Source organism: Hyaena hyaena, unplaced genomic scaffold (assembly GCF_003009895.1).
Source record: "Hyaena hyaena isolate Hyena2069 unplaced genomic scaffold, ASM300989v1 scaffold_162, whole genome shotgun sequence".
NCBI classification, from domain to species: domain Eukaryota; kingdom Metazoa; phylum Chordata; class Mammalia; order Carnivora; family Hyaenidae; genus Hyaena; species Hyaena hyaena.
Window position 1 is genome coordinate 497,108 of NW_024080795.1, and position 72,089 is coordinate 569,196.

The 72,089-nt window shown below is 39.2% G+C and overlaps 2 protein-coding genes across 6 annotated transcripts; one reads left to right on the forward strand and one right to left on the reverse strand.

The window, feature by feature from the left end:
- Positions 1-4,507: 4,507 nt before the first annotated feature.
- On the reverse strand, positions 4,508-52,083 carry PHF6 (PHD finger protein 6). Of its 5 annotated transcripts, none has more exons than XM_039239896.1 (11): positions 51,936-52,083; positions 47,773-47,956; positions 47,438-47,539; positions 33,459-33,592; positions 33,141-33,184; positions 19,903-20,072; positions 19,580-19,723; positions 18,130-18,234; positions 15,469-15,602; positions 7,982-8,111; positions 4,508-7,140 (listed from the first exon to the last, which is right to left on the reverse strand). In XM_039239896.1, exons 2-10 carry the CDS (start codon positions 47,908-47,910, stop codon positions 7,982-7,984), a joined length of 1,101 nt encoding a protein of 366 aa, XP_039095827.1. In that variant the 5' UTR covers positions 47,911-47,956; positions 51,936-52,083; the 3' UTR covers positions 4,508-7,140. The 5 variants fall into 5 exon arrangements, with proteins under 5 accessions (XP_039095827.1, XP_039095826.1, XP_039095828.1 ...); XM_039239895.1 differs by having other exon boundaries at positions 4,508-7,656; XM_039239897.1 differs by having other exon boundaries at positions 4,508-8,111; positions 19,903-20,069.
- A 17,349-nt stretch (positions 52,084-69,432) lies between these two features.
- LOC120236827 (E3 ubiquitin-protein ligase RBX1-like) lies at positions 69,433-69,811 on the forward strand. The gene has a single exon (XM_039239851.1). It carries the CDS (start codon positions 69,440-69,442, stop codon positions 69,809-69,811), a length of 372 nt encoding a protein of 123 aa, XP_039095782.1. The 5' UTR covers positions 69,433-69,439.
- The last annotated feature ends 2,278 nt before the right edge of the window (positions 69,812-72,089 follow it).

The following is a 72,089-nucleotide window of genomic DNA, read 5'->3' on the forward strand; positions in this document are numbered from 1 at the left end:
CCACCCCCTGCTGGGTGGCTGGATGGCTGCCCTAAGCGGTTTGGGCACATGGGATACGCCGAAATGCTTAAGAACAACTCTTCTAAGGGAGGTCCGGAAAGACTGTCATATTTGAGGATAATGCCAAAATTCCAGCTCTCTGATGTACAAACTTTCCAGAAACTGCTTATCTTTTGTGCTTGCTCTCTAACCGAGAACATATGAAATCAGGGTCCCGAGAATGATTGCTTCCTGGTAATACTAAATCAATACTAAATATAGAACATAAGCCTATTTGGGTTTAAGGATCAGGAATGTTGAAAATAAGCCTTTGTGTTAAATTGTCTGGCTAACCTCCGAAATGAAACTTAGAGCAGTCTCCATGACCACTGAAGTTCAAAGTCACAAAAAGAACCTTCTAATATGGCCATCGTGATTTGTTACCCCTCTTTAAAGACTTCACTATTTCATAAATGTATGCAAAATGGGTGGAAGGAAAGATGATCAAAGGTTAGGTTATTGGTAAAATATTAAAAAGTTATTTTTGTAAGGTTATACGCCGGACTTAAATCTTTTGAAATAAAATGGGTGTTTGGCTAATGTCATAAATATGCAATTAACCCAAAATGTGACTTTGAGAATTAGGAAGAAATAGTTTCCATGTGTTATCAATCATCCTTGACTACATTCGCTTTATTCTTTAGTTAGAAACTGGTATGTTGACTGACCAGCATAACTGAATACTTGTGTTATTTTTACCAAAAGTTTATTTTCAGACATGCAGGTAACTGTTGCTTGAAATTCTTAAATGAGAACAATCTTTTTTTTTTTTTTTTGCAAATAAGCTGAAAGCATTATGTGCGTGTGATCTATATCTATATCTATATATCAAGTCAATTTTTCTGGTTTGTCTTAGATTTTAGTCATACAAAGACAAAACAACTAGTTGAAAAGTGGTTTCATTTTGTTTTTACATAACTGACTAGTCATTAGACACATTCATGATTGGTAAGAACCATCACGACAGATAAAGGTCATAGGAATTCTTCAGCAAAACAGTGCATGACCCCTTCAAGCACACTGAACCCAAGTCACACGTGATGCCGAAGACATGTAGAAGCAGATCCATCTGGCAACAATGAATAGCCATGTGACTCTCCAGGAAGCAGGAGGAAGGGAAAAGATTCACCAATTACTACTGTTACTAATACATATGAAACAACACCTTTGACTTAATTGTTTCCCCCAAATAATCCATATTCTACTTTTCTACTCTGAGATACAGTCTCTGGGCTTTACCACAAAATCAAGACCCTAGTTTTCTATAGAGCATGTATCATGTTTCTTAAAAGAAGGTACCAGAACTCTTTCCATTAAAAGGCATTCCTCAGGATGCCTGAGTGGCTCAGTCGGTTGAGTGTCTGTCCGACTTCGGCTCAGGTCATGATCTTATGGTTCGTGAGTTCGAGCCCTGTGTCGGGCTCTGTGCTGACAGCTCAGAGCCTGGAACCTGCTTCAGAGTGTGTCTCTGTCTCTTTCTGCCACTACCCTGCTCATGCTCGCTCTGTGTCTCAAAAACAAATAAACGTTAAAAAAATAAAAAAATAAAAGGCAGTCCTTTTGGAGTGGAAAAGCAGGGAAGCTTAATCCCTATAAATGAACTTTTCAATTGATGCAAATTTTTTGGATGGCAATTTTTATTAAAACTCTAAATGTGGGGAGCCTGGGTGGCTCAGTCGGTTGAGCATTCAACTTCAGCTCAGGTCATGATCTCAACAGTTCGTGGGTTTGGGCCCCGAGTCGGGCTCTGTGCTGACAGCCAGCTCAGAGCCTGGAGCCTGCTTTGGATTCTATATCTCCTTGTCTCTGCCGCCTCCCCCGTTCATGCTCTGTCTCTCTCTGTCTCTCAATAACAAATGGAAAAATTAAATAAATAAATAAATAAATAAAAACACCTTTAAATGTATATACCTTTTATTTAGCCTAAGAAATGCCCCTCACGAGGACACGAAGATGTATGTGAGACCTGATGGAACAATTCTGGTCCAGCCACACACTGCAATGGAGCAGAGCTGCTGAACAAAACATGAGAAATCTAATTGTTCAAGGGAAAAGGACAGGTGCAGAAGTGTGTGTATAGCATGATCCTATGTACACAAGCATTTAGAGGGATACATGTCAAATACGGGGAAGTAGGCTTGTGGAGACCAGGGGGATTTTCCCATTTCGCCCTACAGATCTTCGGTTTTTTGTTTTCTGATCTTCGTAGGTTTTAAGATTGTACAATGACCACGTATTATTTTAAAATGGAAGTAAAATTCATAACATAGAAAACTCACCCTTTCAAAGTGTAGAACTCATGGTTTTTAATATATTCACAAAGTTGTGTAACTATCACTGCTATTTAATCCAGCCATTTGCATCACCCCAAAAAGAAACCCTGTAGCACCTGCTAACAGTCACTCCCCAGGGCCCCCTCTCTGCAGCTCCCCCGTAACCACTAATCTGGATGGTCTCTATGGATATGCCTCTTCTGGACATTTCATGTAAATGTCATCATACAATATGTGATCCTTTGTGCCTGGCTTCTTAGCACTGTGTTTTCAAGGTTCATCTACATTGTAGCAAGGATCGGTAGGTACTTGGTTTCTTTTTACAGTGACGTGACTTTAATAAATTAAAAAAGTTGTAAATAGCTCTGATTTTAAAAAAATACTCAGAAAAAGAAAAGCCTCATCCTTTTGTACAAATCACTTTATAGAAAAACTCAGTAGCTCTAAAGCCAATGTCCATATTAAAGTACAGTTTATTTCTATCTTCCCGCCCCAACACGCCCTTGAATATGCACTCTCTCGGGTCCCATTTCAAAGGTTTGTCCCTTCAAGCAGTATTTTTCTTTCCATGTTAAGCCTGTTTATTAGATCCCATAGCAGACCTAGTTATTAGCTCTCTGCCCAGCTGTACCTTCCTTATCTCCCTGGCACTGCCTCCATCCACAACATAAAAATACATTTATAGTCAAAGAGAGGTAGAGACGAAGGCATCATCCGGATGTATATGGACCTCCTATCTTTGGACAAAAATCCAGGCGTGAATGACATCAGTATGCTAACCATGTGCAGAACATGTCTGCTACAGGGTCACACTTTAAATACTATCATTAACTTTCATGAGTAACTGGCATTTTAGGTTTTTCATCTTCTGAATAAAAATCAAGAGGTTTTTGCCTTATGTCCCTAACGCCCAGATATTTCATTATCTAAACATTGCAAAATTATAGAACATTGGCTGATATATAAAGCAGCATTGTCTGCAACTGAGGACTCTAATATATAAACATGGAGGGTTTTCCCTTAAAAATATGGACTGGCCATTTTCCTAGAAAATTCTATCAGGTTTATACTTCTGAATGACCTCAGCAATTGCTGACAACTGCAGCTGGGAAAAGAAAACAATACTCCTTCCACCAGCACCCCAGCTATCAATAGTGTCAATTAGCTAAAGAAAACCACATAACTCCCTTCCCCATATTTTTATGGTGGTAAAAAAGAAATAAAATCATTAAAAAAAATTGAAAAACAAAATGAACGTAAATAATGGATTTTAAAGACACACGCGCTGGCACGTACATGCGTGTGTGACAAGCATTATTAGGTAACATTTGCAGTAAGACACACTATCCCATAGTTCTAGCATTAACCAGACCTGCTACACAATTTTTTAAAATAGATTTATTTTTGAGAGAGAAAAAGAGAGAGTGGGGAAGGGGCAGAGAGAGAGAAGAGAGAGAGAGAGAGAGCGAGCGAGAGAGGTAGGGAGGGAAGGGAGACAGAGGATCCAAAGCAGGCTCCACGCTGACAGCAGACAGCCCGACGTGGGACTCGAACTCAGTAAACGTGTGATCATGACCTGAGCTGAAGTCAGACAGCTTAACCAACTGAGCCACCCAGGCGCCCCTAATTTATTTTTCCTCTAGAGTAGGAATGCAGGTTAGGAGTTGTGTCTGTGGAATGAGCCCATTCCACTAATTAAAACTTTGATTTCTGCCCTGGATACGCCTATGTCAATATATGAGCACTGTACTAGAAGTAAGCTGTCCATGATAAAGGGAGTAAATTGAAATCTGTAAGGTGGAATCCCTTCATAAGAATATTAATCATCCTCCGCATTACCAGATAAACTGCACTAGGAGTTTGGTTTATTTTCAAAATCACCTTTTAACTAGCTTCCAGAGAACCTAACTTAAGCCGAAGGAACCCGAATCACGGAATGATAAAAGAACCAAGGTGTCATGCTGTTCTGCTGTGCTTGAAAGATGGACGTTTCACTCCAGGATGAGACTTGTATGTTATGAAATCTTGAACTGGACTCAAATGCACTTTTTTGTTCTCTCTCATACTTGTGTATCAACAAATCACTAAACAAACTAGGCATTTCATCTGGAAGGCAGATGAAAGGGAACACCAACTTACTGCTGCTACAAATAAGCCTCATTACCCTTTCACAAAGAAAGACATACATAGAAACGTGAAAGTCATAACTCATTTATTGAATGAATAGTATATGCAAGAATACCAATAAAAGGAAACTAATACTACAAACTACAATTTTGAAAATAAAGCCAATATAACAGGAACAAAATATACATAACATGAGAGGAATGTTTGATTTTGACCCATAATGCATTCCTTATCTTTACAATTAACCTAAATGTCTGTTAGAACAAAACGGTATACCTTGGTCTAACCTTTAGTGCTTTTCAAAAAAGCAACAACATTCTAGAACACTTTTCTTTTTCTTTGAGATATTTAAGATTCACACATTTGTTCAAGTACATAGATTCTGATTCAACAGTAGATCTACATATCTTGTTATTCTCTTAATATCTTGAGTAGCATGTACTCCTGAGCAAGTACTATCTGAAATTGTAAAATTGCTGATCTTTGAAATAAAATGTATTTCAGCTGTGGGTTTTTAATAAATTGAGATGAAAGTAAAATTCCCACCCCCCCTCCCCCTCCCCCCAGGAACGAAGAGCTCTTATTAAAGTATAGAAACTCAAGTCTATCTTTCTACTCTAAAGAACATTTCTTACTAACAGTTCTGGTAAGGCAATAAATGCTCCAGAATAATCTTCAATATACGCTTGCAAAGATTACACTGTTGAATATCAATAACGAAAACAAAACAAAACAAAAGGGTGGAATAAAAGGAAAGAAAAGACGCTTCAAAATTTCAAGCTAAAATATGCATAAAAGACAGTCATGGCAGTATTTTTTGAAATGATGTACATGTTATATACTTATCAAATAATGTCATGCTCATCAAAACTACAGTTAAGGACTTAAGAGATGAACAGTAAATACACTGCTGAGGTCCATTTTTCTAAATATTCATACCACAATGTAATTACTACCCAGAAGATGATGATGCTACTTGGGAACATAAGTACTGTACAATTTTTACATTGTAAGGCACTTTTTACTCAGCATGTGACGAAGACATGGATGGAGAATCAAAGTATTGGAGGTTTACAACCAAAGGTGATTTCATGTGACTTCAATTTACATTTCAACTTTTAATGAAAGACTGTTTAGCCAATCACACCACAGTGAGAAAGATAGGTAGCCAGCCACTTATTCTAGCCAACCAAAAGGTAAAGTGCTATTCTGGTTGCTAGTGGCAGAGAAAGGGTTGAAGACACCCATACAAAGTTATACAATTGATTACATAGCAAATCCATCGACTGACAGCTAGAGTATTTGAAGTCCATGATATGATCATTGACTGGCCATTATTACCCCAGCACCTTCCATTTTTCCTAAGAACATCGTTACAGTAGTTGTCCAAAAATGAAGGTGCTCTATTGTTCCACGGGTAAGTTTATGGCACACCATGTAAAAATGATCAAGACACAGTGATTCAAAGATTTAAAATAACAGGTTTCAAGCTGTTGTAAGGAAATAAAGTACAGATCCTTTGGGAAAAGTCACATAGCTTGGTAAACAAACATCTAGATCTGTCGTTGCACTTCAAGTCATGGTGAATTTTGAAAATTCATCACATACACACACATTAAAAAAAGCCCAATGGCATATTTAGAGCAAAAGGAGAAAAACATACAGGGTAACCCCACTAAAGCTAGTTTTCCTTCTAAAAATAATAAAAGATGGTTAAAATAAAGCAATCATCGAGTCCCTTGACGTAAGTGAATACACACTCGACAAATGTGACCTTAAGGGACTAGCAGTTAAAAAAAACAAAATCAGTCATTAAGCACAGTGTAATTTTCCACCTGTTACATTTTAAAAATGCTTTTCCATAAGCTGCAGAATATCTTGATGCACAGTCAAGTTAATATGGTATTTCTCATTAGCTAATTTGCTTTAATGTGGTAGGTTAATCAATAATTCAAAAATCATAAGCCCTACCTTGGAATATTGAGGTGCTATGGTAGTATTAGGCAGACCACAACTAAAGGTTTTTGGTTTTGCCATAAAGAAAGATATAAATGTGCTTCAGCAGGTTAAGTGGAAGAAAATATCACTAGCTGGAAATGCCAGTGTGAAAATCCTTTCTAAACAGCTGGGTTCTTAGGCTCTGAAAAACAACTCCGATGATGGAGACCATGCCAAGCCCTACCACGACAGTAGGGCACAAATTTAATAGATACGCAAAGCAATGAATGAAAACATTAAAAATATTAAATAATTTTTTTAAAAATAGTGGTCACAAAATTCAAAATAAATACTGTTTTATGCAGGCTGTTGTTTTCTCCCACAGCATATGAGACCTCCTTACACACTTTGGGCCAATATTATGAAGTGTTCCACACCCCACGGCACTTGAGAGGGACCGGTTTCCGACATGGTGGCTGAAGTCCTTAGTGAGTGGTAACCCTTTAAATCTTAAAGAGGTTCAATTTGCTGTTGCCAAATGTTAAGTTTCAACGTGAAAGGATCCAATAATTTTGCTAGAAGTTCTTTGTATGACATGATAAGAGAAGAGGTTTACTGTCAAGAGAATTTTGGCAGGAGCGCACTGGAGCTCATAATTCATTATCACCAGTTGCCCGAGTGCATGCTGGTCAGTGAGAACAACGTTAACAGGAACGTAATGAAAAGCTTTAGCACACTTCTTGGAAGAGATTTTTAGCATGTGCTGTCAAAGCCAAGAGAAAAAGAAGGTTCTCTTCATTTTTAGTCTCCATTACTTGAGTGTGGAAAAAAAAACCAAAAAACAAAAAAACACAACTTCCCATGTGTCGCCACCAGAGGCGTGTTTGCACTGCAAAGTGAAATTCGCTTATGCTCTCGAGTATGAATCCACTAAACAAACTTAGACACGCTAGACAGTAGAACTTTGTTCAGTCCAGAAATATAGCTTACTTCATTTCAATGTCTGCTTTAACTGTCGACACTATACACAGGGTTAATAGTGTTTCAATTGCTTCCCAGAAACTGCAAACTACAGCTACGTAATAGCAACATGTCAAATTCTGCCATCTAGTGAAGGCTCATAAAACAAACAAGACGTTTTTAGGCGGTTCAATGAAGGATCTAAGAGTTGGGCAGTAAAAAGTTACAAACCCTTTTTGATTTTAGAAAACAGTGAAAAAAGCATAGTAGTTATGGATGTCTTATTCAATTCCCAGTTTTCTAACTCTGTCCCATGAACCTGTTCAAAAGATGATAAAAAATTGTAAAACATGATGCTTGGGGGGAACACAATAAATATAATGTTACTGAGGAGCAAGAGCATCTTATCGGTTTGACATTATAGCTATACTTATGGATAAAGTGGAGAGCTTGGTTTTACTGGTACAAAATCAGCTAGTTAAAAAAAACTATGCAAGCCTACACAATCCTTTAGCATTCTAGGAACATGCTTAACTAAACATAATAGCATTGAAAAATCATACTGCATATACCATTACTCCAACATGTATTCATCCGTGAGTACTGTATCCTGACAACAGATCCGAGAGAAGTAACGTTCATACCTAGTTTCCATTAAGTTGCTGCTGAGTTAGTTGCTGCTGGTCAATTTCTACTTTTCCCCGGCTTTTACTCTCTCGTTCCTCATCTTCTTCATCTCTCTCATCATTTCCACTATGATTTTTACAATATAGTCTACAATGATGAAAGATAAAAATCTCAAAATGTTTTGTCACTATTGATGAGAATATATTTACATCATTAGTAGATGAGGTTGGTGCCCATTTAAAGTAAGGGTTTCCTCATCCGTGCTTTTTAAAAACTCTACCATTAGTTATAAGTCTATTTCTATCTCAAAGACAGGAAAGGACTCAATTGGTGCAATAATGGAAGTTCATCTGAAATAAAACCTCCGGCTTAGGGTAAATGTTGTCACACATGCCCAAGGATGAGGCAAGTCTTTATCCTGCCCACTGAGATGAAAAATAAAGCTTCCAGCCAACTTGAAAAATATAAACTTGCAGGTATACAGATGAAATAATCAAATTCAAGGTTTCAGATACATAAAAAAGCACATTTTAGGAATCAATATAAACTCTATATATACTGTTGCTTTTTGCTCATATGTCATGAAACATTTTTATTCAAATTCCTCAAAATGTCTGTCTTTTCAGCATTAGTGTCCTGGCCTTTATTAGAGTGCCTTTATGAGCCACCACCCCCCCCATCCCGCCAACAGTTTTCCAGGCCCTGCATTTGGCTAGGTCTCTCCTGATCTAGACTGGCGCTTCCAAAAACTTCTCTTTTCCCCATGACACTGACTTTTTAGAAAAAGTTATACCAGCTACCTTTTCAACTATACCATTCTGGATTTGTCTAACTGTGGTACTGTTTCATTTGGTTCTCTCTCATTTGGTTAACTCGAGGTTCAGCTTTTCTGTTAGTCCAGGATATTTGATAGGTGACCCTGTGTACTTCAAGAGGCATGTTACTTTCAGAATGCCCCGCTATTAGTGAGTGATGCTCTCTATCACTTGGCTTAAGTGGTGGTGATGGCCAAATTTCTCCATGGTGACAGTAGGTTTTTCCCTTTAAAATTAGAGGATTTGTACCTCTGGAGTGATACTTTGACATTAGGCTGTTCTGACAATCTTTTAAGTGGGTAATATACACCGTATACTTGACATTCATTGTTTTTAATAAATAGCAATGTGAGTTATTTAGGACAAGGGTTTAGGAAGGCCAACTAACATATAAGTACCAATCTGTGTTTTATAGGTAATCACCCCACCGTAATCAGTGGGTAAGCTGATCTGAGCTGAGCTTCAGGTCAATTATGCACAAGTTGACAAGATGGAACAATGCTTTACGAATGTTCAGTGAGTGCCCTCTTGTGGTCAGCAATACATAAAAGACATTCATATAGGAATCCTTCTGACACAAAGGATCTAAAACTCAGTTTAACATGAGGAGTTTCTAATATGTGAGTAGAATAAAAGGCGGGGGGGGGGGGGAGAAGCAACAATAGCAACTGACCTAGTTTTGCTTATTTTTTTATTCTTAAAATATTTTCAGTTACCCCCAAAGAACTATGGAGAAAGAATTTGTACTCTTCAAATGCTGCATATTGTCAATCACTTAAAAACAAAACAAAACAAAAACCATGAGTTCAAATATCAAGAGTGAATTCCTACCTGGTACACCTATAAAGTATCTTCCCCCCAAATATAACCTGAATCTAATTAAGCCTTTGAACCAACTTATAAATTATGGGAAATATGGAGGGGTAGAGAAACAAAGTAAATGGCACCATGAAAAAGTAAATAGCTAAATTTAGAATGTGGGACTTTTACAAGACTTATCAGGGTTCTTTAACAAGTAGGGGGGAAGGGCAGGGTGGAGTGGGGATTGCTCTATATCAAGAGAGACTTATGAGACATATCCATTAAATGCAACGTAGGGACCTTGTATGTATTGAGATTTGAACAAAGCAAGTCTAAAAAGACATTTCCAAGACAACTGGGGAAATGTGGATGTGGACTTGGTAGGAGAGTATACCAAGAACCTACCGCTGGTTTTACGAAGTGTGATAATGACACAGCGATACCGAGTATGTAGGGTAAAATGACAAAAGAAGCGTGGGATTCTGCTTTAATATACATCAGAAAGAAAAACAACAGATGAAAACAAGTGTGGCAATAACTTAGTAGCTGCTGAGATGGGGGCTGTTACCCTAGTTTTGTAAACTTCTGAAAATTTTCGTAAGTTTTTTTCATAAGAGTTTTTTTCTAACAGGATGAGCCCTTTCTTGTTAAAACAGATTTTAATCTTTTTGTGGGATTATTTTCCACTCCCATAGGCACATTATATGTCCTTCACCAATCTAGACACCAAGACCACAGGTGTCAACCAGTCAAACAAGATCTCTACTGTCACACAATTCACTTTCTTATGGTGGGTGACTGACTTTTTAGAAACGTACACATTTTAAAGTTTGGTAATACAATAAAGACAATAGAACAAGATAAGCAGGATCACTATGTAATCTTCTCTCGCCTTAATGAAGACATTTAACGAATAGATTACTATAATAATCTATTGAGTACATTCAGGATCCAGAAAGAGCCAGTAAAGGAAAGCACATACAGGAGAGGGAAACCCCTTCATTCAGAAGTATTCCTCCTTGCATTTCTTCTTATTTGTGCATTCTTCTATCCCCCAAATACTTGCATATGGACTCTCATTAGAACTCAATAGTGTCTATGAAAAAATCTGGAATCCACACCATAAGCAGAATTTAGAAACAAATTTCAATGTGAAAAAAATAGAGAGTAATTCAAGTCATTGTGGATCCCAATATAAATATTTTCGTTTAGAGATGGTCACTGGCAACATGGTTTTGTAACAGCTAAAGAGTAAAAACCATCTGAATGTCTAGAAAAGGAACTGATTATGCAACCATTAAAATGGTGATGTAGAACTGTTTGTCACAGAAAAATACCTCAGGTATAGTAAGCGGAAAACATTATAGTATAGATAAAAAAATCTTTTCATAAATACATGCATACACACAATCACATAAATGTCTAGAAAATATCCAAAAAGATTTAAAATTCTCTTTGCTGGTAGAATTAAAGTTCACATCAAGCTTTTTTCCCTTATATTTATTTTCCACGTTTTCCCCAAAGTGAAAATGGATAACTATTACAGTATGTAAACAGAGCTAAAACTTAAATACAATAATTCTTCACATATCTGATTTTAGATGTTTAACATGGGCCTTTTATTTTTAAATATTAATGCTACTGTAAATATATTGCTCACAAATATAATCAACCAGTGAAGTGTATAAATATAAAATTGCATCTCTTCAATTCCCATGCAATGGATGAGGTAACAACTGTTCAGCTGCTGAATATGCCCCTCAAAACTTTATGTATACAGACACATATCTGCACACGCATGTGCATACGTGTACTTTTTATGTGCTAAAATAGATCCTGCAACTTGGTTTTTCACCTTACTCGGTCATAAAATAGCTCTGTGACGCTCCACATGGAGCTATTTCGTTCTTTAATTGCTGCATAGTATTCCGCTAAACGCATGGACTAAAACGAAAGTCTCTTGATAGATGTGCTGGCTTTTGGGGGGTTGATTTTTGCTAGTATGGGTGAAAGGCTAAAAATCGTTTCCCATCTCACCTTCAGTTAACTCTAGCTATTCCCCTGGCAACTTAAAACACTTGGCATGGTGTGTCCGCTTCTTTACTGAGCTGCTACTCAGTGTAGCTGAGTAGGGAGACTGTAGCTGGACAGGGAAAATTATACTCTGGCAAGCGGCATCTCTGTTCTTGTGTGATGTAAACCTGAACATGACCTATGCCTACAGAACTACAGTGGACCAGGTGCTGGCTCCAATGGGGTATGAGGCTTTTACGCTCAGGCGGATCCCCCGTGGACCTCACCAAGGCGAATCCAATCTTACTGGAGCTGAGCGGTACTGTTAGGCTGACTGCTGCAGGGACTGTCGCTATCCCTGAGCACACCGATGCCACCTGTGGTAACCTCATCAATCCGAAGCACAGATGAGTAAGATGCCTTAGTGGCTACCGCAGCCATCATTAACAACAGTGCAATGAAACTTCTTGCATATACGTGTTTGCACTGTTTTTTGCTCACTTCCCTGGCAGACATCCCTACAAAGCAGACTAGTGGAAAATATACACACTATTTTGTTAAAGGTTTTGGTCTCCAACGCTGTATTGCTCTCCCAAATTGTACGGATTTATATTCTAACTCAGTATCAAACATGAATGCCCAGGTCTCCAGAACCTAGCTGTCATGTGAATCCTACTAATCTGTGCCCATCAAATATGCAAAAGCTGGTAAGATCTTTTTTAATGTATATTTCTTTCATTACAAATAAAGGGGAATAGCTTTTCATAGGCTTATAATCAACAGCCAGTCCTCCTATAAATTGCCTTTTCATGTCCTTTGCCTATTTTTTTTAAAAAACCTGGGCTGTTTTTTTTTTTTTTAAGGATTTAACGTTCTCTTTAGTCTAATTTTAATACAGTCAAAAATTCTGAGTTTCCTATCATGCTTAGAAAGGTCATCTGTACTCAACAGATTCTAGAAAATTCCTCCTACATTTTCTACTCAGTTCTACATACGATTAGGTTTTTAACCCATCAAGGATATATTCTGGGGTGCAGTCTGAGGGAAGAATCCAACCTGTTTTCTAAATGGAGAGCCATCTGTATAAACTGTACAGATATCAGGCCCTGAATAATCCATTCTGTCTCCACAGACCCAGTACTACTGAAATGACCCAACAGAGACACAGATTTCCTGGGACCATTGTCACTGTGCCAGTACCAGGTTTAATTACTATGTCACTGGTTTTGAGACCTAATAGGGGATTTCTCCTCTTGATCTCATTTACATTTTTTCTTGGCTGCTGTGGTAAAGTCTTGTTGACTGCCCCAGTACCTGTTTTCTTCCCTTCCCTTCATAGCACGGAACCAGATTTGGGTAGCTAGCAATGTGCCCACCAGGGGTGCATTCCCCCGCCTCCCTGCGATAGGTGACTTAATTCTGGCTAATGAGGTGCTGAGCAGAAGTACATGTGGAACTTCCAGGAAGGTGGACTAAAGACCCACTCAGCTGGAGGAATAGCCACTTTGCCCATCCACTTTCCTTTGCTCCCACTTCCTCCTACTGCTCATGGAAGGGACGCCCGAAGTATGAGAGAGCAGAAAGATGGTAATCTGGGTCTCCAATGACACAGAGAACAGCCTACCACATGTGGACTGCTCTCCATGGGACATCTTCGAGGGGAAAACCAAATTTGTGTCTCATTTAAGCTTTCAGTTTTTCTCTATAAGGTAAGTTAATCATTACCAACTGAAAATAATACCCCACTTACTCTTATAGATAAAAGTCAAAATTTTGTATTTCATTACAATTGTATTTATCATATAGATTAGAGGAGGATGGGTATCTTTCAAGGTTGAGTCTTTTCATCAAGGAACATATTTTATTATTCATTTGGGTCCTGTGTAAAAACACTTTAAAAAAAAAAAAAAGTTCACCTTTGGTGTGGGTAGGTGTGTGGGGAAAGGGATGGAGGGTGACATTTTCCTTTATGATTTCTAACTAATTATTACTGGGATTGTTTTTAAAAACTGATCTACTATTCAGCAACCTTACTGAGCTTTTATTCGTTTTAATAAATTGAGCTGATTCCTTGGGATTTTCTTGGTAGACAATGACATCGATAACAAATATTGACAATTTTATTTTGCTCCTTCACAATATTTATTACACATTCTTCTTCTTTCTCCCGTTGCACTGGCTTAACCCTCCTGAAAAGCGCTGAAAAGCAGCATTGGTGATAGTGCCCGTGTCTTGTGCCTGCATCTGAACGAAAGGGTACTGGCACAGCGGTTCTCAATTATGGACGAACGTGAGAATGAGCTGGGGGCGGGGGGAGGGGTCACCAGAAACATGGCTTGGGCTTCTACCTAGTGAATTTAAAATCTCTGATGGTGGAGCCAGGCATGAACATTTTTAAAGAGGGCCTTCTCCATCCTCGGGTGGGTCTGAGGCTCAGCCCTGATTAAGAACCACGGTTTCTTTACTTTAATAAAGCTATTTGCTGCTGTTTTCTCATAAATGCTCCGTTAGGACTCCTCGTTGCCCAAGGGCACTCTTGGTTCCTTACTTTAAAATTCAGAAGTGGATGTTGAATGTCATTTAATGCCTTTTCACCATCCACCAGAAAGGCGATAGGATCTTTCTTTATTAGTTATAATGGTTCACGCTAATATATTTCCTAATTTTGAACAGTCTTTACATTGTTAGAATACAGCTCTGGACTTGACTTTCTAACATTTTATTTAGGAATTTGGTATATTATTTATAAAAGCAAGATTTGGTCTATAGCTTTCTTGTTTTTGTTTTACATGCTCTCTTTGTCAGGTTTGGTGTCACAAGTAATGTAAGTTTCATAGAATGAATGAAGTTTTCCTTCTTTTGCCATGTGCTGGACATCTTTAAATATTAGAATTCCTGTTCCTTAAAGGCTTGACAGAACTCACTTGAAAAACATCTCCTGCCCTCCTTCTTAAACCAAGTTTGGCAAGTTTTATAATAGAGCATCAGCACCTCATCCAATCGCCCAAATATGTGGTGACTGCTTATATAAATTGCTTTGTACACAAAATAGTAGAGTGTTCAGTCACCGGCTTATTGCATCCTGGGAATGGTAGGAAGTGTTTACAACTCGCAAAGGCAGGTCCAAAATCCACGGACCCCCACCAACTTATTCTCCATTCAGTTAAACGAAGGGAACCATTATAGATGTACATGGACACAGAAGACCCACAAAACAGAGGACAGAAATCCCAAATCTCCAAACCTTTGTGTTATCATCATTCCCTGAGCAGCCTCCTGACTCACCTTCCCGTCTGCACCCTTGCTTCAGTTCCATCTCAGGGTCTTGCACACGCTGTTCCTTCTGGCTAGAACACTGTCCCAACACCCACATTGATCTACGCCCTTCCTATCTCAGCTCAAGTTCCATTTCCTTAAGGAAATTCCTAAACACTCTCCCCCTACAGGCGAGGTCAGCTCCTCCTTGTTATACGTTCTCGTAGTGCTTTGTAATGTATCCTTTCTAGCACTTAATGTAGTTTGCAATTATACATTTATTTATGTGGCCATTTAGTTGATGTGTCTCTCCCACTAGACTATAAGCTTCACGAGGACATAGTCTGTATGAGTATTGATCACTACTGTATGCCCAGCTCCTAGCACAATACCTGGCACTTAGTAAGCATAATACACACTGGCTGAATGAATGCTAATCCGGGGATGTATAGTCAGAGGAAAATGCCAGTCATAGTACTTGTTTCATTATATAGAGTCCTAAGTATTCTACACTTGGCTAAATACCATCTAGGAATAGTGACCGAGTGACTAATGTCGTCTATTTAAGGGTAGTTACTTACTGACAAGTTAAAGAAAATGGACAATTGTTGTTCTCTTACTTGTAAATTCCTCGTGACATATTTTCAATGTATTTGGCTTTGTCTTGTACTCCACAGTGGTAATGGTAAGTCTTAACACAGGCTTTTATTTCACATCCAATAGTAGCACCGGGCTGACTGCAAAGTGTACATTTCTGTTTAAGGGAAGAAAAAGAATAATCATAAGCAGTATTTCAAAGTTTTTGCAACCTTATTTATTCTATTTTAGCCATATTTCAGCCAAACATTCCAGTTTACAAAGAAAACAGCCAGTTTTCTATGGAAAAAGAATACACCAAACTTACTGTTTAGCATATACAGTAAATCATGCTGCAATTTAAACCACACTTTGATATTAAGTCACTTCCTAATGTTCCCGTTATTTACCTATAATAACCTTCCAAGATCTGACATCTAAACATTGACAAGATATTCCTGAATACTGCCAAACACACAAAAAAATGATATTCTAGATCTTAGTGGCTGGCTTCTCCTCCTCCATGGGACTAGGTCCTTTGCTATTATGACTAAAGAATGAGAAGACAGGAAAGCAATTCCCCATGGAGGGATTGCTACCAAGTAGGTAAAAGGGCAGAAGGAGTCTAATGGGGCTGAAATCTTTTCAAGACATCACAAATTGGCCTAGATCTGCCTTGCCTCAAGAATGTCCTGAGATTAAAAGGGTGGTTGTTGACAAAAGAGGTTCATAGTCAAGTAAGTTGGAGGAATGCAACAGATTGCTTGATTGCAGAACTTCTCACAGCCTTTCTGCAAGAAGGAGGGTGTAGGAAATAGTTCCCAAATTACTGAACTCCAGATGCCCTTTTATTTTTGGAGGGGTCGGGGAGCATCTCGATGGCCTAATTTCCTTTGGCGCGCACCCAGGAAAAGGCTAGGTTAGTGTGTACACTAACATTCCACCATGCAGAGGTAAATAAGTTGACCGGGAGAACAGACCTGTTATCCTGGTCACCTATTTATAGCTGTATGACACAACAACACCGCGTGGTGTGACACGTTGGAGAGAAGTTCCCCTTACATATGTTTGTAGTACTGTACGTGCTGATTTTGAGTTTCGGCTTTAAAAGAGTAATCAAAGTATGAATAGACTGAACTGGATTTAGATGGAATAGCTCACATCAACAATCTTCCGCCTTCCAAGCTACAGTTGCACAAAGGGTCATTTCTAACAGATAAAGCTCAGCAAAGCCTGGAACCACTGGATGAAAGGCCGAAGGGGGATGCACAACAGAGGGGCAGGGGTTACACTCGCCACCCAAATGCAAGGACCAGACATTATGACCAGTCTGATGTGATAAAATAAGGATGATACAGTCCCACCTGTGAAGTATTCTTACCCCCCAAAATCTTGACACCGAATCTAATCAAACCTTTACATCTAACTTCCACTTTAAAAGACAATTTGGCGGATAGAGGGAAAAGTTAAATGGCATCACGACTAAGCAAACAGACAAATAAGACATATGGGTATTCTACAGGACAGTCAGCCCATTTTCTTCAACAGGCCAACGGCGTGCAACAACACAGAAACAGAAACCACAGAGACACGGGCGGGGAAGCACCCTATATTACGTAAAGGATACAGAACGACCAAATGCAATGTGTGGTCATCCTTTGGATTCTGAGTCACACAAATCAACGTTAAAAAGATAGTTTTGAGACAACTGGGGAAATACAAATATGAACTGGGTATTAAATGACACCGAGGACTCATTGTTAATTTAGAAGGTGTAATGACACTGTGGTGAGGTAAGAGAATGTCCGACTTTTAAGAGATACATACTGAAATATGTAGAGGTGAAATGATATGAAGTCTCATCTCTGCTTTAAAACACTTCAAGCAACAAGAATAAAAGGCATAGATGAAACGAGTGCCGCAAATTCTTGATAACTGATGAGTCAAGGTGATGGACAGACGTGTGTTACTAGTCTAATTTTGACAGTTTGAAAATTTTCACAATTAAACAATGTTCTCAATTAAAGTCCTCTCTAGAGACAATTGCTGTCTTAAAGAAAAGATTTGCATTCCATTGACATTTTGCAATATTCATCAATTGTAAAGGAGTAAGTGATCAATAAAGATGCCAATATTTCTTAAAGCTATTTATTAGTGATTCAGTATGTTTAAAAACAGGAGACTTAGGCACATTTTATCAAGAAAACTTTAAAGCTATGATAAACATTTTAAGAGACATAACTGTTTGCTTATGTGAACTTTAACTAAACAGAAGGCTCTGAAAAAAATCTTTTCCTTTTATTAAAAAAAATAAAATAAAATAACAACATGGGCAAATTCCCAATGCTCTAGTAGGGTTATGGAGTTGTTCTTTAAGCAAACTTAAATAATATAACATTTTAAACTTAATTAGGTGTGTCACATTCACATCTTCATTTATTTTATTAAAAGACCCTCAGATACCTTGAAATATAAATCTCAGCATAATTCTCTGAAGTAATGAAGGTACATAGAAAGAGGAATAAGTTTCAGTAACATCAGCATCCTTTATTATATTACAAATAAGTCAAATAGATACTTGCTTTAACATATGTACTACTTTATATTAAATTTTTTGATGACTGGATAAATTTGAGATGTGTTCTAAGTTTAAAGGAGAAAGTCAGAAGAGTAACGTTGCATAGCATAAACATAAAACCACAGACCATTCTTTTTCCTCGCTTAATCTCCTGAAGTACAGTTTTAATATCAAAATCTCCAAATTCTGCTCTTGATGTTGTTGTGAGCTGCACTGTGCCAGAAGAAAATAACTAGAAAAGAAAAATGCAGGAACATTTAACATTCAGAATCCTCATGAGAAAGAAATTAAACAACGTAATAGCAAATGTGTTATGTTACTTCAATATCCTGAGAAAGAAGACTTTTCCTTAACAATCAAGTACCGACTCAAATATTTTTAATACATTCATGTCTGATTAAAATATAACCCAAAATAAGGACAATGAAATAAAACTAATGCTGCCAGTGTGAAGCCAAGATTAAATATTTCATTCAACAATGCAGATTTCAACAATGTTACCCTGTCATCTCAATTGTTTTACATTTCCACAAAGGTTTTTGGTTTTGTTTTTTTAGGTAGGCTTCAGGCCCAGCATGAAGACTAACGGAGGGCTTGAGCTCACAACCCTGAGATCAAGACCTGAGCTGAGATCAAGAGTCGGATGTTTAACCAACTGAGCCACCCAGTGCCTCTAGTTTCCACAAAGTTTTAAAAAATAGTTTAAACTGGCAAATTTCAACCACAGGTGTAGATCAAAAATACCTGGGGAATTTTTGTAACTAGACATGTCTGGGATATAGTGCAGGGCTGCATATTTCGGAAAAAGCTCCCAAGGTAAATCTGATACACATATCTAGTCAAGAACCTCTGGTGTAAATAACCTTATTTTTAAAATGTTTCTTTTAATTTTTTATTTTGAGAAAGAGAGAGAGGGAGAGTGAGCAAGCAAGCAGGGGAAGAGCAGAGAGAGAGAGGGAGAGAATCCCAAGCAGGCTCCACACTGTCAGTGCAGAGCCTGATGTGGGGCTTGAACTCACGAACTTCAAGATCATGACCTGAGCTGAAATCAAGAGTCGGACGCTTAACCAACTGAGCCACCCAGGCATCCCAAAAATATAATTTTTAAACGCTAATCATAAATGGGATGAATAATTCAATATAATCAAACCCAAAAATGTTTATATATACTATATGTCAGACTTCGATCTAAGGATGCAAAGAGATAGTTCTTCTCTTCAAAGAATTAAGAGTCTACTAAGGGAAAAAGGCTCACAAATGAGTAACTGCAATACAATGTGTGAAGGACAAGAACACAGATATTTACAAGGTTGTAGCGGACGCTGAACACCTCTTTCACGACAGCTTTATAAAGCTGAAATTTGTACAGTTATGAAATAGTTAACAATCAATTGTCTAGAAGATGGTAAGGCTCTATTTTTTAAACCCTAAAGTTAATGAAGATTTGGGACTACAGGATATACTATTCATAATTCAAAACCACTGACGCTGGAGAGAAAAGTACCATATTTGGTTACTAGCTAAACGCCTTTCAAAAAAACTTGGGTTTAAAAGCACATAAAAAGAACCATGCTTACCATGCACTTATAATGTGCAGCTGCCTTCTTGGCATTAAATATATGCAGTTTTCCTCTGGCTTCATTTTCTTCCTCCCCTACATGACAAAATCCACATTTAGGCCTGGTGTCACTAGGGCTGCTTCTATGTGGAGATCTATCTCTCTGCAAATGTAAAAGGAAAAAAAAAACACTTAAAAAAAAAAAAAGATCCATCAAAATATGCTATCAGTACCCTCAAGCTTAGTTAACATTTCATATGATGAGCTTTTACCTATAAACACAGTTTAAATGAAATATTCATGGTGCAACAGAAGTAAAAAATCTCACATTTTCCTACTTACGTAGGAACTACTTTCCATTTCATCTGTTCCATGAGAGGATGTAGACCTGGTATCTTCCGAGAGCCCTTTAAAATTGGTTTTGCGTGGCCTTCCTTTGCGACTTTTCTTTTTACTTTTAGGTGATGAGGGCTCCAGTTCATGTTCATTAAAACTTTCTTCTAAATCAGCTGCTTAAAAATGAACAAAAGCTTTACATGGACCAATCTTAAAATGGGCATCAGTTCATGGGTCCTTAGAATACACATTTCTCTTTAGAATGAAATCCCCTCCAGAAATGAGGAGACATGGTGTGTGGAATGCTCAATATAGGAACCTTAATGCTTCATAGAAATGCAACCAAAATCAAATACAAAAAAACAGTCTTAGGGACACCTGGGTGGCTCAGTCGGTTAAGCGTCCGACTCTTGGTTTTAGCCTACATCATGATCTCACGGTTCCTGAGTTCAAGCCCCACCTCAGGCTTCACACTAACAGTGCAAAGCCTGCTTGGGATTCTCAGTCTCCTCCTCTCTCTGCCCCTCCTCTGCTTGCTCTCTCTCTCTCTCTCTCAAAAAATAAATAAACTGGGGCGCCTGGGTGGCTCAGTTGGTTAAGCATCCGACTTCGGCTCAGGTCATGATCTCACGGTTCGTGGGTTCGAGCCCCGCATCGGGCTCTGTGCTGACAGCTCAGAGCCTGGAGCCTGTTTCAGATTCTGTGTCTTCCTCTCTCTCTGACCCTTCCCTGCTCATGCTGTCTCTCTCTCTCTCTCAGAAATAAATAAAACATTAAAAAATTTTAAAAAATAAATAAATTAATTAATTAAAAAACCCAGAAGACTTAAAAAAATTTTATTATAATCCTTGTAACAGTAATGATTTCTTTTGAATTTATAATTCTATAAAAATGAGTTTTGTGATCTTGACGGTGCAAATAACCCAGTCAAAATTTTGAAACTCTAGTAAGTCAATTTTACCTCTTGTATTACTGTTTTTACCATAGGTTTCAAAGAGTTTTACCAAATTTTGTGGGTGAAATTAGAACACTTACCTAGAAAATGATCTTATTATGACTTGGAAAACTACACGAAAATAAAGTAGGTGGATCTTTGCTGTCTAGTACAGCAGCCGTGAGCATCAAACAGGTGGCTTTTACCAGTTTAGTTGCTTATAATGAAATACAATTAAACCTTCAGTTTCTTATTCATAATGACCACATTTCAAGTGCTTATTAGCCGCAGGTAGCGAGCTGCATCTCTACCGGACATCACAGATACAGAACATTTCCACCATCACAGAAAGGTTCTATTGGGCAGAACTTTTCTAGGATAGCTACTACCATGAAAATCAAATGATCATATTCCACAAGGAAGTCATCTATAAATGAACGGATCAATTACTTAAATCTTAAGTACACAAGGAATTTCTAACATAAATGGCAAAAAAAAAAAAGCTATGTTCCAAGTGAGTTGCATACTTTAATTGATTAAATAAAATTTATGTGGAAATTTTAGAACTACATTTTCTAGCAATTTGAAAAGAATTTCTATGATTAATGGAAGGGCGTGTTTCATTCCGTTTTTCACTACAAACGTTTTCTTTATTGAGGGCCTACTGTACATAAGACAAAGTATTTGGTGTAAAAAGGTATAAAAACCGAATGTTCACTTCTCTAAGGGTCAGACTAAAGACAGTTTTAGGCACAGTTCTAATGCCTTGTTTTTTTCTTTTAACATTAAAATTTCAATTGTAGGGACTAATTTCTCAATGATAAAGCATATCAACTTCTATTTGTAGATGTAATTATTTTCCCCCAATAAACACATAAAAATTTCTTACTGTTTTAGAAATAAAAGCATAATCATTATGACAAGAAAATGGTAATTCAATTAGTATACTTGAATATATAAACTCAAGGAACTGAAGGCATTAGATTTTTTTGCAAAAAAGGTTCATAAAAATTTATATCAGTGCAACTTCACATAAGTTTCACGTAACTACAGTAGGATCTGAGGGAGGAAAAAAAGGGAAAAGGGCAACGTTTTATAGGCAACAAGGTAAATTCGTGTTGAGCAAGTCCCTGTGAAGGCCAAGAAGTCAAAAGTATCTTCTGATCTTAATATTATAGCAAATTTCATATCACATCACCTACTTTAAACCTTGAAACTGACAATTTTTAAGATACAGAATTCCAGTAAAGCTGTTAGAATTACTTGCACTTGCCCCAAATTCAAAATTCTTTAAAATGAAAAATCATAAGCAAATCTGTCCATACTGATACATGTTATACAATACATATAATATACAGAATATTCTGTTACTTACAATGAAAACAAATACTCATTAACACTATAAGACTACATTATGAAACACCTTTAAAGAAATTACTTAACTGATTCCATTGTCAGGCCAACATGACTAGTTTTCCACATGGCTTTTTTTTTTTTTTTTTTGGTCCTAAATATGGAACCACTTGGTGTAAAATTTTAGGGGACTTTAACAGCAATAGTAAAAATCATAAAAGGCTGACAGTTTTAACTATACTAAATTTTCATACTTATATAGCAAAAAAAAAGTTATAAAATTAAAAGTAAACAATAAATTTAAAAAACTCTGCTGCAATTGTGAAAAAGGATTAGTATACTTAAGATATAGGCTCATAAGAGATTGAGACCCCAATTGAAAAATGGACCAAGCATATGACCAAATAATTCACGGAATGTAAGTAGTTTAACATACTTATAGAAATGACTTATGACTTTTCTAGAATCAAAGTGTAAATTAAGTGATATATCATTTTCACCTATCAAAATAGCAGAGTTTAGTTATAAAAAGCTACAATAACTGAACACAAAATGTGTTAGAAATGAAAACCTGAAAGAAGCCTCACAAAAATACTGAGCTACACTGTGCTTCTGGATGAAAAGGATCAACTTTTAAATGTCTGCTCTCACTAACCTAATATAACGCAACTCTGATAAAATGGTTGATTCTACGGTTTTCTGGAAGAGTAAATTTATGAGATACAAGAAAAATTCTTTAAAAAGATATCAAAATATACAGTAAAGAGACAGCAGTTAAAATACTGGCAAAGGAAGAGACTTCTATCAGCAGAAGAGAAAGCAAGGTTGAAAATAGACCCATAAGCATATGGGAATTCAGAGTATAATGGTAGCATTTCAAATGAGTGGGGAAAAGACATGCTGGCACAATTGGCTATCCATTTTTTTTAAAACTGAGATTCCTTTCCTCATACCATATGAAAAAATAAAAATCTAATCATAAAACAAACTATAAATATGATAGAAGAAAACGGAGGTAGTATTTTTTATAATGTTGGGTCAAGATACCTAGGAAGTCATAAAGGAAAAGACTGAGCTCTGCCTAAAAATTAGAAACCCTTGCATGGCACACACACCATAAACCAAGTTAGAAGACAAATGATAAACTGGGAAATCATTCCCATTTAGTGGCAGAGAATTAATACTTTCATTAGAGAAATCACTCACTACAAATCAATTTCAAAAGGACAAACCTCAAAAGAAAACCAAACAATGGATAACTGGCAATTCACAGAAAAAAGATACATGACTAAAAAAAAAAAAAATTAACAGAAGCCCAATCTTACCAGAGATGAGAGAAATGGAAATTTAATGAGATAATCGGATTTGCAAAAATTAAAAACTGATAATGTCCAGCACAGAGGCAGGAAACTGGGCACCCTCATCCACTGCCAATGGGGCCATAAACTGGGTACATGAGACAGTACTTTCCCCAATGTGAAAAGCAAACCAGTTTTTAAAACTTTACCCTATAGAATACTTGTATCAGTATATAAGCATATATGTACAAGGAAAATCAATGCAGTTTTTTCCATGAAAAAAAAAATAGATGTAAATGATTTTTGATAAAGAAATCCTTAAACTATGGTTCTATTTATTCTACGGGATACAACGTAACAGTTAAAATGAAAGAGGTCAAATGGGACACCTGGATGGCTAAGTATCCAACTCCTGATTTCAGCTCAGTCATGATCTCAGTTTGTGAGTTCAAGCCTCGCGTCGGGCTCTGCACTGACAGTGTGGAGCCTGCTTGGAATTCATTTTCTCTCTCTCTCTCCCTCTTCCTCTCTCTCCGTTTCCCTCCCTCTCCCCACACCTCCCTCCATTCTCACTTGTGCTCTCTCTCTCAAAACAAATAAATAAACATAAAAAAGTCAGTGGGAAAAAAGACAAAATGCTTCAATGGATGAAAATAAAGAGAATGAGGTCAATCTGTAAACAACAGGGAAGGAGGTCTGTGATAAATCACAGAATAAAGAAAGGAAGTAGCATAACAGTATGTAAATATACTATGATGCTACTGTGTCTAATAAGTGTGCATATATACTATATGGATGTTTGTATGTAGGTAAACAAGGCTCTGGGAAAATATATGCCAAACTGTTATTACTAGTTACTCCTAGAGAATGTGACTTCAGGGTGAAGGGAGGCCTTTTTGAACTGCTTAATGTAACAGCATTATTGTACTATTTTAATTTTTTAAGCAATGGATAATATACTACTTTTGTAATTAAAAGAACTTCTAACATCCAATGTGGCCAAAGGAGAGGTAAACTCATCCACCCAACGTAGCACAACCTTTCCAGAAAGATACATGGCAACATGTATCAGGAACCTCAAAAAGACTGAACCCTTTGACCCAGTGATGGTACTTTGTGGAATTTACCCTAAAAAAATAATTGAAAATGCACATGAAAAAATGAGTAGGAGGTACATACTCATAGTCGCAGTACCTTTGTTTAAAATCTTCATGGTTACATGGTTAGAGTAGGGTTTTCTTCCCCAATTCAAAATTGCGAAGATGTTTTAACATTTTGACAGGAAAGGTGTTTTGTTTTGGTTTTTTTTATCCTTCAATGATAATGATAAAAGACCTCTGCATCAAAGAAGTACACATCTTCCTTTCCACCTTCTAGTTCCGCCTGCTCGGCACTCCTGGCTGGCGCCTGCCCAGCTCTCCTGCTTCCCTTTCTTCTTCCTCCCTCCACCGCCACCCCCGCCCCCCGCCCAAGTAACCACCCTTAAGGGCGTTTCTTCTCAACCTCAAGGGCTGAGAGCCCGGTTTTGAACCTCGGAACTGCCTCAGACTGTGTGTCCCTGTGTGTCCTCTACCTGAGACCTAACCCCCAGGGTCCATGAACAAACTAAATGAATTAGTTAGTGTAAAGTACTTAATTTAGAGCAGCGCCTGGCACAGAAGACCCTCTCAATAAATGTCAGCTGTTATTTCCTCCACGCGTGCAAATGTGGTTTTTAAAAGGATACATAAACAAATGGCATTCTAAGCACACTATTCTGCATCTTGCCCTTTTCTGCTTCATTTATAAATTGGAAACACTCCAAATCTCAGAGCTAACATTTGACTTTTGGAGTTGTGGCTGTGCCAGATGTGCCATGCACTTTATATGCATGGGCTCACTTGAGCCTCACGACCACTGTGAGAGCTTGTATCTGTCAGGATCACCATCCCTCATTTTACAGATAAGGAAAGGTTCAGAAAGGTTAAATAACTTTAGCCAAGGTCACCAAGCTAGAAAGTGGCAGAGCTGGGACAAACCTATGCCAGTGAGTAACCACATGATTTTAAAGTGGCAATACCCACTGTTATGGAAATATACAATGTCAGGTGCTCCTGGAAGTTAGAAAAAAAAACAGTTTTATGTATGCTCATGTCTGCAGAGAAACGCTCTGGAAGGAAACTTAGGTAGTAGCGGCTGCTTTCAAAAAAGGAACCTGGACACTGACATAAGGGTGGAAGAAAGGCTTGCGAACAGCGTATGCCGACTCCTGTACAACGTTCACACACCTATTCAAACAAATGAATGCAATAAGGAAACAAAACCTTACCCTCGTACTCACAGCTGTAATTTCTACAAATCCAGGCTGATGAGGGAGGTGACAAAGTGCCACCAAGCATCCCCAACCCTTATGAGGACTGCCCCTGGTTGTCTATGTCAGTTTGGAAAGGCCAGGCCCTTCTCTGTCACCATTCTGACTGCCACGATGAGGCACAGGAGTGACCCCCTTACCAGTACACCCGCTCTCCCCCTCCTGGTATTGGAAAGCCTATCTGGTCCTTCCCCGATCCTCTTCTTCCTCATCACGATTTTTCTCATCTTCTACCTTCCTGGGTTAAGCTCCATTTCCTTTCCTCCCCCAAAGACTCACATCAGGTAACAGTACGAAGTAGAAAGGACCCCTGGACAGAAAGTGTGAAGACTGTCGCCTACTAGGTCTTAAAACTTGGTAAAGCTAGTTAACACTCACAAGGCAAAGCCTCCTGGTGTATCAAATGGAACCAATGAGAACACTTTCCTGAAAAGGATGCCTTAAATGTGAAAAATGTTGGGGCGCCTGGGTGGCTTAGTCGGTTAAGCGTCTGACTTTCGCTTAGGTCATGATCTCGCGGTTCGTGGGTTCGAGCCCCACGTCGGGCTCTGTGCTGACTGCCAGCTCAGAGCCTGGAGCCTGTTTCAGTCTGTGACTCCCTCTCTCTCTGACCCTCCCCTGCTCACACTGTCTCTCTCTCTCCTAGAAATAAAAAAATTTAAAAAAAAATGTGAAAAATGCTTTGTAAGCTAGAAAATTCTATTCACTTGTTAGTCATTACTCTTGTCATACCTTGTGTAGACGGTAAGCTCTCTGTCATGGGGTATTGGGGAACTGGCAATTCCCCCACGTGCTCACACCCAGGAGGCACTCAATAAATGTGTGTTAGAATTATTTTTGAAGCCCAAGCGAAATGACAAGCATTAAGGTCATAGTAAGCAGCACCGCCTCTGCTGTGCGCCTGTGGTGCTGCAACGACAGGAAGACTGGAGGCGCCATGCCCCGCCTCCTCTGGTGGACACGGGACGTGCACTTGCTTTGCCTGCTCTGCGTCACACGCGACTCTGCTTTCTTTTCCGGTAAAGGTATCAGATAAATGGTTTATTTTATGCATATTTATATATATATATGCATATATAAACAATGCAACATACCTCAAAAATATTCTTTTTCAAAATATGTATTTATTTTGGAGAGAGCACAAGCAGGAGAGGGGCAGAGAGAGGGGGACAGAGGGTCCAAAGTGGGCTCTGCGTTGACAGGCTGATAGCAGGGAGCCTGAAGCAGGGCTCAAACCCATGAACCGCGAGACCGTGACCTGAGCCGAAGTTGGACGCTCAACCGACTGAGCCACCCAGGTGCCCCCAAAATATTAATTCTTAATTAAATGTGCTAAAATGAAATACGTCTGGGATTTAATTCAAAATACTCCAGGTGGAGGAAGTAAGTGGGGGGTGCGGATGAAACAAGACTGGTCATGAGCAGATGACTGGTAAGCCAGGTGATGGGGTTTTTGAAACATATTTTTGTGTATGTTTGATACTTCCTATAAGAAGTTTGAAAAGTGTGCTAAATGAAATATGAGCGTAAACAGTGCCTAGCACAGCACTTTGCACATGGGTAGCCAATAAATCTGTTGAATCAAAGAAAAAACTTCTAGCAAAGTGCACAATGTGAACACGTTACTAAAATTCCCCAAGTTAAATCACAAATACAATTTAGGTTCGATTATCTTCCAAGGAAGAGCACATGAGTGCAGTATTTACTGAGCACTGAACTATGTGCCAGGAACATTGCTAAGACCCTTATACATGTTATTTTGTTTAGTCATTATTTCATAATAATTCCATGAGGGTTTTTTTTAAAAATTCCCATTTTACAAATGCAGTGTCTAAGGCTCCAAGAGATACGAAATAGCTTGCCCAAGACCATGTGACTAGTAAGTGGCAGAGCTGAGATTCAAATATAGATCTGATTTCAGAGCCCATGTCCAACCAGTACGCAAAATTGCCTTTCCAGCACTTCACAAATCTACTCAATGCTACAAAACTTACAAGGTTTTCAAAGACACTGATATCATATAAAAATCTCCCCATACTTCCACTTAATAAAAGTAATGGAGACTGGAGGTGCAACACATTGTAGAGAAACAAAGGGACCGAGACTACTCAGGTAATAGCAAAGCAGGATGTACATGGAAGACAACACGCTGGCAGCACACCTCTCATAGAACTACAGTGTCTTTAGTTCTTGAGACACAATTTTTGAGTTGCATGACTTGACAAGTAATCTCTAATACAAAGTTTCCAGAAGGTCTGTTAGGGGATCCACCAGGTCCCTGAAGAAAATCAAGAGTAGGTCTTCCAAGGTCAGGCACAAAAGATTCCTTTACACTGTCTTACAGTTACTGTAAGTAATTGTGGCACTTCTCACTAAGCTATTTTTAAGTAATTTCAGACTTATAAAGGTGTACAGAAACAATTCCTCCATACCCTTCACCCAAATGTTAGCATCTTCCCACATCTGCTTTATCATTTATTCTCTTCATCCATTCATATTTTCTTCTTTCATTCAACCTTTCTTCTGAAGGGTTGAAGATGCAAACACAATGCCCCTTTATCTCTAAGTATTTCCATGTGTCACCACTGTATTTTAATCAATTGCTCACAAATCTGTCACTAAATTGTGTCCTTCCTCACCTCCCCAAAACCAAAATCCCATTCTATGAATTCATCTTGCTCTATGAACACCTGGTGCAAGAGAAGCCACCGGACACAGAAAGGTCACCCCAAAATAAGGGATACATTCAAGACCATGCTTTGTTTCAAGCCAAGGAAAAGACATTACAAACATTTCTTGAGCACCCATCCCATGGAAAACATTCTATACTGGGTAGCTTAACAAAAATAAGTCACAAGTTTGGCTACTTAGAATTTCAAGAATCTAAACTGAGCTGAGGTTACATTTGTAATCACGATTTACAATCTACACATTCTTGCTGCGAAGCGCTAACACTCAGCATCTACTCTAAATACTGTTTTCTGTCTCATTGCAGATTAGTTTGCTCCATATACCTTATTAAACAGAAAAGCCTTACCTCTTAATGAAAATGATTTTAAAAGAACCACAAGACATAATCACAGTTCTTCATAGATACTCAAATGTTACTGATGACAACCTATCATGTTAAAAGTACTTCTACAACACGGAAACTAGCATCAGTTCCAAACTAGACCTATCTTCTATTACTAATGTTGGACATTTAAAAAAATATTGCTTCAGGGGCGCCTGGGTGGCTTAGTCGGTTAAGCGTCTGACTTTCGCTTAGGTCATGGTCTCGCGGTTCGTGGGTTCGAGCCCCGCGTCGGGCTCTGTGCTGACTGCCAGCTCAGAGCCTGGACCCTGTTTCAGAGTTTGTGTCTCCCTCTCTCTCTGACCCTCCCCTGCTCACGCTGTCTCTCTCTCTCTCTCTCCTAGAAATAAATAAAAATATTAAAAAAACAAAAACAAAAAATATTGCTTTAAAAAATAGGTAAAGAATATACGTATTATCTAAACACATGGGCCAAAGGAGAGAGCACGTAAATTGCGGGATTTAATTCTAGGCTTTTCCTGCCCATTTTTAATGTATAAATTCCTATTAAGAATAGAAGGGCAGGGGCACCTGGGTAGCTCAGTGGGTTAAATGTCTGACTTTGGCTCAGGTGATGATCTCGCAGTTTGTGGGTTTGAGCCCCGAGTCAGGCTCTGGGCTGACACCTCAGAGCCTGGAACCTGCTTTGGATTCTGTGTCTCCCTCTCTCTCTGCTCCTCCCCCACTTGTGCTTGCTCTCGAGCACTCTCGCTCTCGCTCTCTGTTTCAAAAATAAACATAAAAAAAAAAAGACTAGAAGGGCACTACACCATTTTAAGTACTCAATGACCATTTGCGGCTGGTGGCTATCATAACAGACGGCACAAATACAGAACACTTCATTGTCACAATAAGTCCTACTAGACAGCCTTGTTGAACTGTTTGTTCCACAGCCCCTTGTAAAAAGCCCTGCCCCTGAGGTCCACGTCATCCAGCTAAAACCACTGCTTCTCAAACTTTCATGTGCAAACAAGTCACCTGGGATCTAGTTAAAGTGGCGATTCTTATTTACTAGGTCAGGGGTGGGGCTTGAGATGAGGCGTTTCTAACCAACTCCCAGATGATGCCAATTTTGCTGGTACACTGATTATGCTACCTTCCTCCCCTCCTTGTTGCTAACAATTACCAACTCCCAATCATTCCACCCCATGCATCAGATCCTCCTTAGCACTCAGCTTACTGCTCTTTCCTCTTTCCAGGCCCTGCTGCATCCTGGGTGATTTCAACAGCCCAGAGGGCAATCCAAGCAAGTTCCCTGACCTTCAGCGATGTCCTCCATTAATTATCCAACCCCTATAATCATACCCAGACACCTTTATAATCACCTAAGAATGGTTCTAACCTCTGAAATCACTATAAATCACACATACTTTGGGACCACAAAATGAGTGCTTTCCCAAGTACTTTTTTTCTCACTGACCTTCAATCACAACCCTCCCATCTATTACTTCCTTCCTGTTTCTTATCCCCCACCTCCCCCCTTCACTTCCCTACCTAACTTAGATTTCTAACTAGCCACTCTCTGTGCTGCACACAGGATCCTGAATTGCTAAGTCACACAGCCTGAGGGCATCCCTATATAAATAAATGGTTAGCAACCTTAACTGAGCCCTCTATCTGGTCTGGAGCCCTTACAGGTCTCCAGGCAAACACCCTCTCCCATCTTCGCAACCATTCCTAGAAGCTTTCTCCTCTCTCCTTCAGCCCCCAGCCCTCCTGCCTCCCCTGCTTCATCCCCCACAGAGAAAACAGTCCAGATAGGAGCCACCTACCCTCCTCCTCCTCTCCTATTACCCTGGAAGCGTCTCCCCACCCCAGGGCAATTCTGGTTGTACACAGAATCTCCCTCCTTCTTGGGGCTTCAATTCCCTCTTGCCTAACAATAATTTTTTCTCATACGCATTTATGTACAACTAACCCACCCCCCCTCCAAAAAAAAAAAAAAAGGCCCACTAAGTGAAAGAAGCCAAACTGAAAAGGGTACATACTATGTGATTCCAACGATATGACATCCTGGAAAAGGCAAAACTCTGGAGACAGTAAAGAGATTCTCGAATTTAGTATTTCAAAATACATTTTGTATTAGATCAAACTACCATGAACAGACTGAATTATGGAGTATTTATCATTTTATGTATTAGCAAACTAGGTTACTGAGACCACAGATGGCAAATAATCAAGACCCCGCCACAGGTAATCAGTTCTTCTTTGCTGTACAAACTACTGCGGCACAATTCTCAAAGACAGTCCCTTAAATACAACCCTATAAGCCCCGATCATAAATTACAATCATAAAGTAGAACATATGTTTCCCATTAGAACAGTGAAGTTCGGTTTCTAACAAAGCACTCAGTATCAAATAAATTCAAGCAAGATAAAAGTGATAAAAGCCATAATTCAATAAATACACACTCTGAAATACCTCCAAATTATAAAATTATGTTTCAAATTCTACAATATGAGTATATACACACTACCTATATATCAATAACACAAGGGGCACCAACATGCTACAAAAATATACACTGAACACAAAATTCAAAACAATTATATCACAAATTTGAATAATTTAGGAATTTAGGAATCTTGCCAGTTACATTAAAAAACAGTCCTCTTGAAAACCATTAATTTGGATCTGTCTCAATAAATTTCTCAAAGCAAAAAGGTGGCCAAAATTATTTTACTTTACAGTCTGCATTGACTTTTCTCTACCACTAGATGGTACTATCAGCTTCAGAAATCTACCAAATAAAAGGGGAGCTGGCTTCATTAATCACTGTTGCCACCCTCAAGTATTCTGCCCCAGGGTGTGCAAATATTCACCTTCATCAGATCCCAGCTCTTAACCCTTGGTTTACCATGTATATATGGTCACTACAATTTTAAAGAGATTCAGAAGTGCATGGGTGGCTCAGCTGGTTAAGTGTCCAACTTTGGCTTCAGTCATGATCCCGCAGTCCATGAGTTCGAGCCCCACATCAGGCTCTGCGCTGACAGCTCAGGGCGTGGAGCTTGCTTCAGATTCTGTGTCTCACTCTCTCTCTGTCCCTCCCCCGCTCGCACTGTCTCTCTCTCTCTCTCTCTCTCAAAAATAAACATTAAGAAATTAAAAAAAAAAAAACCCACACTGCTAAAATCTGTATCAATGAAAGCTGGGAAAGCTTCCTCTTAATCTTTGAGCAAAAGGTTTTTCAACTGAATTCTAGAACTAAATGAGGAAAAAAAAACAAGGAAAACATTATAGAGGTTTTTCAGTTGCACTTTATCACCTCTGCAACATTCTATTCTTAATAGTTATCGAATCTGTTTACCTTAAAGACAAGTTTTTGCTGAAGATTACATATATAACCAGCACTATGCTAAAGTAATGGAACCAATCTGGAGTCCCAAAGTGTAGGATATAGCCAAGATCTAAGATATCAAAAAAAGGGCCACAAACTTTAATATGCTGACACTGATAATTAGGTAAGTCTTTATAAAAGAAACCACTTCCTAACTCAGCAGGCTGAAACCATTCTACTGCTAAGCAACACGTTCTCAGAAGCTAACAAAAACTAAAGATCTCTAATCTAAATGGAAGGACAGAACAGTCTCAGATTAAATCCAAGCCTTTTTATATTACTAGCGAAAGCATCAAAACTATCTGTTTGTAAAGGTATGAAATAAGTCAGAATTCAATTTAAGAACTTTTCCTTACCTTTTAAAGACCAAGTACAACTTGGCTGACTATACATAAGCACCCCTGACCTTGTTTTATCTAAATTTAAGGAGAAACAAACTATAATTTTAAAAGTTAATGTATTTTAAAATTACTTCTTATGAACATGTCTGTATTTTTTAAAAAGTTCTACAACATGAAATTATAACAGGAAGCCTGGTGATCACAAAATGTAGTAGTATCCCTAGTTCATATTTTCTGTATCTGATGGTAGCACGGATCCCAATTATTACCTTTACAATCTACTAACACTTTTATGACCACAGAAATCCTAAACCCCTACCATCATTTTTCTCCTCAAGATGAATACATTCTCAACATACTCCTTACAAGAACTTTAGGGGTAAAATTTTTCTCAAAATTTCAGATCATTTCCACTCTGTATATTAGTTTATCCTAACACTTTTCTTAACTCTTTGAAATGTATTCAATATTGAGATACAACTTATGGCAAAAATCAGTATAGCAGAATTCACTCAAATTTCTTCTTGATATCGAAAAGCGGCTGAATGACATACCTTCAGAGTTATGTGCAGTTTTCTTGTGTTTTCGGCAATAAACCCTGTAAAAAATGAAGAAACCAAAAATGATCAATTAAATGAAATTCGTTTTTCAAATCAAGAACATGAGCAGTATACGTCATCCCATTCACAAGCTGTATTCCAAAAATCTTATTAAAAGTCCTATGCCACTTCTCTAACCACTAAATTTCTTACCAAGCACACCCTTTACAATGATGATGAAATGCTTTGAAATGGGGAAAACTTTTACAGAAGCCTAAAGAAAGTATGACTGCTAAAAACAAAACAAAACTTCAAGAGAAGTTAAGTAATTACATGTAAATTCCTTGTGAAGGTTTCTCTCGTATCTGAGCTTTATCATGCAACGCACAGTGGTAGTGGTATGTCCTGTGACATGTTTTCACATCACAACCAATCGTTGCTCCAGGACAATGGCACAGAGAACACATCTACAGCAAAAGAATAAAATAATGATTATTAGTGTGTGATTTTTCCTAAGGCCGTGATGTCAGGTTAGAGGCATATCAATCTCTGTCAAGGAAAAGAAACTGGTTATTGAAAGTTGTGTAACTAATAATGCTATTTTTCTTGTTTTCTCGCCTAGAAATAATGTGAATAAAATTCTACTAGGGGTGTTGTCCCCCATGTTAAACATTGACAAAATTAATGGGATATTATTAATGTCTATTGTTTCACTGTGGTCAAGAGAAAAATTGAAATGCTGCAAATCAGGAATGTAAGCTGTATATAACCTTTCCACAATCCAGATTTTCCTGGAAATGAGTAACTGCAGAAAATGTCTCATACCAGAAAAAATTTGTCCTTCACATCTCCACTTAATGAGAATCTTTGGGGAAAAAAAAACCCTCACATACTATTGGAGAACTTGGTAAAATCAATTTCAAGTGTGAGAAGGATAAAAGAATTAAAGTAGATTTTTAAATATCTCAAGCTCTAAAAATAATTTGTGATGTTGATTGTGAAAATATGCTCATCTATTTTAATTTAATCTATGCTACTTCCCTCCTGCATTATGAATTCAGGCAAATAAAAGAACAGCTTCTTAAACATATTTTAATGTATTTATCTACTAACTTTATTGGATAATTCCTATCGTTTGACTAGCTCATGATCTAAATTTAGGAAAAAGCTGTTTTTTAAAAAAGTACCTAACAATGATTGCTAGTAGTTTTGATTAACATATCACAGTACACTGGACTGAGCGGACTTTTAATGAGGCTATCTCCTAAGCTATAAATGCCATGGCAAAACAAATTCACTATAAGGTACATTTTAAAAACTGCTGGTTTCTAGATACCTCGTTTGGAACTGTTCTCACTCCTCTATTGGTTTTAACAAAAAGAACACTTACCATCCTAACTTTGGGATTACTTAGCCCCTAAGCAATTTTGGTATACAGAGAGGCTAATATAAATTCCAATAAAATTCCTTATACTTCTTTAAACAAGTCAAACCCTCAACCTCTCATTCAAGCTATCATTTAAGAAATACTCCTATTAATCAGAAGCAGAAACATTCTCAATACAGGTACACCCCCAGAAAAAACGAGGGCCAGTGCCTATTATTAATACTAGAGAAATACTCCATTTCCTTAAATACAGAAACTTCAAAGTATTACTGTTAAAAAGAAATACTATGCCAAATTATCAAGCAGGAGAAGCTGTTAAATACTTTGGGGTGGCTTATAAATCCTTGAGGAAGTGCAGCATTTGTACTGTAGCTTAATTATGAAGTTTTACTATTTTAGCAAATTGTTATCTTTCTTTGAAAAACACATTTACCACAGAAATTTTGGAAAAGACAAGGGCACAAAGAAAATTTAAAAATCACTCATGCTTACCAAGTAGAGATTCCCTGAAGGTGCATTAGAATGTTTACGTGACAGTATTTCTCTATATAATCCTGTACGTACTACTTTACAACCAGTTTTTTTTTTTTTACTTAACAAGTCAAACACACCCCATCTCATTACAACTCTACTGCAAGCAGTTCATCCTGAAATTTCATCAAAAATGGGTTTACAAGTACATTTTGAAAAAAATTATTGAATTCAATTAGCAAGTAAAAATGAAAGGAGGGGAGGTGCTGTTAAAAATCACTATACTCTGGACAAGAGCTTGGCTTTATTTATCAAAGAGCTTTAAAAAAGTTCTTATTTCTGATCCACTAATTTTACTTCTGTTACTCTAGTCTTTAAAAAAATGAGATTCAAATGACTTGATTACAATCATGTTCATGGCAGATTTACAATACTCCAGAATGTAAAACCACTCATGGAAAACTGAAAAATCTTTAGATTACAGTGCACCTGTATGTAGGAATATTCTGTAGCCATTCTCCAAAGAAAATTTAGTGGCATGGGAAAATGTCTATGTATAATAAACACTAAGTAAAAAATAAGGCAGGATACAAAACTACATTAATTATGATCACAATTATACTTATAACATATATTCTTTTTTTTTTAATATTTTTATTTATTTCTAGGAGAGAGAGAAAGCGTGAGCAGGGGAGGGTCAGAGAGAGAGGGAGATACAGACTCTGAAATAGGCTCTAGGCTCTGAGCTGGCAGTCAGCACAGAGCCCGACGCGGGGCTCGAACCCACGAACCGTGAGATCATGACCTAAGCGAAAGTCGGACGCTTAACCGACTAAGCCACCCAGGCGCCCCTCTTATAACATATATTCTTTGAAAATAAGGGGAAGTAGATATAGGAAAATGCCAAGTGGCTATCACTGGGTAGTTGGTTTTCTTCATACTTTTCAGTATTTTCTGACTTCTTTACAATGGACAAAAATACTTTCATACACAAAAAATTATTTTAGGGGCACCTGGGTGGCTCAGTTGGTTGAGAATCCGACCTTTGATTTGGCTCAGGTCATGGTTCCAGGGTCGTGGGACTGAGCCCCTTATCAGACTCCACGCTGAGCATGGAGCCTGCTTAAGATTCTCTCCCTCCCTCTCTCTCAAAATAAATATATAAACTGGGGCGCCTGGGTGATTCAGTTGGTTAAGCATCTGACTCTTGGTTTCGGCTCAGGTCATGATCTCATGGTTCGTGGGTTCGAGCCCCACATGGGGCTCTGCAGCTGGCAGCACGGAGCCTGCTTGGGATTCTCTCTTTCTCCCTCTCTCTGCCCCTCTCCTACTCAAGCTGCCTCTGTCTCTGTCAAAATAAATAAATAAATTTAAAAATACATACGGGTGCCTGGGTAGCTCAGTCAGTTAAGCATCTGACTTTGGCTCAGGTCATGATCTCATAGTTCGTAAGTTTGAGCCCCATGTCAGGCTCTGTGCTGACAGCTCAGAACCTGGGGCCTGCTTCAGATTCTCTGTCTGGCTCTCTGTCTCTTCCCCACTCATGTGCGTTCTCTCTCTCTCTCTCTCAAAAATAAACAAACATTAAAAAAATTAAAAATAAACTAAAATAGCAACAATATTGGGAATCTCTAGCAAAGGCTTTTATTGGGAATATTCTAGCAAATACCCATTTCTCAGTTTATTGAGAATAAGAAGGAAACCAAATGTCCAAAATATATCAAAATTTGTTTTAGCTGGTTCTCAGTTTAAATCTGCCCCAAGTATAACCAGTTAACTACAGCAATTTAGGACAACTTTTAAGTAAGAAAATGCTCATTCTCACTTTTGTTAGTTCCTCTCAAGGAAGAAAAAAGATACAACAATAAAAATGGTTTCAAAGAGTGGAAAATTCTTTTCAAGGTTGGAGTAGGAATTTTTCTCAATTAGAATTTACTAGATCTATTTTAGGCAGCATTCATATAAAAGCAGAAATACCTTCTTGTATATGAAGTTCTGGCCAGATGCTAACAAAATAGCAAAAATTATCCATAATAAAACTAAGTATAAAATTTACATGTGTTTGTGTACCTATGAACACAAAAACAGAAACATAACTGTTACCTTGAAGTCTACTATACCCTAAATAATACTTTTTTTCCTGAACTCTTATGGGACTTAAGATATAGTATTCATTTTGGCTCTTACCAATTTACTTCTTTGTATGGCTAATTATATTTATAAATGTATAGATTTTATCCATCAATTGCTTCTAGATTGAGTTTTTTGGAAAATAAACACTGCTTTACAAAACAGCGTTCAATAAATTGACTTTAAGCTTATTCTGTTACTAAAGATTTTAATACCTTCTGGTATATATTTTTTTTCTTGTTCATGATTCTAATACCTGCAGATTTAACATAATAATCTTCAGGTGTGTCTAAAAATTTAAACAGTCTGATCTAGAATTTGGAAAGGTAAAATTGAGGAGAACAATATAGTTGAAGGGGCACAGAATGAATAGAGGCAAGAATATTTGGGAGGAAAAGATTAGCCCTGTTAGATACAAGGTCGAGAATCAAAAAGATAAAAAGAAAAATGAAAGAAGCTGGGAAAACAGATAGATGGCTGGTACACTTTCCTTAAGTTACGGAAAATAAAGCAAAAGATGAACTCTCTTGAGAAAAATGGAGAAACAGGAAAATGGGGCCCCCGACACAGCTGGCACCAGGTGGCCGGACCCGGGTAATGTCATCCCGTATTCCTCTCTACATAAAACATTTGCCCTCAAACTTGTCAGTCCCTACCGGGCTCTTAGCAGAATGACTGTCAGCTGCCACTGAACATCAAGTCTGCACTACCTGTGACTCTTTCCAATGTGGGAAAATGAAAGAGAATCTGACAGGAACATGGTTAACTGTGGACCTCTTCTCCCTGCAAAAATGTCTGTCCCACATATCAAATATTCATTTGAGGGCTAATTTTCTGCCCCCAACAGAAGTATGAATGTTAACTGTCAGCTTATTCTGTTCATACCCTGATTTCAAGTTCTTTAAGTAGAGGTGAAAATTGTGTTGAGAATCATTTTTCTTTTACTTTTTTACTCCTCTCTTCAGCTTGCTACCTAGTAGACCTAGTAAGCCTCAAAACTAAAGCACCTCTTCTGATGTGGGGAGACTGGAAAAAAAGGCCCCATCCTATCACAGATATCTGCACCTCATCTTTACAGTGTGGTTAGAAGCTATGCTAGCTTTTAAATTTTTAAAATAAAAGTTATATATATTTAGGATATATGGCATGATGTTTTAATATTAGTGAAATGATTACTATAGTTGAGCTAATTAGCATAACCATGTCTTCATATACTTACCATTTTGTGTGTGTGTGTGGTGTGAAAGCACTAGAAATCTACTCTCAGCAAATTTCCAGCAGACCTGGTAGCATTAACTAGTCATCATGACGTACACCAGACCTCTAGACTTCTTCATCCTATGCAACTGTAACTTCGTACCCGTTAACCAATCCCCCCCCCCCACTGTCCTGCCTACAGTAACCACCTTCTACTATGGGTGAAACCCTATTATCTTAAGGTTAAGCCGTACCCCAGAAGCTGAGTCTCAACAAGCCAACCCAGACTGAAGAGGAACTAAATCACACATGAGTGCCGACAAAGGGAACCGAAAGGGCTATGACTTAGCTAAAGTCCTGCAGGAGCCAGAGGCTGGGACGTACCTGCTCCTCAGGCAACTGAACCGGGCCAAGGCTGAAATTCACCTTGTAAAAGGAAGAAGTCCTAAGGAATAAAAGGCGAAATACTGCTTTCTCAGTAGCTATGGGCAAAGCTCAGGGAAAACTCAACCAAGACCACAGAGAGAAAGTAAAACTAAAATAAGATTGCCAATGTCGAGGACAGGCAGAAAGGAAAGCCGGAATCTGATGGCTCGGCAGAGCCATAGGGAACCAAGTGACAAAGAGCTCGCTTGCTAAGACTAAGCTTTGCCCAGCTTAACTGCTGTGTATCTACCAGGTCAGTGACTGACCACCACTGTATAGATATAAATCTTCACAGCCAAGTAGTTACTACTCTCAAGACACCTGCTCCAAGAAAAGGGCTACAGATGTATGAGGATGCAAAAGAGGTTCCAAACCGAGGCTGTATTCTCGGGTCTGCAGGCAAAGGAAACATAAAAAGCACTTGAGTTGGGAACAGGGTACCTGGGATACTTGCACAGGAGACAGGAGACAAAAATAAAGTGAGGGCAGTTCGCCTTCCACTGGTGTCTGGTTTTTTGTGTTGTTTTTAATATCACATAACACTACCTTCAGTAAAAATGAACGTGGGACGAGACAGTTAGGGTAAGTTTTCAGAGCTGCCAAAAAAATGCTCCTAAAGTCCAGGTTGATTGCTTTATTTACAGTACTACCTCACATATCCAACACTGTTAGAAAACAAGAGTGACCTCTGACTTATCTGGTTAAATGACAGTTGTCCAATTTACCTGTTAAAAATTCCTTTACCACTGCATGGCAGGGTGGAACACGAACACATAACTGTATCTGGTTTATACTACAGCTATAATTTAAAAAAAAAAAAAAACAGTTCAGCGTTTTGAAGAGGGTCTCATAAAAACACAAAGTTAACAACAGAATATTAATAATAATGAACTTTATATAATAATTAGGTCTAAATGGAAAGCTAGAAAGCAAAAATGAAACCTGCAAGCCATCGAAGTCATTAACAAAGTACAAAACTGATAGGTAAGGACCTCAAATTTCTAAGTACTTTTAAAAAACAGGGCCACTGAAAAGTACTTGTTTTCATTAAAGTAACAGACTAAATCTAAGCAGCTACTGAAAAGATCAGTTCAGAAAGCTTTTTGAAATTGGAGGGCCATGAACTAAGTAAGCCTATCAAGTTCTTACTTAACCTAGTCTCCTGACCTTGCTCTGAATCTCACAAACTCCAACTCTATCTGACTTTGTGAGTCATCACTGATGAGGAATATAAATTCTTATTGGAGCTTTTGAAGGTTTTTTTTTTTTTTTTTCCATCTGAAACAGTTGTTCTGAGCTCAGAGCTCTAGTTCAGGCTGTTTCCAGGTGTAGGTCTTTCAGGCTGAGGGTACTCTAAACTGCCGTGCTCTCCGCTGTATATACTCCATCAGTGGGAAATGTCAAATACACATCCATACTCGAGTACCAAGAATCCCCCAAAACCAGACATAGAGTATTTTACATTACTAGTCTGGGTGCTCCTCCACTCACACAAATAGATGAGAAGTGGTTACATAATGACATAAATTTACATTATTCCCAATTACAAAGAAGTATTAAGTGAAGGCAAAGGAAAAAGTTAATTTATTCAGTAATAGTCAAAGACCTGATTTTCTCCATCATTGGACTTGAAGTTTCTCTTTCGCCTTACATTCATTCTCCTTAATCACCTCCAAAGTAAAGCAAAATTCATTTTCATATAAATGACAGATAAAACACCTGCACACATTAAAATTAACCTGCATGCCATCATCGGAGCTTTTTAAAAAAGTACACATTAAGATGAATACACTCGTGATGCATGTACACTCAGTTATACAGGTGACAATGAGGCCAGTGACTCAGGAAGAATTTACCTGTTTTTCCGCAAAAATATCCTCAGGCAGGGGTCCTGCAAGCCTGACCCAGCCCACCAGCCATTTTCATAAATAAAGTTTTATTGGAACATAGACATGCTCATTTCTTTGTGTACTGTCTGTGACTACAATGGAGACAATATGGCTGGCAAATCCTTAAATATTTATTATCTGGTCCTGTAAGCAAAGTTGGTCCATCTGTCTCCTAAGGCACTGGTATATAGCCAAGAGTATTCATCAAAAATCATCTAGTAATCTTTTTCAAAAGATACATGCCTGCAATCTCCTGCCCGCCCTCTTTCTGATTTAAAAGTTGGTTAAGGACCACTGCTCTAAGAACTCAGTAGTACCTCTAATCACCTGGCATCTTCTGCTTCGCTGTATGCAGTAAGCAGCGGTAGCATTCTCGAGCACTGTGGGCACTCCATTTTGCCCTTACTGAATGCTAAACGAGCCACTGACTCTACTTTAAATAGCACTGCCATTTAATACTTACCTAATACTTTTGACCACTTCCTCCTCCTTGAAACTCTTCCCCCTTTGACTTCTACAAGCATCACTCTCCCAGTGGAACACATTTCAAATGTCACTCTCTGTGAAGCCTTCTGACTTCTCAAATAGAATTCATGATGGTCCTCTATCCCAGCTCTCCTGGGACATTCTTTACATACTCCTAAGGCTAAACTAGATGCATTCATGGTTGCACCCAAAGTGTCTAAGCATCGTGCCTGGTACAAAGTAGGTACTAAATTAAGTAACTGATAAATAGACAGATAGATGAATTCTAGACTCCAGAAGGAGGACTTGACAAAGACAATGCCTAAGGAAACAACAATTATAACACCATACCGGGCCAGGGAGTGTTGAAGAAACATGAAAACCCTCCTGTGTGATACGTACATAGCTCTCCACCATCCTGAACAAGTAACCAACCTGATTTTTCCCTTTATATTTCTCTCCTTTCCTTTCAAACTGCTAGAGCTGCAAACAACACTAAAACTCGATTAACCAAAAAAAGCAGAATTTTATGCTACACAATTACCCCCCTAGCCAATCTACACTTAGCCTATTATTAAGGTTTCACGCTATTATCCAATTGAAGCTCTTGTCTCTTTCAAATTCAACAATGAATGAGTGCCCACTTATTTATTAAAATGCTATTGAGCACAAATGAGACATCAAGTACCTTGCTAAGTGTCTTACATGCATTATCTCCACTGAATTCTATGCTAGGCAAAGAGAAGAGTCTCTGCCCTCCCAGAGTCCACAATATAGTACGGAAGAAGCTTGCACAGATGTAACAAGTATAGTGCATAGCATGTTAAACTCAGTGGCAGAAGTAAGGTAGAGCTGAACTCAAAAACAGAACTGGGAGGCAGCCAAGGATGAATAATGTCAGTGCACGCACAACATCGGGGACAAACAGGATGTATGGGAAACTGAGAGGAGAGAGATGAGATCAAGAATGGAAAAGGTGGATCATGACTTCTGTGGGGCAGGCTGAGGCCTCTGGGTAGTATTTTGTATACAGTAAGACATCAGTAAAGGATCGGAGTCAGGGAAGCAGAGATTAAGTAATTACCAGCAGTATGTTGGAAGGATGGGAAGAGGAAGACTGGATGCAGGGGGCATTAAGAAATAAAAGAAAACAGAGACATCCCAGAAGGAGAGTCAATGTGACAGATGTGGAAGAAGGAAGAGTTGAAGGTAAAGGATTTAGAAAGAGAATCAAGGTTCAGAGCAGGGAGATGATGAATAATGGTTTAGACAGGATGCATTTTAAGATGCCCTTGCAGGACATCTATGTATAGCAGACAAAAAATGCTGCCATTATTAGATCTCAATCTCCATAGTGACTACTATATATCCCCTTTCTCCTGAAAAACCTGCTTTGTCCGTCCCCATCCCCTACTATCCGAGCTGAAATTCCTGTCTAAAGTGTAAACGCCCTGCAACTATCCCGCCTTACTCAACTGAATCATTACTGCCCATCTCAATGACCTGTTCCGGTAGTTAACCTATTTCCTGGACTGATTTCCCCCCTTTTTTAAACCTTACCGTCTCTAGGAAGCAGTCTCACTTACCTAAATAGGCAAGGCTCCTCCTACTCAGAATAAAAAGGGGCATCTATAAACTGTCATATATGCAGATTCACAGCATGCCCGATATCTAGAGCATAAACTCAAAATCAGATACCCCATTTCTCTAGGGTGCCAAACACTCCATTGGTACTGAGGAAATAACAAAGTAAAGACCATCTAAACTTGGTCTTTTCATTTTCAGAGGCCACAAAAGATATCTTGAGAGTAACAGAGAACCGGAATGTTCTTACCTAGTATGTATATAAGATGTTTGTCCTAAAAACAATGCTATTAAGAGAATATAGTAACAGGAGTTCGATTATGTCCTAAATTCAATAGTATTTCCATATTAGAAAACTCCGAAGCTCTAATAATTACATTTCTTAAAATATGGTTTGTGGTTGGGTAGCAGTCTAGTATAACCTAAGGTGATAAAGAGTTCTGGCTCTGGAGTTACTGGCCCTAAAGTCAAACAGCAGCTCTGCCACTTACTAGTTATAGGTCCTTAGTCAGGGTACTCCACTGAGCCTCAGTTTGCTTACCCATAAAGTGAGATTTAACATGTCCTATCTCACATTATGACTGTCAGGATTAAAAAGAATCATGTATTTAAAGTACTTTGCCCACGTGGTAAGTGTTCAATGATGTTACCTATTTCTACCGCTGGAAAAAGTGGAAAACGCAGGCAAAGATTTCTTTAGACGTGAGAGTAAAATTTAGTTTTAAAGGGGGAAAGTTTAGGAGTGGCCTGAGGATAGTCATCAAGTATATGAAAGACTGTCCATTTTTAGTAAAGAAAATACTTCCTTTAATGGAAGGAGAGAGACCTAGAATAAGTGGCTTTAAATTAAGTGAGATAATTAAATTACAAAGAAAGATGGATTTCTCAGTTCTGAAGAGTGTAATATAATGATGGTCGTGATTCAAGGTGCTTGGGTAGAATCACAACTTCTTGATATATTTAACAGCAGAGATGAGGGGCACCTGAGTGGCTCAGTCAGTTGAGCGGACGTCCGGCTCAGGTCACGATCTCATACTTCATGTGTTCAAGCCCCACATCAAGCTCGCTGCTGTCAGCATGGAGCCTGATTTGGATCCTCCGTCCCCTTCTCTCTGTCCCTCCCCAACTTGTGCTCTCTCCCTAAATGATAAATAAAACTTTTTAAAAAATAGCGGAGACAAAAATCTTATGTTGGATGGCTCGTAAGCAATCTTGCGTGGGGGTGAGGCAGGTGAACTAAAGGGCCTTCTGAACTCCTATTCTTAAAGTGATCTATCTGACACTGTTACCAATTACAACAGTAACTAACTATCCACTGTAGATACTCTTAAGGATTTCACCACCTAGCTTCATCTGGAAAGAGTATGTTCTTCAAATACACTCCTCTCAAGTATCTCCTTAAAGACAATGAAAACAGTGGTGATGATTCATAATTTTACTTGGAAATGTGCATTTCTTGGCTAGATGGCTGGAGGCTAAGAGTAGATGGTACAGATGTGGTGTCTTCATATGGCTTCAACATGAACTGGAAAACCATTCTGGAAAAATATGTATCTGTCTTAACCGCAAAAACAGAGGCGCAAATTATAAAATCCTTAGTACTCTAGCAAAACCTTCCTGGTCCATCTGGGTGCCCAAAGGTCATGCAAAAGAGATGAATTTGTTTATACCGAATAGCCTTCTTCCCTCATCTTTGTGACTGACATGAAAACCCTGGAAAACTGCCTGTGGCAGCAAGAACACAGAAGCCACATTCCTGTACCTCCTGTGACCTCCTGAGACCTCCCATTCTCTCAGACTGTGACCCCATCTGGTCACCTACACACTTCCATCACAAGTCCCAGCCTCTTCTCTCTAAACCTCCCTTTGGGGCGAGTGAGCACGTGGTAAGCGGACACCCGGCACAGGCTGGGACCTCACCTGGAAGTGCCCAGGGAGCAGCCCTCCTGTTTATTTTCAGTGGGTATTCGCGCACCTACCTTCCCCGTACAGATCAGAATCACACGTGTGAATGATACTCTAGTCCCACCCCCCATGTAACTTATTTAAATTCTGACATTTGGGAGGAAGAAAGGGAGCAAAACTATGCACCTAGGCCCAAATTCTTTCATTTTGCCCCTGTTCCTTACTAGAAGATGCCCATGGCCTCAAAATAGCTTTTGAAGCACCTTTCCTAAGGTAACTCTTTCTATCGCTTATAGAACTTTTAGTCACGTAGCATCACTGTTTAGTAAGCAGTGATGCAGCATTATCTGCTCACCACTGGCAAAAAGACGAATAAGTTAATGACCTGTCTAAAGTTACATAATGTGTCAGTGACAGAGTTATTAAAAAAACAAGCCTCATGACTTCCCAGCCCGGCATGCTTTTCATTAGCCTACAACGACATGAGCAGGATTTTATTCTTTGTAAACACTAACTATGGTGGCTACCACTTACCATGTCCTAGCCCCGTGCCAGGCACCATGCTAGGTCCCATACAGTCTCTCTTTGATTCTCCCAGTATCCCTGAGAGACAAGTACTGCCACTGTCTCCTTCCAGCAGGTGAGGAAACCATGGTGTAGAGAAGGAAAGAACTTGCCCAGGGTTACCCAGTTAGCCAGCAACAGAGCTACGATTCAAATCCAAGTCTGTTACTATAGCTTTTGGTCTTAACCTCCAATGTTCTTCCGTTCCCTAGATCAAGGGACAAATGTAGTTCCTTGTAACTTGCTACACTCGGGGAAAAAATTAACTGCCTACACTATTCCATTAAAAATTAATCAAAATGATTTATATTAGTGAACTTGTACAAGGCTCCGATGCTCTCTTCACAAACAAGTCCAAATAAATGAAATCTCCATTGGATTTAGCAATACTGCCAGATGTACACCGCTGCTTGGTGTAAAACGTGGCACTGCATTTGTTAATAACAAGTAATGTTAGAGACCAAAACTGCTCCCGTTCTGACTACAGCAGCCATGTCAAGTGACCAAAATGCTAACAGGTCAGGATGTAGAAGCATTTTCCAAACATATTCATAATGCCAAGGAATAAATAAGGGGGCAATAAGGTTTACGGCACAACCACTTTAAAGTAAATAGTATTCTTTCTGTGCATCTGCATTCGTTTTTAAGGACTAGGAAATAAAAACATACTGCTCTGGTTCTCAAAAATCAGCAGGCCATAAAAACATGAAGAAATCTAAAACCAGCAAATAAAAATCATGATAAAAAAAAACCATGAAGCATTCTATTACTACAACAGTTTGGGGGCTGGGGGAATATAAATGCTTTCACAGTTAAGGCTTCACTACCACAAAAACTGACCTCTGAATTCCCACCTGTGCCAATAATGATTCTAGGGTTTCAGGTTATTTATCCTAAAGCAAGTCTCAAACCCCTGAATTCCTTCATATTGCTTTTTTCCCTAATACTACAAGACTGACAACTTTTAAAAAATGGATTCTTCCTGATCATCAAGATGATAGGTCCTACCTTTGCTCATCAGATTCTTCATGAAATATGAGATTATATGGTGCCTAAGAACATACATATATGTTCTGCCAAACCCATATTTGAAATAATGAAACATCTGAGGGGCCCATGGGTGGCTCAGTCAGTTGAGTGTCCGACTTCAGCTCAGGTCATGATCTCATGGTTCGTGGGTTTGAGCCCCGCGTCGGGCTCTGTGTTCACAGCTAGCTCAGAGCCTGGAGCCTGTTTCAGATTCTGTATCTCCCTCTCTCTCTGAGCCTCCCCTGCTCATGCTGTCTCTCTCTCTTTCTCAGAAATAAATAAAAACATAAAAAAATAAAATAAAATGAAACATTTGAGGGGTGCCTGGGTAGCTCAGTCCGTTAAGCGTCTGACTTTTGGCTTGGGTCACGACCTCACAGCTAGTGAGTTTGAGCCCTGCATCGGGCTCGCTGCTGTCAGCATAGAGCCTCTGTCTCCCTTTCTCTGTCCCTCTCCTGTGCACGTATGTGTGTGCACGCGCATGCTCTCTCAAAAATAAACAATTTTTTTAAATTAAATAATGAAACACTTGATAGTGAAGCTACTGAAGGTACTTTTACAGATGCAATCTCAATAAAGAGCCCAAAGGAGATACATAACAGCCAAACGAGGAGAAACTGTTTCAATGTAAACAATAATGTATACAAGTAACAACTGAGATGATGTTACTCTTCCAAAACAGCAATATAGTATCTTGTCGGTCTGGCTACTGGCAGTGAAGACAACTGCAGGTACGGTATTGTAGCATACCTTCAGAAAAAAACAGTAAAATCCATCAAAAGTTACCCAAAGTCATAAATGCTGTTACACGGCTGAACCACAGTAAAATAGAGCAAGTGCTAACATTTTTCAGCTGAAAGGGTACTGTCATCTTCATTTATGATCACCACAATTACTTTGCGACAGAAGATGAAAGCACATCCGAATTATGAAAATTCACCTGAATGAACACTTTAACACATGAGATATTCAAATCAAGCAAACTGCTTGTTTTCTAAGCCAACCCAGCCTCCAAGAAGATTTTAATTCTTTTTGAAAAGAAAAAAAAAAAGGAACAATATAAATATTGATTCACTCCTTTTTTGTTGAATGATAAATAAGTTAAACCCAGCCTTGGAATTTCTGGTTCGGGGGGGGGGAGGGGGGAAGACTGCGATTTAAAATTATATTGTTAATAATAACGCAATACACTCTAAAATAAGCAATTTCCTCTTTAATGAGCTTAAAATAAGTTTTATTCTCAAGAGGCAGAAATACCAACTTACCAGCTTCGTGCCTCTTTTAATTTCCTTTTGGACATCTTCAATAGAAAATCCACCAAGACTTTCGTTATCAGAGTGTGATGATACCAAAGCAGATGAAAAGAGCTATAAATTACATTTAAAAACAATTAAGGTTCACATTTAGAGAAATGACAGTGAAACAGTGAATAAGATGTCAACTTTAAAAGGGAATTTTCTGGTACAAATGGCATAGCCTTAGTGAGAAACCAGTTCTTAAACAGGGAACTGAGCTTCGTCTGCTCAGGCCTGGTCCCCGTCAGGGCCCCGTCCCCGTCAGGGCCCAGGCAGCTGGGCCTCAGGCTGCCGCCGGTACTTACCATGCACTTATGGTGCGCTGCCACCTTCTGGTTTGCCGAGATTAGTAACTGTCCACACTCCTTGTCTCTATTTGACTTACAAAAGCCACACTTGCGCTGTCTTGTGGGCCCTTTTTTCTGTTCAACTGAGCTTGACATGATTTTTAAATTGCTTTTAGAATGCCACTTTAAGCCTCAAGAAATGCTACAGAGAATGAGAAGGGCAACAAAATGGTTAATTGTGCTTTAATATCCATTTACACAGTCATGTCGTTGTTTAATATTTAACCTAAGTTTTAATATCTGCATTTTTAAATGAGTATTTAGAATAGACAAATTAACATTAACACCTAAAATGCCTCCGTAATGAAAAAAAAACGAACGTATGCATAAAGATAAGTTAATGAAATAATTCAGAAAAATCAAACTACACCCAAATTAGGGGATGTGTGAAATAATTAAAACGATATCTGCGTGGATAAATTAAAAATGTACACTGTGTGATACTGAAACCATCATCTGCTCACATAATTAATGAAAAATATTCTTCCTGTATATCTAGATGCCCCTTCAAGGAGATCCAGAATTATTTATCTAAGAGCAGAGCATAAACTTGTAAGAAAGAGAACCACGCAATATCCAGAATTCTAGAATTGCACAACTCCTTAAAGTTCACATATTCATAAACCAACAAAAGAGAAACGAATGCACTTAACTGTGACTTTGGAACACTTACTTTTAAAATTGGAATTATTTTCAAGTTTAGAAAAAATCACGTATACATCTTTAATGAATTTTTGCTATTGTATTCCTCTTCAAAGAAAAAATTAAGCTTATCACAGTCCATTCAAAAAAACACACTTTAGGAACCGCTTATTTATAAAAACAACTATATTATCTGACTCTGAGGCTTATCCCAAAAGTCTGCTTATTAGATTAAAGTTACAGACTGAGAGCGGTGTTCTAAATGCAGTAACTTGCATATTACATTAGCAATATTGTACAAAGGGAGGGAAATTTTTCTGTGCGACCCTTAAATCTAGTCAAATTATAATTGTAGGTGGTAAAGTCAAACCAAAAAAAAAAAAAAGGGGAAGAAAAGCTCTAAGATAGAAGGTTTCAGATTTAGATCATCAATCTCAACATGGATTCTTAAGAAGAATCTAAACAAGTGTAAAATCAGTTGTGTGATTTGTGTAGTTTTCCCAAATCAACCGAACTAAGCAGTCCAGGACCCAGGCTGCCACAAGTCACAATCAATAAAATCTCCAATGCTCATCTTAGAATTGAGTAACATTCTTCCCATTTTTCTATATACTTGAATATTTTTTTAATACTATGTTGAAAAATGGACTCACTAACACCACATTGTAGCTTTCTGAGAAGCACTTGATTCACCAACAAGAACAGTAGCAGCTGGGTGCCAGGAAGGTGTTACCTGCAAACCACTCAGTGCCTTACAATATAAAATTGCAGATACTTAATCAGAATTTAACACAGAGCCACAAAGAAACAGGTCTTTTTATCAATTTATATCTAGGGCTGTTTTGTTTTGTTTTGTTTTGTTTTTAAACAAAACTTCAAAGGCCTTGGCAGTCTCTGCGTTGATGGGTTTAACAAACTCTTAATGCTATCTACAATTTTAAATACCTCAGTCTTCCAAATGGCATCGGATACTTTACAACAGTACTGTATTCACAGCACTGCCTATAAACCATGAAACTGATTGAAAACAGGCAGCAAATACTTTTAGGATTAAAGAAAAAAAGGACATAACAGAGAAACAAAAGAAACAAAAGGGGAAGTGTGTTTGCATTTGTACAAGCAAATATGTGTTCAGTTGCTTTATCAAGAATATAGCTGCCAAAATCTTTAGAATTAACCATGCAAAACAGCAAAATACACAAATAGCACCAAAATCTGCTATTTGAGTTCTAAATTAGCTTTCTTTACGACTATGCAATGAGCAGTAGACACTCTGAAACCACTGTAATGTATCTGGCATTTCTCCCCGGTCATCCTTGGCCAGTTCAAAGGATGGCACATTATGAATCTAATCTGTACAGTTATCTTTAATGTGTAATTTTTGTACAAACCTAGCATAGGCGATAAAATCGGGTTTTACGATTTTAAAAAGTCCTAAAGTAGAAAAGCACTTTTTATTCTTGGAATTAAGTCTGAAAATGGGGTCCCTCAAATTCTATCCGTACTGAATTCTGCCTGTTTTGAATCTATAAACAAGAAAATTTCTCGTCCTAATTTTGAGAATTTCCTTTTCTAAGATATCAAATACCCAAAAAACCAAGAGAGAAAAAAGGTACACTTTATTTTGCACTCAAAAATATTCTAGTGTTTTAATCAGTTTAAATTGGTAAAGTGAAGAGAAACACAAAGAAGTGCACCAAACCAATTAAAAAACTTTCCCCAATGTGCAATGACTAAATGGATTTTTCCACTAACATTAAAATAATGCATCTGTACATATCTTGCTAATTTTCTTACGGCCTCCTTGTACAACATGCAGAGGGGTACATCATGGAAACAATGAGTCCTCACAAAAATGTCTTTATCATAAAAATAAGATTTTTATCTAATGCTGTCTCACTTGTGCTCTCTAGTTAAGGAGAATAAGGGCATTCCCAGGACCAGTATTAAGGAGTTCATAACAATCCACCCAGCTATCTGGCATTTTAATTTCAGCGTTAAAGCTTTTTCAGGGCACGCAGAGATCAAACTTTGATGCTTTCGCACAACAACGAAACCTTTTCCTTAAAAGAAACATAAACATTGTGGATAATGTTATAAAGCAGAAATAAAGAGACGAAGATAACAGCGTGAAAAACATAATTTCAATGTCTGACAAAATAAAAAGGCTCGATTGGTTAGGCTGAGGCAATCAATTCGTTCTTGATTTTACAAGATGCTGTAAAGCACCAAGGTGGAAATAACCTGAAACATCAAGGAGAGCATTCAAGAACCAAGTCGAGAGCTCATTCAATGTCTCGTATCTCAAAGACCATTTCCACAGAAAAACAAAACAAAACAAAACAAAACAAAAACTGCCGTTCCGGAAGATCAAACAATCCCACACGCAATCAAGCTGAAATACACACTTCAAAATACATAAACGTGATCCCCAAAGAAGCAGTATTTCTGTCAGGAAAGTTACAGTGGAGAGAAATAAACGAACAAGAGATGAACCGGAAGGGCACCTGAATTTGGTTGCACGATACTATTACATGCTTCGCACTGCTTTTTGCGGTTATTCAAAAGGAAACTGAAGGAATTTTCCAGTTGTTTCAAACCCAAGGGTAAGAAAGAATTTCAACTGTCTGAATAAGACCTGATATTACGTAGTAAGGCGATGAAAAGAAAGGTTTGTTTTTTTCTTTTTTTTTTCAAAAAGAAAGGATTTTTCAACTTCCACGCAGAGTATCGAAACGAACAAATTTCAAAAGAACGCCGTGCTGTTCGTCCGCATAATAAAGGATGGTACACACAACGTACCGGATCCTCTCCCCGTTATTTAGTCCTCAATACACACTGGACTCCGAGACCTCCCTCTAATCAAGCGCTAGATAAACTCGCAAAACTATCTTCCTCTAAACCACTTGAGCAGGTCCTTTCGGTCGTCAAGTCAGGGTCCCCTAATCGTCCTTTGCCAATCTTCCCGAATCCCGAAAGAGATCCCACCACTTTCTTCAACCCTCCTTCCCCAGGAGTTCGCTCTCAAACAGTCTTCTTCGTTTCAGATCTCAGTTTCACCCCTCATTCCCCCCCACCCCAGAGTTTTTCCTCATTCCGCGAGGCTAACCCTCTTGCCATCCTAACCATTCTTCTTACGCTTCCCAAACTGGGAGTCTCCCTCCTTCCCAAATATGTCCTAAGCGATGGCAAAGACTAAAAATTCCCAGTATTTTTTCCTCCCGAAAAGCTGCGCCCCTTCCCCCGAAGTCTACGCTTAAGCCTAACCGCTCCCTTAGCTCGGCCGAAGCACTTTTCTCAGCTACCTCTTTGCCAGGCGCCTTCACCGAGCGGCGCTTCTGGGGTCCTTGACAATAAAGAGAGACCACCAAGAGTCCCCCTTAACAACGGGCAGGGGCGGCGGCCTGGCCACCGCCATCCTCCTTGTCTTCTCCCGCCGGGCAGAGAATGGGGGGCCCCGAGCTACCGTGGGGACTCACCGGCGGGGCCCGGAGGCGAACGGCAGGGGAGAAGCGCCAATGAGGGGAAAGAGAAAGAAGTCGGTGTCGGTTCTCCGGCAGCGCCTGGGAGCGGGGCTCTGTCGCCGGAGGTTGTTTCCTTTCATTCGAGGAGAGACGGGCTCGCGGAGCGCCCTTACGTCGCCCCCCTCGCACGCAACGACTCAACACAGCGTTAATACGTCTCCCGCGCGCCGCGGGCCCCGGTTGGCTGCACGGCCGGGGCAACTGAAGCCGCAGAGCCACGGCGCACGCGCAGACCCGCCCCCGGTACGGATCGGGGCGGCAAGCTCCGCCTCCTGCTCGCGCGCGTACCTTCTATTCTCCGGTCCGCCGCTCAGCCAAGTGTTTGGGGGCTGGATCCGAGGAGATAGAGAAAGAGATTCAAAGATTTCGCCGTGGGTCGGGCGGAGAAGGGGCAGGGTTGGGACTAGAAACCGTTGGACGGGAGCCCTGGGTAACCAATTTTCAACAGGGATTCGAGTGGGTAGGCCTGATCCCTTGCACTTGTTCACCGAGGCCTTTTCACATCCATTATTTCGTTGTACTCTCGTGGCATCCCTTTGAGGTCCTCCGTTCTCTCGTTTTACTGCCAGGAAAGACTGAGAAGCTCGTAGTGGAGTCAGTCGGCCTGGATTTCAATCCTTGGGCAAATCATTTTCATCTCCGTATCTGAAAAAAATTTTTTTGTCTTTCTTTAAGACGGAGATTAAAAATAGTATCTCGCGGGTTTATTGTGAAGAAGAAATGAGATAATGCAAGTTCAGCGTGTATGAGCGTCCCTGGCATATAACAGGCCCTCTATAGATACGGAGATTATCATAATCAGCAAAGATAAGTGATTTTCTTTATAACGCACGCAGGTAAACCCGACACCTAACCGAGGGGTTTCCTCTTTGATGTATGGAGCCTGACTGCTGGGGTTTGAATTCCAGCTCCCCCACTTCTAGCTTTATGACCTTGAGCACGTTGCAGTACCTCTCCGTCCCTCAGTTTCAGCACGTCCAAAATGGAGATCACAATGGTATCCATCTCAAAGAGCTGTTAAGAGAAATGAGTTAATGCATGTAAATCACATAGAATAACATTTGGACACATAGTATGCCCTATGTAAGGGTCAGCTTTTGTCATTTTCTCCTACGCTCACAGACTGCAAGCAAGTGATTTAAAAAGAAAAAGCCTTAACAAGCCAACGAAAATTTAAAAATACCCTTTATGTAGCCATTTTTCCTATAAAGGGGGGGAGGAAGGTCACGGTGGATTTTCATTGTTGTGATCCGATACTGTTACTACCCTGTTTAAACATTGTTTTTATTTCTCCCTGCAAGGTCAAACTTAAATTGTTATTCTCAAGGAAACACTAACCGTGTTCATGTAACATTGCATCCCATACAAGCAGGTAACTAATAATGTTGGACAAAGCAGTCATTTGGCTGCACGGGACCTTTAGCCCTTTCCCCCAGGCCCTCTCCAGGGAAAGAAGAGAGAGGCTGGCAATTTACAGAAGAAGATCCGGAATGTGTGTTCCAAACGTTAACTTCATATTTGAAAACAGGTCCCCCAGCATTATTTTCACCAACTTTACACACTTACTGATCGATGTCAGAACGACACTGATGATAGTAAAAGTAACCAAACCTACGGTCTGCGCAGTATGTTTTCTTTTTAGATTTCTCCCCAACTCCTCACATTTTGCTTTTATTCATTCTCTCAACCGCACACTCATTTCAGCAATTTGGTTCAATAAACATCTGTGAAACTACAGAGTTCCAAATAAGAGAGGCCTAGATCCACTCCATTCCTAACCTCAAGCTCCTGGTCTAAAAAGGGAGACAAAGAAGCGAACAAATATGGTACGGTGTGATGGATGCGAGAGAGAGAGAGAGAGAGAGAGAGGTGTGTGCCTGGTACAGACGTCCTCTGCCTGTTATGTACAAAGTGCTAGGCTAAGGTGCAGCACAACAGTGAATAAGACACAGCCTCCCCCCTCAACTATTTCCAGTCTAACAAGGAAAAGACAAATATGTATGATAGGAGACGGACCGCAGCATGCCTTAAGAGGTGGTAAGGAAGTGCAGGGGATGTTCCAGAGAGGAAGAGCTCAGCAACCCTAGTGAGTTTCAGGCCCCAGGTCTGCTAGCCAGTTCCAATTAGCATGACTGATAGATGCAGCCTGTTATTTCAAGGGCTACAAAAGGGAGTCATGTGACAAAACACTATCAACAATGCCTGAGGATATGGCATCCGATCTCGATCTCGTAATGTCTTACGAGGAACCACTGAACTACTTAAGAACCACCAGCACACTCTTACTAACACCCTTCCAGTCTTTCTTCAGGCTCTAGATCCTGCCTTCTGTACCTCATTCTCAGCAAAGGCCTTAACTTTCTGACTTATTTAGAGATGGGCCATCTAAGCTAAGTGACTTTATCTTGTACACCCATCCTTTGTTGCTTCCTTCAAGACTCCGAAAGAATTGCCCATCCAGCTTTTCAAAGCTAAGGCTGTGGTTTTAATCACATCTCCTTCATGGTCTAGAGGAACTGATTCTCTACTTATTCCCTACCTTCAAGGAATTCTCAGTCTAATAAGGATGAAAAACCGGTATTGCTAATGAGGAAGAAAACCAGAATTTCAGTACAATAGATGACATGCTATCATGGAATTACATACCCACGACGATGGATGGGCTCTGTCCAGCGGAGCAGGAAATACATCCGTGGGGAGGAAATGTTTTGAGTTGGATCTTGAAGGACAGGTCCAGGCCCAGAAAAATCTGGATTCCATCTTTGCGACTTTTCTCCATCTTCCTTCTTGACATCTCTGCTACATTTGACACTTTTGGCAGTTGACTTGTTCTTAAACCTTCACCTTCTTTGGCTCTTAACCGAGGACTCTGGACTCTGGCTCTCTGGCTGCTATTTCAGTTTCTCCTATAAGGGTTCCCTTCTTCTTTCTTACCTTATAATGCAGACGTTTCCCTAGTCTGAGCCTTAGACCTACTGCAGATCTATTGTCATTCCAGCCCAACAAGTCTCAAAATTTGGAAGTGAAAATTAGCTGGGAAGGTTGTTAAAAAATGCACATTTTCTTGGCACCACCCCTCCTCGAAGATTCTGAAGGGAGTTCAGGAATCTGCCTTCTTAAACTGCCCACATATTCTGATGCAGATCTATTGAGGACCACACATTAAGAAACTGCCTTCCACTCTATTTTGTAGAATTGAAACAAGTCTCTGACTTTATACCCTGTAAACAACCGCATAGCAACTGCATCTGCTCTGCTGAGATCACTCCTGTCCTTGGGCTCAATCACTAAATCCAGTGCAAGCAAATTCATCCATCCCAGCAACTAAAAAGTAATTCCTTTTCCCGTCTTCAGTGTTTCTGTGTAAGATACCTCTAGCATCTCTGCTCCTGCCTAAACCAAAGGCTAAATTCAACTCATGCCTATGACCTCCCTTCCAGCTATAATCAACACCAGTGGATCGTTCATTCATTCATCAAGCTCATATTGATTCCCTGTGACATGTTAGATAAAAATGGACACGGTCCATTTTGGTGTAGTGGCAGACAGACCTTAATCTTGATTACTTGTAATATAAACAAATGTAAAAGTACAATTGCGGCTTGTGCAAAAAGACCTAAGTGTTGCTTATATGTAACTGAAGTCTATTTGCACTTCGTATATTGGGTACATTTTACATTTTCTTACTTTTTTATTTTTAAAGTGGATGGATTCTGCATTTTATTTACTTTTTGAAAGGGAGAGACCGAGCAGAGGAGGGGCAGAGAGAGAGGGGAACAGAGGATCTGAAGCAGGCTCTGTACTGACAGGGTGAAGGCAAAGAGCCTGATGTGGGGCTTGAACTCACAAACTGCAAGACCATGACCTGGGCCGAAGTCAGATGCTCAACCAACTGAGCTACCCAGGTGCCTGGGATTCTGCATTTTACATGTTTTTGTGAAGGGGCGCCTGGCTGGCTCAGTCAGTGGAGCATGTGACTCTTGATCTCAGGGATATAATTTCGAGCCCCACATTGGGCATAGGGATTACTTAAAAACCTTTTAAAAAATAAATGCTCCTGTGGGGGAAACAAAGTGCTATTTATTTGTGTGAGACACTGCATAAGAGTCAGAAGACCTGTGTATGAGTTGCTGGCCTGCCACTAACTAGCAGAGTGACCTTGGACTATTCATTTAACTTCTCTGAGCCTTAGTTTACACATTAGTCAAATGAGATTGATATTACTTGCAAAGTTGTTATCGAACACAAGGACATAATGTTGTATGTGAATTTTCTTGCCTCAACAAATATGAAGGACAGTTATTTTTTTATGCATCCTTTGCTGTATCGCTGATTGATCTGCCTGCTAATGTTGGCTGCCTGAATTTGACCCCTATGCCATTCTACATAGTTTTTGTTGTTGTTTATTTAAAGTCCACTTAGTGTATTGATGAAGTTTTAGAACATCCTTTACTTTGTCCAGGCTACGGAGCTACTCTGGTGCCTAACTTAGGAGCTAAGAGCCTTGTTGGACTTACACATCTCCCCTTGTGAGGCAGTGTGATGTGGGGTATGGTACAGAAATGGCCCAGAAAACTAGCAACTGTGATAGAGGGAAATGCTTTAGAGGCACATGGACATCTCTAAGACATAATTTGTTTATTTGTTTGTTTGTTGTTTTTAAAGGTTTTGTTTTTTTAGTAATTTCTACACCCAACATGGAGTCCAAACCCACAACCCCAAGATCAAGAGTCACATGCTCCACGGACCTAGCCAGTGAGGCGCCCCTAAGACATCGTTTATTGGATATTAAACACAGAAGCTAAACTTAATATATTGATGGCAATATTGGAGAAGTAATTAAACTTTGTAGTGCTGATGCTTGCAAAATAGTAAGAGTTAACTGATTTCAGACCATGTACTAGGCGCCCTGGTAAGTTCTTTATGTGCATTATCTTATTTACTCTTTACAACAGCCCTGAGGGGCAGGGAATATTATTAGTCCCATTTTACAGAGGAAGAGACTGTTGAGCAATTAAGTAACTTGCCCAAGGTCACACGGCTAGAAAGAAGAACTATGTGTCAAGCCTGCATTTGTTTTGACTCCAGAAGCCAAACTCTTAATCACTAGGTAGCACTGCCTCCTATTTATTTGCTTATTTGTTTATTATCTGTCTCCATCAGGGCAGAGACTTTGTTTTGTCATGTTCACTAATCCATCCCCAGCTCATAGAACTCTGTGTCCAGCCTAGAGTAGATATTCAATAAATATTTAATAAGGGAGGACCACGGAGAACGGGAAATGGAAAGGAGTAGAAAATGGAGAATGGGGGAGAGAATATAATGAAGAATGGGGACAAGTACATTTGGGATGGAATGAAAATATCTCAAGGATTTGTTAATAATGCAGCAGCCCAAGCCCTACCACAGCGATTCTGGCATAGAAGTGAAATGGGGCCCAGCAACGATATTTTTAACAAGCTCCCCAGGTTAGGCTGCAATTCATGCAAAAGTCTGAGAACCACTGGCCTACCACCTTCGAGCTGAAAACGAAAAACACTCCCCTCCTGGGCATTTTGTCAGTTACATCTGCGTGCCTGAGAGCCTTCCTTCTTTCTGATCAATATCATTCTTAGGCATACATCTTGGTGAAGACACCTGCTTATAACTGGCTTTGCCTTTGGGTCCTGGGTGATCTTAAGCATCTTTGCTCTTTTTGGCCCTCCTGGCTATTAGTTATATAACATGATCAGAAACTTCTACACTCATCTCAAATAGAATAATAATAAGTCTAAAAGCTAAAAGAATTGTATATGAATAAGATTTGTGGGAGTTAATATTCACAATGAGACGTAACTATACTGGGAGGCAAAAACCCAAATGGCCTAGACACAAATCCTGATTTCAGATTAACTTCTTAGTGCCTTCCTTTCCTCATCTATAAACTGAGAATGATGGAAGTACCTTTATCAAGGAGTTTTTGTTTTTGTTTTTGTTTTTGTTTTTGAGGATTGCATGATCACATAACCCACATAAAGCACTTAGCACAGTTCCGGGCCCTCAGAGCTCAATAAATATTAACTACAAGAGCTAGTTTCATAGGTGACAGTATGCAATACGTTTTATCTTACACCAGTTAAGAGTAGTTTATCATGATCTCCAGTTTTTCTTTCTTTTTAAAAATTTTGTTATTTTAAGTTTATTTATTTATTTTAGAGACAGAGACAAACATGACTGGGGGAGACGCACACACACACACACACACACACACACACACACACAGAATGAGAGAGAGAAAGAGGAGAGAGAATCCCAAGCAGGCTTCACACTGTAAGTGCAGAGCCCGATGTGGGGCTGGAACTCACAAAACCAGGAGATCATAACCTGAGCTGAAACCGAGAGTTGGTTTTTCTGATGAGAGAAATAGAGAGACAAAAGGCTTTTTTTTTTTTTTAATTTCAATAAGCTTGTCTTTATTTGTTTGTCTTTATTTATTTGAAGTCGAGTCGATGCACAATGTTACATTAGATTCAGGTGCATGACCTAGTGATTTGACAAATCTATACATTATGCTGTGTTCCCTGCAAGCGTAGCTCCCATCTGTCACCATATAACCCTATTGCAATACCACTGACTACATTCCCTACGCTGTACCTTCCATCCTTGTGACTTATTCATTCCATAACTAGAAGCCTGTACCTCCCACCCCTCTTCACCCATGTTGCCCATCCCCCCAACCCCCTCTCCCCTGGCAATACCAGTTTGTTCTCTATATTTATGGGTCTGTTTTTGCTTTGTTTGTTTTGTTTTTTTTTTTAGATTCCACATATACGTGAAATCATATGCTATTTGTCTTTCTCTGTCTGACTTATTTCACTCAGCATAATACCCTCTGGGTCCATCCTCTTTTTCTTTATTCATGCTGTTCTTGCTCCCAAAATTCCTTTACAACTCCTTTTGAACTAGCTAGGACCTAGCAGCCTTCAAGATGCCATTCAGGTGTCAGCCCTTAGCTTCCCAGAAGCTTTACTCCCCCTTCGATTGGATAAAGCTCACCTCCAGTGCTTCCACAGCATCCTGGCCAGACCTCTAGCTCATCATTCACCACATTATATTGAAATTATATGTACTTCTGGCTCTCCCATGACAGACCAAGCTCTTTGGGAGAAGAGACCATGCATTATTCTTTTTTATATCCCAGGCACCGAGCACAGTGCCTGCCCGGTAAGTATTTGCTGAACTTTCTCAAAGGGCTGACCAGGGAACCAACGGTTCCTACTTTTGGAAGACTTTTCTATCTGAGATTGCCCTCTCTTGTCCTCTGGGCCTTGGCCCCTGAACCTCTCTGTTTTACTTGGTGTCATGCAATGCAATTTAGCAGTTAATCATATACTATATGCCATATATTATTCTCTAATTGCTTCATATGTTAATGTGCCACTTCTTCCCTCTCCCGTCAAGCATTGGGAAGAAAAGATTATGAATTGGAAGTGAATCATACAGCTGTAAGCCACACCCAGTTGTCAGTCAACTCTGCTCATTGAATGCCCAGGGCATTCCTCCTATTAATCACCAGAGGCAGATGCAGATGAAAAAGGAGCACCACTTACCATAAAGGCCTAGAACGGTACCTTCACATAGTAGGCACTCAGTTAATATTTGTTGAATAAATGAATGCCTTAGTGAAAAACAGTAGTATACTTGGTTAGGCTAGAAATCAGGAGGCCTGGCTTCTTATCAGATCTCTATCACTTCATTTTGAACTTAAAAAGTCACTTCATCTTTCTGGGACACATTTTTATATTCTGAAAAACATGACAGAATCAGACTAGATGACCTTTAACGTCTCTTCCAATTTTAATATGTAATTCTTCCTGCCAATCGTCTGATAATTCCTCAAGAGTAAGCACAGTCGATATCTCATAACTTCTCCATAGCACCGAGCACAGGGCTAAGCACACAAGACTTGATAAATACTTAAAAAGTTAGAGCCATCATCCTCCGTAGTCACCCTTAAGCAGAATTAACAACAATCAAAAGAAAAAGGCACGGAGCGCCTGAGTGACTCAGTCGGTTAAGCAACTGACTTTGGCTCAGGTCATGTTCTCACGGTTTGTGAGTTTGAGCCCCGTGTCCGGTTCACGGCAATCAGCACAGAGCCCACTTTGGATCTTCTGTCCACCCCCCTCTCTTCCCACCCTAGACTCTCATGTGCTCTCTGTCTCAAAAATAAATAAACATTTAAAAAATTAAAAGAGGGGCACCTGGGTGGCTTAGTCGGTTAAGCGTCCGACTTTCGCTTAGGTCATGATCTCGCGGTTCGTGGGTTCGAGCCCCGCGTCGGGCTCTGTGCTGGCTGCCGGCTCAGAGTCTGGAGCCTGTTTCAGTCTGTGACTCCCTCTCTCTCTGAACCTCCCCTGCTCACGCTGTCTCTCTCTCTCTATCTCCTAGAAATAAATAAAAACATTTAAAAAATAAATAAATAAATAAATAAAAAATTAAAAGAAAAAAAAGCATAAGCAATGGACATGAAACATACCTCATCTCTAAAATAAGACCTAAAAGAAAAGTAGGAGAAAACCTGGAAATCTATTTGACGCATTTCAAAATCTTTAAGTCTTATGATTTGAAATCCTAACTTACGTGTCAGTTGCCAATCAAGCAGTTTCATTAATCCCCGTGAAACCTTGAGTGCAGTGAGAACACAACTGCAGCCTGATCTTAAGCCTAAATCTCCCTTGCAATCAATCATATTGGTTACCATCCACTGACGGGATAACACATTTCTCTCTCTCTCTAGCCAACATCTCTCCTCTGAATTCTAGGACTGTATAGTCAAATAGGCAGTTGAACTTTGAGATCTCAAAGACATCTCAAAGGCATCTCAAACTTAGTATGGTCTGAAACAGAACTCATGATCTTTCCCTGTAAACCTGGTATGGGTCCACTGTTTGCTAACTCATTGAGTGGCACCTCCATTCATCCAGTTCTGCAAGCCAGAGATCAAGGAGTCATCCTTGATATGCCCCTCCATTCCGCGCCCCCCCACCACTCATCTCCTCTCTATCACTAATCGTGGCAATTTCGTCTCCAAATCATCTCTAAAATCAGTCCACTTTTCCTTATCTCCACCATCTCTCCCAGCTGTAATCTGGAGCACTCTGCTAGCTTCCTGATTTGCCTATCTGATTCAATTTCCCTTCCTCCAATCTAGTCTCCGCACTCCTGCAAATGCCATTAATTCATTTATTTATCAAAAGATATTTACTGCAAAAATATTTACCTACAATGTGCCATGCACTGGGCACACAACAGTGAACAAAACAAAGATCCTATTGCCACGGAGTTTACATTTTAGTAAGAGAAAGACACACTAAAAATAATATGTAAACTCCACGGTGTGGGAGCTTTACTTCTGGCATGATGAATGGAGGAGGATAATGAATCTTCTCCCTAAAGCAACTATAAGGCTGAACAAAGCTGTCAAAAACAACCCTTTCAGTTCTCTGAAAAGTTACCAAAGGTATAACAGAGTGACCAATCATCCCAATTTCCTTGGCTCTGTCCCCGTGATGGCACTGAGAGTCCTGTATCCGGGAAACTCTACCCCAGGGTGTGAAAAATCCATTTTCAGCTCCTGTTTGGGGGGAGGTACCAAACCCAAACTGTGGCTCCAAAAATGGGAGTTGAAAGCAACACTCTTTCTCGTGTCAAAAGGACATGACATAGATGATCCATAGTCACTGCCACCATTTTCAACCCTGACCACTGATGTTGGCAACCGTGATGTGCGTTTCCCAATAATGCATCACCCATTGTTGCATCACTGGCAGGGAGGCAACCCAGGTTTGCAACTTAAGTGCACCGCAGTCATGAGTTGTAACATTCTATGTTTGCCTGCCTGTGGATTAACTCGGATTTACTCTTGCGACTGGTATCGAGATGGTGCTACTTTACGTTTTAATATTATGAACATTATACATGCGTTCCAGGTGTCCGGAAAGAAAAAAATGGAAAACAATCACAATATCAACTCCATCTTGACCAGAAACCACCAAAAAGGAAAGCTAAGTGGCTGTTATTTTGATGACAGATGGAAGGACACATACAACTGGAAGAGAGGTAAACAACCAAAACATAGCATGCTGAAAACTAAGCTGAAAAGAATTTGGGACTGGGCATGGGGGACAGCAGAATGTGAAAGCCCATATGGAGAGCGAATCTCACAAGTTCTGGATGAGACAGACAAGCCTTCCAAATCAATCAAAAACTTTTAGTCTTCCCAAAAGACACTAACGTTCAGTCAAAATTGGTGGCCACTGATTGAGTTTGGCATATCGCACGAACAAACACACGTTATTGCATCACTCTCTTGATTGCTCTTTCAAAAATTAAATTTCCTGATGCAGAGGTCACAACTAAAATCTCCTGTAGATGAACAAAAGAGGAAATTTTGGTACGAGATGCATTGGCCCCTAACAGCACAAGGCTGAGTCTGTCAAATCTCACCGATGATTATGTTTTTACAGTATACCAGGTGATGTGTGATCTCACCGCAACTAAAAATGCTCCTCCTAGCTTTTAGATACTTTGATTTGAAAAACAATTTCAAATCATCTTCTTGATTTCTGTGAAGATCATGGTGAAGCTGCAGAAAACATAAAACAAAAGATTGTTGATATCTTGTCTAATTTTGCTCATCTGTCTACATATTCAGCAGACAGTGCCAATGTAAATTTTAGAAATCAGAAGGCTTTAGAACTCAAAATAAAATGTCACCAGAAAAGGGCAGTCAAATTAAACAGTACTTTCTCAATTTCTTACGAAAACTAACTTATTTGGAATCCAATTTGATTTCACAATGTCAAGTTTCCACTGTGCTTTAAAACCATTTTTCCCTGAGAAAAAGAATGCTCTAATGATGACATCCAGTATGCTTCATGGTGTTTAAAACTTACAGATGTTTCTGGGGCGCCTGGCTGGCTCAGTGGGGTAGAACATCCGAGTCTTGATCTCAGGGTCAGGGGTTCAAGCCCCACGGTGGGCACAGAGCCTACTTAAAAACAAAAATGATGGACATTTACAACATGAATAGCCTATACGACAAATTCATAGATGCAAAGGACCTGATTGGCAAACTGCTGTTCTACCAAAAGTAGCTTGAAGATACAAAGTGAATGTACATTTTTGGAGAACTAGAAACTAATTCCTACAAATGCAAAAACCTGATGTTTTTACTTAGCAAAACCTATGTATTCCAGGCTCAACACTTTTGTTCAGAGGATATTTTAGCTCCTCCATTTAAGTCTTTAATCAATTTTGAATTAATTTTTGTCTATCGTGGGAGGTGGTGATCCAAATTCGTTCTTTTGCATGTAGGTATCCAGTTGTCTCAGCACCATTTGTTGAAAGCAGCATTCTTTCCCCTGCTGAATTGTCTTGGCGCCCTTGTTGCAAATCAATTGACCATGAATGTGAGAGTCTATTTCTGATGCTTTCCATCGCTCAGTGAGTTTATCCGTCTGCCAGAACCACACTCTCTTGGTTATTACAGCTTTGAAGTAAGTCTCGAAATTAGGAAATGTGAATCCTCCAATTTTGATCCTCTTTCTTCAATGCTGTTTTGAGATCCAGGGTCCTCTGAATTTACAGCTGAGTTTCAGGATCAGCTTATAAAATTCTTCAACAAAGCCACCTGGGGTTTTGACAGAGGATTGTTGAATCCTTGCTGAATTTGTACATCAATTTGGGGAGTGTTGCTATCAGAAAAATACTAACTCTTCTCTGATCTATGAACATGGGATGATTTTTAATCTTTTAGAGTTTTAATTTCTTTCAACAATATTTTGTAGTTTTTGCTGGACAACTCAGCACTTCTATGTTAAACTTATTACAAAGTATTTTATTCTTTTTTAAAAATATTTTTTATTTATTTCTGAGAGAGAGAGAGAGAGAGAGACAGCGTGATCAGGGGAGGGTCAGAGAGAGAGGGAGACACAGAATCTGAAGCAGGCTCCAGGCTCTGCTCCAGCTGTCAGCACAGAGCCCAACGTGGGGCTCGAACCCACGAACCACAAGATCATGACCTGAGCTGAAGTGGGATGCTTAACCGACTGAGCCACCCAGGAGCCCTCGAAGTATTTTATTCTTGATGCTGTTGTAAATGGAATAATTTTCTTAATTTCATTAAAATTTTTTTTATTTTAATGTTTTTTATTTATTTCTGAGAGAGAGAGAGAGAGAGAGAGACAGTGTGAGCAGGGGAGGGTCAGAGAGAGAGAGAGGTACAGAATCTGAAACAGGCTCCGGGCTCTGAGCTAGCTGTCAGCACAGAGCCCAATGCGGGGCTCGAACCCACGAACCTGAGCCGAAGTCAGACATTTAACCGACTGAGCCACCCAGGCGCCCCTTAATTTCATTTTTGATGTGTTCCGTGTCAGTGTATAGAAATACAGATGATCTGGGGCGCCTGGGTGGCTTATATATATATATATATATAAGATCAGGTTATCTGCAAATAGAGATCGTTTTATTAATTTCCTTATTTCCAGTCTGGATGCCTTTTATTTTTTCTTCCCAAAGCCTTGGTTAGAACTGCCAGTACCGTGTTGAATAAAAGAGATGTGATCTGAGGGTGAAAACTTGCAATTAGTAGCTAAATGAGTTCTGGAGATTTAATGCACAGTAAAGTCAATACAGACAATAATATCGTATTATAATCATTAAGCTTTCTAAGGAGACTAGGTCTTAATTATTCCCACCACAAAAGAGAAATGATCATTATGTGAGGTAAAAGAGGTGCTAACTATGACCACAGTGGCAATCATGTTACAATATATGAATGTATCAAATCAACATTTTATACATCTGAAATGAATACAATGTTATATGTCAAATATGTGTCAATTTCAAAACAAGTTGAATAGAAATGACAAGGGCAGGGATCCAGGTTTCATTCCTCATTCGGAGGGGAAGCTTAAATCTTTCACCATTAAGTATAATGCCAGTTGTGGGTTTTTCACAGATGTCCTTCGTCAGGTTGAGAAAGATGCCTTTAATTCTTAGTTTGTTGAGTGTTTTCATCATTCAGGGATGTGAATTTTGTCAAGTACTTTTTCTGCATCTATTCAGATGAATATGTGAGCTTTGTTTTTTATTCTATTGATACGATCTATTACATTGATTGAGTTTTGGATGTTAAAACAACCTTGTAACCCTGAAATGAATTTCACTTGGTCATGGTGTATAATCTCTTTTATATGTTGCTGGACTGGGTTTGCCACTATTTTGTTGAGGATGTCTGTTTCTAGTTTTATAAGTTATTCATCTTTAGTTTGCTTTACTTGCTATATTTTTGTCTGATCTCGGTGTCAGAGTAATACTGGCCTCATAGCATGAATTAGAAAGCGTTCCCTCTTCTATGTTTTGGAAAAGCTTGTGAAAGATTACTATTATTTCTTTTTAAAATATTTTTGTAGAACTCATCAGTGAAGGCTTTTCATCCTAAGCCTTTCTCTGTGAGTAGTTTTTAAATTACTAATTCAATTTCTTCTTAATACAGGTCTATTCAGATTTTTCTATTTCCTCTTGTGTCAGTTATAGTAGTCTGGCTTTTTAAATTTTTATTTATTTGTTTGTTTTTAAAGTAGGGCTCCATGCCCAACGTGGGGCTCGAAGTCACAACCCTGATATCAACAGTCGCACACTCCTTTAACTGAGCCAGCCAGGTGCCCTGGTTATGGTACTTTGTGTCTTTCTAGTAATTTGTCCATTTTATGTAAGTTATCTAATTTGTTGACACACAATTGTTCATAATATACACTTAGAATCCTTTTTATTTCTGCACGTTTGGTAGTAATGTCCTCTCTTTCAATTCTGTTTTCAGGAAATTGAATCTTCTCCCTTTTTTTTTTTTTTTTTTTTTTTGATTTTTGGTCAACCTAGCTAAATGTCCTTCAGGATTTTTTTTTTCCTAAATCTTTTTTTTTTAATTTTTTTAGTGTTTATTTATTTCTAGGAGAGAGAGAGACAGCGTGAGCAGGGGAGGGTCAGAGAGAGAGGGAGTCACAGACTGAAACAGGCTCCAGGCTCTGAGCTGGCAGTCAGCACAGAGCCCGACGCGGGGCTCGAACCCACGAACCGCGAGATCATGACCTAAGCGAAAGTCGGACGCTTAACCGACTAAGCCACCCAGGCGCCCCTCCTAAATCTTTTCAAAGAGCCTACTTTTGATTTCATTGATTTTTCTCTATTCTTTTTTATTCTCTAATTCATTAATTTTTGCTCTAATCTTTATAATTTCCTCCTAATTGCTGTGGGCTTAGTTTGTTCTTCTTTTCTAGTCTCCAAAGGTGGGAGGTTAGGTTATTGGTTTGAATCTTTCTTCTTTTTTCATGTAAGTGTTTACAGCTGTAAATTTTCCTCTAAACACTACATTAGCTGCATCCCATAAATTTTGGTATGTTGTGTTTACATGTTTATTCATCCTGAAGCCTTCTGTAATTTCTCTTTTGGTATCTTCATTGGCCCATTGTTTAAGAATGTGTTGTTTAAGGGGCCCCTGGGTGGCTCAGTCAGTTAAGCATCCGACTTTGGCCATGATCTCACGGTTCGTGGGTCCGAGCCCCGCATCGGGCTCTGTGCTGACAGCTAGCTCAGAGCCTGAAGCCTCCTTCTGATTCTGTGTCCCCCTGTCTCTCTGACCCTCCCCTGTTCACGCTGAGTTTCTCTCTCTCTCTCTCAGAAATAAATAAAACATTAAAAAGATTAAAAAAAAAAAAAAAAGAATGTGTTGTTTGGGGCGCCTGGCTGGCTCAGTCAAAGGAGACTGTGACTCTTGATCTCAGAGTTGTGAATTTGAGCCTCATAATGGGTGTAGAGATTACTTAAATAAATAATTTTTAAATAAATAAGTATATTTTAAAAAATAATGTGTTGTTTAGGGGCGCCTGGGTGGCTCAGTTGGTTAAGTGTCCGACATCAGCTCAGGTCATGATCTCCACATCATGCAAAGTTCGAGTCCCGCATCAGGCTCTGTGCTGTCAGCTCAGAGCCTGGAGCCTGTTTTGGATTTTGTGCCTCCCTCTCTCTCTGCCCCTCCCCTGTTCACCCTCTGTCTCTCTCTCTCTCAAATATAAACATTAAAAAACTTTTTAAAAATAGTGTGTTGTTTAATTTCCATACATTTGTGAGTTTCCTGATTCTTTTCTTGTCATTCATTTCTAATTTCACTTTATTGTGATCAGAGAACAGGCTTTGTATGGTTTCAATCCTTTTAAGTGTATTGAAGTTTGTTTTATTGCCTAATAGATGTTCTATCCTGAAGAATGTTCCATGTGCACTTGAGAAGAATGTGCATTCTGCCTTGTTTCGTGCAAGTGTTTTATATACATATCTGTTAGCTTTAGTTGGTTTATAGTGCGATTCAAGATTTCTATTTCCTTATGATCTTCTGCCTAGTTTTTCTATCAATTGTTATAATTGAGGTATTGAAGCCTTTGACTGTTGTTGAATTGTCTAATTTCTCTTTTCACTTATGTCAGTTTTTACTTCCTGTATTTGGGGCTCTCTAGGGGTATGTGTGTTAATACTTGGTATATGATCTTGGTGTATTGACTCTTTTATCAATATAAAATGTCCTTCTTAGTGTCTAGTACTAATTTTTGCCTTGGTGACTATTTTATCTGATATTAGCGGAGTCACTCCAGCTCTCTTATAGTTGCTAATTGCGTGATATGTATTTTTCCATCCTTTGACTTTTAATCTATTTGTATCTTTAAATATAAACTATGACTCCTCCTGTAGGCAACATATAGTTGGACCTTGTTTTCTCTTGTCCAGTCTCACATTCTCTGCCTCTTGATTATTGGATTGTTTAATCCATTCACTTTATTTTTCTTTTTTTAAGTAGGCTCTAGCCCCAACATGAGGCTCGAACTCACGACCCCGAGATCAAGAGTCACACGCTCTACTGACTGAGCCAGCCAGGCATCCCTAATCCATTCACCTTAACTTTCTATAGTTGGATTTACATTGTTACATCTTTTTCGTTTTCTATAAAATCTCATACCTTTTATATTCCTCTATTTCTCCTTTACTACTGTCTTTTGCATTGAATGACTTTTTTTAGGATAGCAATTTAATGCTTTATATAAAGATTTTTTATTTCGGTTTTTTAGCGATTTTCTTTGTGATTGCTCTGGGGTTGCTCATACACATCCAAACTTACCAGAATCCTCCTCACACGTACACTGACTTAATTTCAGCAACATATGGAAGTACTCCTATATAGCTCTATTCCCTCTTGCCCATTATGTGTTTAACTGTTATACATGTTACATTTATATATGTTACAAATCCAAGCATATAATGTTATAATCATTACTGCCTATACTTTTATATCTATTAAATAAGCTGAGAAAAGAAAAGACCAAGTATATATTGATAGTTTGTTATATTTGCCTTTTTACTTATCATTCCTAGTTGTCTTCATTTATTCTGTGGATTGGAGTCAACGATTGGTGTCATTTCCTTACTGCAATACAATGTGATCCCCCCTTTAACGTGTTTTGTGTTCCTGTTGTCAAATATGTGACATTTGTATAGGTTGTGGGCACAATGATACCATTACACACGTATTGTTTAAGACACTGGCTTTTTAAAAAAATCTTATTTTTAATAATGTTTTTTATTTCTTTTAGCAAGAGAGAGAGAGAAAGAATGCATGGGGGAGGGGCAGAGAGAGGGAGACAGAGGATCCAAGGTGGGTTCCCCGCTGCTGGCACAGAGCCCAATGTGGGACCTGAACTTATGAACCGTGAGATCATGACCTGAACTGAAGTCAGATGCCTAAATGACTGAGCCATCCAGGTACCCCGATACACTGGCTTTTTAAATTAAGAGCAGAAGAGAGATGCAATATAGATATGTATGTATTTTATAGTTATGTAATTACCTTTACTGGCGCTCTTTACTTTTTCATGTAGATTTGAGTTACCATCTGGGGTCACTTGCTTTCACCCCCAAAGAACTCTCTTTAGTATTTCTTATAAAGTGGGCCTGAGAGGGGCACTCGGCTGGCTCTTGATCTCGGGCTTGTGAGTTGGAGCCCCACACTAGGTGTAGAGATTATTTAATAATAGCACCTTTAAAAAATGATAATAATAAAGCTGGGCTTACTAGTCTATATCTTAGGTCATAAAACAACCTTAAGAAACAAGAGAGAAATGAAATTTTCTCTGACCATATGGAATTAAACTAGAAATCAATTCTAGACAGGTAAGAGCAACAACAACATCTTTCAAGCTCTTAGAAATTTCAGCAACAGATCTCTGTATAATCCATGGATCAAAGCAAAAACCTGAAAGCAAATTAGAAAATATTATGAATGAGTTGAAATGATACTACAATGTATCAATATCTGTGGGATGTAGCTAAAACAGTGCCAAAAAGAAAATGCCTGTTCGAGGTGTGTTTCCAAAATGGCGGCAGCGATGGATGTAGATACCCGGAGCGGCACCAACAGCGGCGCGGGCAAGAAGCGCTTTGAAGTGAAAAAGTGGAATGCAGTAGCCCTCTGGGCCTGGGATATTGTGGTTGATAACTGTGCCATCTGCGGGAACCACATTATGGATCTTTGCATAGAATGTCAAGCTAACCAGGCGTCTGCTACTTCTGAAGAGTGCGCTGTTGCGTGGGGAGTCTGTAGCCATGCCTTTCACTTCCACTGCATCTCTCGCTGGCTCAAAACACGGTGTCAAATAAAATCCAGTTGGATTCTAGATCAGATGCTGTCTCTTGTGTATGTGAAAAAAGTGAACCATAAAGATTGGAAAGTCAGCTTTGGAAAGTGAGATGTTTGTTCATCAGAGCAGAGTTGTCCTGTGAGTCTGTCGCATGGTCACCAGGCATCCCCGTCCACAGCCTGCTCACTGATGGCAGCCTTGGACACATCATCTCTCTCTTCCACCCTTTCCCTGTAGAATGGCTCCTAAGGACTAAACGGCGTCGTAGGCGCACAAAGAAGCTGCGTAAACTGTAAAACCACGATACAAATGTTAACTTTGACCGTGTATGACATGTTGCTTTCTCTTCTTAGTTTAGAAAAATAAACCTGAAAAAATCTAATATGTAATTTTAGCTGGCGAAAGAATAATTTATAGGCTCAAGTTGAAACTTGGTGTCACTTAAAATGGAACTGAAAAAGAGAATTCAAGTTGCCTCTATCACCACCATCTTTTGTAACTTGTTCACAATGTCTTAGCCACGGGGGTGCCTAACAGGCTGTCAATAGAGCATGCAACTCCATCTTTGGGTCATGAGTTCAAGCCCCATGTTGGGCAGAGATTACTTCAAAAAAAAAAAAGGCTGGCCATGGAAGGAATTGCCAGTTCTAAAACGAATTCAGTGGTGATAATGTAGTCTTTAGCTGAGAAAGTCAAGTTTACCGTAGTGGTTCTTAAACTAGAGTCTGAGGACTCCTGGGGGCCCCTGGACTCCTTGAGGAGATTCATGAAGTTCCTTTTCCACTACATGTCTGTATGAGGCCAGCTTTTCTTTCTTTCTTTTTTTTTTTTTTTTTACAAATAGTTTATTGTCAAATTAGTTTCCACATAACACTCAGTGCTCATCCCCACAAGTGTCCTCCTCCAAGCCCATCCCTCCTCCCCCCCACATCCATCAGTCCTCAGTTTTTGTCAGCATTCAAGAGTCTCTCATGGTTTGCCTCTCTCCCTTTCCCCCACCATTTCCCCCCTTCTCCTCCCCCTTGTTCCTCCGTCAAGTTCCTCCTAATCCTCCTATACGTGCAAACATATGATATTTGTCCTTCTCTGCCTGACTTATTTCGCTCAGCATAACACCCTCAAGGTCCATCCATGTTGCTACCCATGGCCAGATTTCATTGTTTCTCATTGCCATGTAGGATTCCATGGTATAGATAAACCACATCTTCTTGATCCATTCATCTGATGATGGACACTTAGGCTCTTTCCATGTTTTAGCTATTGTGGAGAGTGCTGCTATGAACATTGGGGTACATGTGCTCCTATGAGGCCAGCTTTTCCTTACCTACTTCAACCAAAGCAATACACTGAATGAAGAAGCAGGCATGAGAATCCAGCCATCTTCTATTAGATGTAAAGCACAAAAATGTGAAACTGTGCCACTCTTTAATTTTTTTGTTTTAAAAAATAGTGGCTTTTAATAAAAATATTTATGTTAAAAAAAAAGAAAATGCCTGTTCAAGTATTTTTTCAATTGACACTCTTGTTTTATTTATTTTAATTTTTAAAATGTTTTTATTTATTTATTTTGGGAGAGAGAGAGCAGGGGAAGGGCTGAGGGATAAAGAGAGAATCCCAAGCAGGCTCCTCACTGTCAGCACAGAGCCCAGTGTGGGGCTCGATCCCACAAACTGTGAGATAGTGACCTGAGCCGAAATCAAGAGTCAGACGCTTAACCAACTGAGCCACCCAGATGCACCTGCTTTTTTCTTTTCGTTGTTTGTAGGAATTCTTTATATATTTTGGAGAAAAGCAAGCCACTTGTCATTTATAGAATATACAAGTATCATTTTTCATTTTGTGCCTAGCTTTTAGTGTTTGACTAGAGTCTCTCCATAAACAGAGTTTCTCAAGTGTAATGTAGCCCAGTTTATCAACTTGTAACTTTATGGTTTATGGTTTGTGCGTTTTGATTTTTTTAAAAAGAAATCGTTGTTTTTGCAAAGGTCTTGAACATTTTCTCCTTTGCTTTCTTGCGGAACTTTTGCTGATCTACCATCCTCATTTAGATCCTTACCACATTTTGGCTAGTTTTCACCCTTTGCATCTCCATAGGAATATCATAATCAATGTGTCAATTTCTTTTTTTAAAAATTTTAAAGTTTTATTTAAAACATTTTTTAATATTTGTTTTTGAAAGAGAGAGGGAGCGAGAGCAAGAGCACAAGCAAGGGAGGCACAGAGAGAGAAAGGGACAGAGGATCCAAAGCAGGCTATGTGCTGACAGCAGAAACCCCAATGCAGGGCTCGAACTCACAAGCTGTGAGATCGTGGCCTGAGCTGAAGTGAGACACTTAACCGACTGAGCCCCTCAGGAGCCCCTCAGTGTGTCAATTTCTTAATGGAA

Coding starts and splice junctions, on each gene's coding strand:
- PHF6 (XM_039239896.1), bottom strand. CDS start 47,910: ATGTCAAGCTCAGTTGAACAGAAAAAAGGGCCCACAAGACAGCGCAAG. Junction 19,724..19,902: donor AAATGGAAAGTAGTTCCTAC/GTAAGTAGGAAA, acceptor TTACATTTGCAG/AGAGATAGATCTCCACATAG. Junction 15,603..18,129: donor TTAAGCGAGGAAAAAGAATG/GTCTGTGGTTTT, acceptor TCCCTTAAACAG/AAATGTACACTTTGCAGTCA.
- LOC120236827 (XM_039239851.1), top strand. CDS start 69,440: ATGGCGGCAGCGATGGATGTAGATACCCGGAGCGGCACCAACAGCGGC.